The 71,609-nt window shown below is 47.0% G+C and overlaps 1 protein-coding gene and 1 non-coding gene across 2 annotated transcripts; one reads left to right on the top strand and one right to left on the bottom strand.

Moving 5' to 3' along the window:
* Positions 1–27,071: 27,071 nt before the first annotated feature.
* On the top strand, positions 27,072–41,191 carry SALL1 (spalt like transcription factor 1). The gene is made up of 3 exons (XM_068992693.1): positions 27,072–27,147; positions 36,107–39,540; positions 40,685–41,191. The coding sequence occupies exons 1-3, from the start codon at positions 27,072–27,074 to the stop codon at positions 41,123–41,125; spliced, it is 3,951 nt and encodes a 1,316-aa protein (XP_068848794.1). The 3' UTR covers positions 41,126–41,191.
* Positions 41,192–46,670: 5,479 nt separating this feature from the next.
* On the bottom strand, positions 46,671–46,743 carry TRNAG-CCC (transfer RNA glycine (anticodon CCC)). Its single transcript has one exon. It is a non-coding gene; the product is annotated as a tRNA-Gly (tRNA).
* Between the last annotated feature and the right edge of the window lie 24,866 nt (positions 46,744–71,609).

Genomic DNA, 71,609 nt, shown 5'->3' with positions numbered 1-71,609 from the left:
GATAGGGAAGAGTGAACCACAGTTAATTCTGCCTTGATTTTTCTGAATCAGCATGTGTGTGTTTTTATCACTAAATCATGAGTGAATTTCCACAAACAGTGACGTAAAACAAGACTCATTTATTATCATACATTTCTGTGGAGCACCTAGGTTCTCTATGCCAAAATCAAAGTGTCAGCCAAGTTGGACTCTTGTCTGGGAGCTCTGGCTGGAAGAATCTGCTTTTAGTGTCACTCAGGTTGTTGGCCGGAGAAGGCAACGGCACCCCACTCCAGTACTCTTGCCTGGAAAATCCCATGGATGGAGGAGCCTGGTGGGCTGCAGTCCATGATGTCGCTAAGAGTTGGACACGACTGAGCGACTTCACTTTGACTTTTCACTTTCATGCACTGGAGAAGGAAATGGCAACCCACTCCAGTGTTCTTGCCTGGAGAATCCCAGGGACGGGGGAGCCTGGTGGGCTGCCGTCTATGGGGTTGCACAGAGTTGGACACGACTGAAGCGACTTAGCAGCAGCAGCAGCAGCAGCAGGTTGTTGGCACAGTCCCATTCCTTGTAGCTACAGGTATGATGTCCCCATGTCTCAGCTGGCTCACTCATGTCAGCTGGGGATCACTCTCAGCTTCTCTAGGTCATTCACATTCCTCCCCATGTGGTCCCCTTCAACTTCAAAGCCAGGGAGTGATGGAACTTCAAGCCCTCTCACTCTTTCAATCTTTCAGGGCTCAACTGATTAGATCAGGCCCACCCAGGCCATCTCCCTGCCATGAGGTCAGAGTAAGTAGGATTTTAATTACACCTGTGAAATCCCTTCATAGCACTATCTGCATTAGGGTTTGATTGAATAACCAGAAGAAGAAATTCTTGGCAAAGGAGGAGCATTTTTACAATTCTGCCCCGTCACACAGTGATTCTGAAACTAGGTTTCATAAGAGTAAGATGATGCCAGCCATTCTGTGAAGAAAGGAATGCACAGCCAAATAATTTTAGGAAACACTAATTGAGCAGAGCAGAACCCATTTTGTTGTCTAGGTTTTCACTTCAGGACATATCTGAGCAATTGATAGACCATGTGACTCTTCACGATAAATATTTCCCAGATATGTCGGGTTATAGTACCCTTTCCTGCCAGAGTACTTGTTATTCCTCATAAACCAGATTGGGATATGATTATCTGATTTTTAAAATGAATTTTAGCTATTTGGATAGCCACAGACCCAGGAATTCCCTATATCCTTATTCATCAATTTTTAGAGACTTGTGACCTCATGATTCTCAGTTGACTCATTACCTCTTAGGTGTCCTTCAAGTCATAGTCTGGAATGACCGCTTACCAGAAGGGGTTAATTATTTGTGATCATCCAAAGGGCCTCCACCCCCCTGCCTCAAAGGGCGAGGTCCACAGTGTTATGCCTCACTGGTCCTAAGACAGCACAGTGTTCATAGTCTGATGGCAATCACTACCTCAGATGCATCGCCTTGCCCCAGAATTCAGCTTGCCTTTGGTTAAGTCTGAAAGGCTAGAGTGAGATTCGCTCCTACAAAACTCAGAGGGAAAGGATGGTGTGTGTAGCTGAAACTGTACCCTAAGCAGAAAGGAGTGCCTTTTCTGGGAAGGCAGAGGCCCCCAGCATGCAGCCTCATCCCCTGCTGCCCCCTCGCCCCTCCCTGCTACACGTCTGGTCCCAGCAATGGTTCCAGGGCTGCAGCTTAGGCTGGACCTAAGCTGCTGCCGCCCCATGACTCAACAATGTGCTTTCAGGTTAGGAACTCAGGTGCCAGTTTGACATTATCTCCCCTGACACTGACCCCAAAATAATGTTGGTTTTCAATCTGTTCATCTGCGTCTCTACGCTTCATTTGAACTTGTGGTTTCTTTTCCCTCTAAGGATCCCCCCAGCCATCTTATGGGTGAAATAGCAAGTGTGTTCTGGGCACTCTAATAAATTGCAACTTCAGATGGAAGGTTGCTCTTGCTGGAGGCGAGTGATTAAACATTTTAATAGTGCAGCAAACTTATCAATGGACTCAAGGAGTGGGAAAAAAGGAAGTCTTTTTTTTCTCTCTCTCTCAGCTTGTGTTTCAGAGTATTTAACTACTGAGGGTTATGTCTGTCAAAGATTTTTGAAGACCAAATTTGACTTTGAACAACCTCAAAGGTACCTGTAATGCACACTGCATCGGGCCCTATAAACAGCCCAGGATTTTGCCTGCATACGTCTTACTATCCTATTCAATATCACCGTGGCACCTAAAAGGTTTTTAATATAGATATTAAATATATCTATATCATCACTTCACTGCCAGCAGGAGCTGTATTTTTTCCTCTGGGGTCTTCTGAGCTATTTGCTGCTGACATACACTATTAAAAATAAACCTACCCTGAGGAACTAGTCATTTTACATGGTATTAGAACTAATGTTATCATTTAAGTAGCTCCAGAGATTTGCCAACTACAGAGGCCCCAGATAACGATGGAAACATGATCATGTGAGATAATCTTCTGTGAGGAAATGACTTTCATCATCTGTAATATGTCATTTAGATGCTTATTTAAGACATATTATTGAACGAATATTGATGCCTTCAACAGAATAAAAAGCATCAATGCCACAGTGAGATAAAGAATCAGAATCACTTCCTGGGGCTTGGGAATGGACCAGATCTGAAATATCCCTGAAATCTGTGTAATGATGAAGGAAGAAGGGTAGAGGGGAAGGAAGACGTTCCACTTTAATTTCCTTACCTTCCTTGTGGGAATCTGCAGGCACTAGAAGGTACAAGTTTCAGCAATCTGCATAACCTTATAAAGGAGGCAGTATTTTTATCCCCATTTTACAGATGAGGCAAACTGAGGTTCAGCAAATTTTCTTAAGCTGAAGTTCAAATTGCTAGGACATGGCAAAACCAAGGTTTGAATGTGGTTCTAACTCCAAAGCCTGTCTGTACTATATAATAATTGTCCTCACCATTTGTAGAGGGACCAGGATTCTGGTAGGGACTCTCTACTCTGCCCAGGGGGCAGAGAAATAAATTTATGATGTGATTCAGCATCTATTCACCCACTGAGTCAGGCAATCAATAAATATTTCTTGAACATCACCAATGCTACTAGATACTATGTTAGGCCCAGAGCATACAGAAATGAAAAAGGTCCAAATTCCAACACAAACGTCAGATGTCCATATGCAGAGCCTTATGGTTTGGCAGATACTGGATGCCCAAGTTGAATGCCTGCACTGCTTGGTAAAAGTCAGTGCCCATGTGGTCTGCCTGCACAACTTTGAGTAATTTTTCCTCAGTTTGGATGTGAGCAAGGTCCTCTTCAACCCATCTTCAACCCGTGACATCATGCTTGGAGCCCTCAAGAGATGCAGACACCGCTACTCCATATGTAAACTAGCTTCTGTGCTCTACTCTTATACACCATGACTTTTATCCACTGTCTATTTGACCCCCCTGGCAGCCCAGGAAAGCAGGCAATGATAGCCCATTTTACAGATGCGGAAACAGATTCAGAAAGGTGAAGTAGTTTCTCCAAGACAGAGGGATATAGTGCTCTCAGGACCTGATCCTGATCCTTGACTCTCTTCCCCCCACTATGAACCCATTACAAAGAATAACATCAGGTATGAGCTTGCAGTCTGCCAGGCCCTTTCGGGTTGGTACTGTTATTATTCCCATTTTAAGGGGAGGAACCTGGGGAACAGAGAGGTAAATCGCTCACCCAGGCTCACACCACCAGAAAGAAGCAGACACACAACTCAAACCTGAGACTTCTGACTCCTGACACCAAATTTCCTAATGTCATTCCTTTTGAAAAAGGGAATTTAGTCTCGGTAACAATTTGCCAGGTCTGGTCATGATGCTGCTATTGTGGGAACAGAACAAAGCCCAGACAGTAATCTTGCCTCTCAGATGCTAAGCTTCCTGCAGCCTCACCAGATCTGGGGTTACTGAGTCTTTGCAGAAAAGGGTGGGGAATCTGTGGGCTTCTCTGGTGGCTCAGCTGGTAAAGAATCTGCCTGCAATGCGGGAGACCTGGGTTCGATACCTGTTGGGAATATCCCTCTCCCCTGGAGAGAATGGCAACCCACTCTAGTATTCTTGCCTGGAGAATCTCCATGGGCAGAGGAGCCTGGCAAGCTATAGTCCATGAGGTGGCAAAAAGTCAGACATGACAGAAGCAACTAAGCCCAGCACAGCATATGAGGATCTAGGCGATGAGCCAACTCATTGAAAAGGACCCTGATGCTGGGAAAGACTGAAGGCGAAAGAAGGGAGCAGCAGAGGATGAGATGGTTAGATAGCATCACTGATTCAACAGATATGAATTTGAACCAACTCCAGGAGACAGTGGAAGACAGGGAAGCCTGGCATGCTACAGTCCATGGAGTCGCAAAGAGCGGGACACAACTTAATAACTGAACAGCAGCATAGGGATCTATTTTCGTATGGAAAAGAATAATAATTTGTATGAGAGGGTCCAGTGAAGGGGGGACAAGCAGATGGAAAGAGGGCACCAGGGCTGGTTCTGGGCTGGGCTTCTGGGTGAGGGGCACAGCTGGTCTGATAGGACTTGGCAAACTCCAGCCCTGTCTCATTGCTAGTCATTTTTACCTGCTGTATTAGCATATACATATGATATCTGTTATCCTAATTATATCTGCTTTCCCAGGTACAGACAGACATACCCCGGAGTTGGGGGGCCCATTAGCAGATCACACAGGCTTCTGCAGCTGTGTTTTGATTAGCAGAAAAGGTTCTTTGGCATCGGAGAACTGAAATCACCTTTTAGGGTGTGACAAGCGCAGCCAAGCGTCTCGCAAGTGAAAATCAGAGGTTTCTCTAAGGAAGGAGTGAGAACGACCACAAAGAATTAAAAGGAGAATAACCTTTAATGGTTTCAACTGTGGAAGCTCAGTCACGCTTAAGGCCTGCCATCCATCAGGCAGCGTGGCACTGAACTCTCAACAGACCTGCGGTTCACCCCCATCCCCACTTGGCTTCTGGGAGGTGGGGGTGGGGAAGGCAGAGGGAGCCCCCCAGGGGAGCCCAACCCACCACTGGTCCACGCTGGGCTCCAGCCAGGGGAGGAGGCGGGGCCTGAAGGTATAGAGGCTGAGGATGGTTGGAGGAAGGTTCAGCCACCTGCCTGGAATGATTGGCAAAGGATATGCAAATCATTATGCAAATCACCCTTTAGCCCCTGGGGCTCAGGATTCCTTTTAGAAGCCAAGTAGCTATTTTCTCCTTTGCTCGCTCCCTGCATGGACTTCTAGTCCACACTCTTGCAGCTTCCTTGGAGGGCTGTGCTTCATGTTACAAATGTGGCTTATGGGTCAATACCTTAGGTGTTAAGGGTGCAAATCCTCTTAGGTGACATGTTCATGAGTTCTATCTTAGTTGACCTTTGATAACTCTATAAAGGAGCTTAAGGGGGTTTTCTTAATATCACCCCCATGGTACTGAGCCTAAAGGCCTGAATAGGCTTGCCTGAGGTCAAACAGCCAGCCAGGCTGTGTGTGAACTCCACCTTGAATGCAAGGGCCCTAACCTGCCCATGCTCAGTAGCTCAGTCACTCAGTCATTTGGGACCCTATGGATTGCAGCCCACGGGCTCCTCTGTCCATGGGATTTTCCAGGCAAGAATACTGGATTGGGTTGCCATTTCCTCCTCCAGAGCATCTGCCCAACCCAGGGATTGAACCTAGGTCTTCTGCATTGCAGGCGGATTCTTTACCACCTGCCAGCAGGGAAGCCCAAAAATCCTGGAGTGGGTAACCTATCCCTTCTCCAGGAGATCTTCCCAACCAGGGTCTCTACATCCCGGGTAGATTCTTTACCAGCTGAGCTACCAGGGAGAAGCCACCACAGTGAGAAGCCTGTGAACTAGAGAGCAGACCCCGCTGGCCAAAAATAAACAAAATTATTCTTAAAAAGAAGTGTGGCTGAAGGAAAACCATCCCAAAAACCAGAGCAAGGTTTTAGAAGAGCACATGGTAAAGATGAGTTTGCAAAGGGAGGGCAGAAGGAGCCCCAGGGGGCTCAAAGATTTTCTAAAGATACTTTTGAGTTACCTGTAAATGTGTGGCTTACAAACAACACTTTTTTTTTGAAAAAAAAGAAACAGGTTAGAGTAGTATAATATTTTTATGCAGTCATTCTCAAACTTTAGCATGTATCAGAGTCACTTAGAAGCCTTGGTAAAGCAACTAGACCTTCTGAAACCACCTGTCTGGGGGTGGGGCCTGAGAATTTGCATCCCTAACAGGTTCTCTAACATTGCTGCTGCTGCTGATTCAGAACCACACTTCAGGAACCATTCTTTTAAGTCTGTATCACATTCATTAAGGACAAGCTTTGTTTTTTGAAACTCTTTATTTCAGGAATGTACGTGTTTATGTGCACTAGAAAGTGTTAGTCACTCCGTCATGTCCAACTCTTTGTGACCCCGTGGACTGTAGCTCACCAGGCTCTTCTGTCCGTGGAATTCTCCAGGCAAGAATACTGGAGTGTGTTACCATTTCCTTCTCCAGAAACACGTAGTAGTAAGACATAAAACCAATGCTTTGGAAAGATAAAATTAAGGAGCCACAAAAATGGTTAGAAAAAAGAAGGCCAGGTGGGAGAATGCAGCAATAATACCGAAGCATGAATGGGAATGGAGAAAACATTTCAGGAGATTTTAAGACAGACTATTCTGAACTTACTGACTAGATATGCAGGGAAAGGGAGAGGGCAGAACCAGAGATAAAGCTGCGGTTTCTAGCTCAAGTGGCTGAGCAGATGAAGTGCCTTTTAAAGGAATAAGGAAGTCAGAGAGGGAGACAAGTACAGTTGACTCTTAAACAATGGGGGTGGGGATGGGAGTTAGGGGCTCCACTCTCCAGAGTTGAGAAGGGGGGGATAACTTTACAGTCAGCATCCACGATTCCACAACCACAGATCATGGAGTACTGTAGTATTTGTCTTAAAAATAGGCATATAAGAGGACCCCAGGAGTTCAAAACTGTGTTGTTCAAGGGTTATTATAGAGAATATACAGGATTATCAGTTCTACTTTGGACAAAGAGTGTTGCTGGAATTTGGAGAAAATTGGTAGTAGATACCCTGACTATATAGCACAGAATCTTAGAGTCAAACAGAAATGTAGGATTTAACCCAAGAGGATAGTTCAAGTCGTGACAGAAGACGAGATGCCCCAAAAACAAGAGAAAGGAGAGGAGTACACCTTTATGGTTGAAAAGAAAAAGGACCAGAGAGGAAGAGAAGCTCCACGTGTGTACCAGAATTGGGACACAAAATATATGTTTTAAGAGTGGATCACGTTCACAAAAGCTTGAAAGCTCCTGAATTAAAGACTGAGGACCTTTCTCTAGAAAAGAAACTGACATTTCCGTGTCCATCTTCCCAAACCAGATATCAAACCCATGTCTCCTGCTTTGCAGGGGGATTTTAGTGACTTATTATAGAGTTAGGATTCCAATCAGTATGGTGAATATATTGACCAGCCTGGGTGTGTTAGACTTACACACTTATGGATACTTAAATGCATTATCGTGTCCACAGTGGACCACGGTCAACTCCCCAGTGTCTGAACCTCCACTCTCATCTTGGAAAGGCCATGCAGTTTGAGGGTTTGACACCAGCTCTAGAGACAGATTTGGAGTTAATCATACCCAGCCTGTGTTTGTCACGGTCACGTGCCCCAGTTCTTGTCATTGAGACTGAGGGGGAGATTTGCTAGAGGCTTCCAGGGATGTTCTTTCATGCACTTTAAGGAGAGAGAATCGGAAAGTCACTTTCCCCAGTGAGACATGAACAAGGAAGCCAGGAGTCCAGATGCTGGTGGTTACCATCCTGTAGCCAGATGACGAGGCTGGCACAGGTCCCTGCTGCCATGGCAGAGGTCCTGGATTCACCAACGCTGGGGCTGGAGGCTAATAAATTTCCTTATTGTTAGATCAGTCTGAGAAGAGTATCACATTATCCTCAGCTGAGCTCATCCTAACAGATGCAGTATCAACCAAAAGGAAGAGCCTAATTTAGTGGCTAAGTGCTTAGTGTCTGGTGGTGGTGGTTTAGTCACTAAGACATGACTGACTCTTGCAACCCCATGGACTGTAGCCCCCCAGGCTCCTCTGTCCATGGGATTTTCCAGGCAAGAATACTGGAGTGGCTTGCCATTTCCTTCTCCAGGTGATCTTCCTGATTCAGAGATCGAACCACGTCTCCCACATTGCAGATGGTCTCCTGCATTGCATTCATATTTCTTACCGAATGAGCCACCAGGGAAGCCAGTGTCTGAACTTTGAATGCATATCCCAGCTCTGCCACTTCATGTCTGGTGGTGAAGTTGGGTCATCTACCCAACCCTTATGATCATCAGCTTATTAATCTGTACAGTGAGGCTATTAATGTACTGTGGGGGTTGTTTGCCAGTGTGGGCTATCTTGAATCCAGCCTCCCAAACATCCAACTCCTTTGGGGGTTCCCAAATGAGGTATAATGTTGGTGAAAGATGGAGTCTGCCTGGCATTACTGATGCTTAACAGACAAGAGCTTTTTTTTTTTTTTCTCTGCCCTGGCCCAGCCACATGGCAGCTCCAGATGCAAAACTCAGCAAATCCAGATTGAAGGACTAGGACCTGGAGAAGACTGGAAGTCGTGGTGATTGAAGCAGCACAGGGGTCACCAGGACCAGCTCTCCCCTGCTGCCTGGCTCTCAGGGGCTCACTGGGTCCCTGCCCCTTTCCACAGCCTTAAGTTTCAGCCTTCTGACAATTAACATAAGGCCAGTTTCTGAAGAGCAAGAGTCATCGCTTACATTGTAGCCCTCAGTTTCCTTCCAATAAATTCCCTCCTACTGGAACAGCGAGTCAGCTTGGGTTGCTTGCAGCCAAGAAGGCTTGCCAGACAAAAGTGCCTCCTTGTCAGGCTGCTGTGAAGCTTCACTGCAATTGCACTCGGAGCCTGGCTCAGGACACGGCAGCTCTTGAGACAATTACAGGCTCAGATGGCCCCCATGGAGGGATGAGCCGAGGTAAACACGAGATTTGGAGTCACCAGGAAGGATGCACAGAATCCTGGTTGCTGAACTGGCCACTCTGCCCTCTGCACTCAGATTCTGGCTACTTGGGGTGTCCTATTTGCCATCTCCACCAAGAATTGGCAACACCGGGTGAACACAATGGAAGGAAGGCATAGACCCATCCAACAGCCACACCAAACCAACAAGAATGTTGAGTGATGATTTGGGCAACAAATGTTCTTTCTTAACCGTGGCTCATCAGCCCTAATGTGAAAACCACTTCACAGTCTGGGGATGCACAGACAATGGGCCCCAGGAGGAAAACAGATGAAGGTGAAGGGCTCAAGGGCAGAGGTCCAAGACCAGCTCTGGAGGTCAAACAGTTATCCCAGGGATGTGTCCTGTAACTGCTCCTCCTGGCCTCTTTACCACCAAGCATGCTTTAAGTGGTCAAACCTGCTTTTTACCTGACGAGTATGAATCAGGCATGTGGCCATACATTATCACTTAGAAAATGCCACACACCAAGGTACCGTCACCATCAACAGTATCATCATCAACAGCATCTATTTCTTCTTCCTAACATTTATGAAGCTACTATTAACCCCCAGGGACATGCTGCACATTTTCTGCACGTTAGTTCTTTAATGCTTAGAATTGCTTTCTGAGGCCAGGTACTATTACTGTCATGAATAAACTGGTGCTTGGAGAACCTGGGTGACTTGTCCAAGGTCACACAGCTAACAAGTGATGGAGCCACAATTCACCACCAGGATTGGCATGCCTGATGATGGTTCCAGGATGCTCTCTTTCCACGCCTTACACTCACGTGTTCTGACTCTTTCAGCCTGCCTTATTCTCAGCAGACCTTTCTCGGCAGCCTGAGCAGCCACCGAACAGAACTTTTGCTAAAGTACCTTTGTGGTTTTTACTTGGAAGATGAGTTTTAGCCCTGGATGGGGCTGGTGGCGGATCTACATTGTAAACTCTTATGTACGTGCCATAAACACGGCCCTTCAGGGGCTTCTCAGGTGGCTCAGTGGTAAAGAATCCACCTGCCAATGCAGGAGACTCAGGAGAAGTGGATTTGATCCCTGGGTCAGGAAGATTCCTTGCAGAAGGAACTGTAACCCACTCCAATGATCATGCCTGGAAAATCCCATGGACAGGGAAGACTGGCAGGCTACAGCCCACGGGCTCGCAGAGTTGGACACGACTGTTCATGCATACACAGGGCTGATGACAATATACTGATGATGGCCACTGAATGTCACAGGCAAAGGCAGAGGGTTGGGTACACACTCTTTCCTGTGAGTTTGGGCTTCAGACTTTGGATTTGTAAAATCTCCACTGGCATACCAGTGCTGGGGTGTTCAAGGAAAGCATTATTTATGAATGGGATTCTCAGGTGTTAACACCGCAGATTAATTACTTTCAATCCTATTTAACAGAGGTCCAGTGTGTCAATGATGGAAAAATGAATCACAGCCACATCACTTCGATGAGGGAAAAAAAAAATCAGAAGAGGCATGCATCTTTCTGAAAGGCCATTGTGCAGGCAGGCTCAGGCCATCCCTGGGTGTGGGGGCGGTGCACAGAATGGGGATCCGGAGGGGGGCAGGCTTGAGAACTACACTGCTGGGGCTACTTTAGCTCCCGACTTTGGACTCCTTCTCCTTTGATACAAGGACGCAGGAGCGGAGCTAATCAATGAGATGTGTGGACAGAAGTGCCTGTAGCACGGCCACCTCTCAGGCCCGACGCGGATGGCACCGTCACGAGCACTGAAAGGCTGCCAGAGACAGGAGGGAGGCTCATCCCCTGGCAGGCCTGTCTGATAAACGTCCCCCATAAGCTCACAGCAAAGAAACCATTTCCAGGAGGCATCACACCACCAGCCTGTCACCTGGCCTCCTACATCCCAGCGGATATTTCCTTGTGTTGTTTAACAGCTTCACCCTGGCTTGCCGGTACTGAGCAGGCCGTCTTCAACGGCCCCTCCACCTATTTTATTCCCGTGGGTCATGTTGAGAGAGCAGATCTTCCGAGGAATACTGGTGGAGGGTTGGTGGCGGCTCCTGGCTCCCTGGGAGGTGTGGCAGAGACCCACGTGCTGGGGAGAGGCGTTCCAGATTAAATGACCCCAGGGAGGCCATACCTCAACAGTCCTGCCTCATTTTTCGGAGAGGAAAAGGCATGATGCTGCCAAACTCGTTGCCTAACAGGCTTTTTCCCTTATTCTTCTGTCTTAGGAAAAAAAAAAAAAAAAAAACAGTCTGGATGCTGCAGCCAAGGCAGGGCCAAGCGTTCTGCCTCCTCACTCCCAGCAGAAATCCCTTGCTGGGCTTGGTCAGAGTGGGATGGGAAGTAGCCAAGAGCTGTAAGGCCTCGTTCTGAAATAGACAACACAGACACACCCCCACCGGGGCCCTCTCCTTCCTTACTCCCTACACGTGTTAAAATGGGCAAAACAGTTGCTCCGCTCACAGCATTCTTACTGTAAAAGGCAGGTGGGAATGGCAGGGGAGCTCTCGCTGGCCTCAATTTGAACCTATAGCATTAAGATGCCATTGGTCTGAGGAGCTTCCCTGGTGACTCAGTGATAAAGAATCCGCCTGCCAACACAGGAGACGCAGGCTCGATCCCTGGTCTAGGAAGATCCCACATGCCTCGAAACAATTAAGTCGGGGTACTGCAACTACTGAGCCCCTGAGCCACCACTTTTGAAGCCCACACACTCTAGAACCTACACTCTGCAACTTCTCACCGCAATGAGAAGCCTATGGACTTCAACGAAGAGTAGCCCCCTGCCCTCCACAACTAGAGAAAATCCTGAATAGCATTGAAGACCCGGCAGAGCCAAAAATAACATATTAATTAATTTTTTAAAAAGATGCTCTAAGGTCTTAAAAGTTAGGAAAATAGCCTAAGGAGATTATTCTACTCCAAAGTTAGCTTAGAGACCTAGAGGATATTCACAGGTGCTGGGGACAGTAGTCTCTGGAGGAAAAACTGGCTCACCCAGAGTCTCTCAGCCTGAGCACTACGACATTCATTTTATGCCCTGTAACTATTAGTCGTGGGGGCGGGGAGGGAGCTCGTGCTATGTATCGTAGGATGTTTCGAGGCATCTGTGGTCTCTACGCACTAGGCGCAGGTAGCAAACCCCTCCCCGAGTCATGACAACCAAAAACGTCTCCAGACACTGCCAAATGTCCACAGGGGTGCAAACTGCCCCCAGGGCAAACCACTGCTGCAAGCAAAGGTGTAGAGGTGAGAATGAGCCTGGTATGTCCACAATCTAGAGAGAGACACTGAAAGAAAGTGAGTCACATGGTCAAGCCTGGCTCTTTGGGATCCCATGGACTATAGCCCTCCAGGCTCCTCTGTCCATGGAATTCTCCAGGCAAGGATGTTCAAGCAGGCTGCCATTTCCTTCTCCAGGGGCATTTTCCCAACCCAGGGATCGAACCCGGGTCTCCTGCATTGCAGGCTGATTCTTTACCATCTGAACCACCAGGGAAGTCTGAGAGAGGCATTCCAGAGCCACAAAATTAACACCCACACTGTCGAGCTGCCAAGAGAAGTAAAAGAGACGGACAGGATCTCATAAAACAATCTTCATCAGCAGCGGCAGCAGCAACCTCTTCTGAAGCACCTCTCACATGCCAAGCTTGTGCCGACCGCTCAGCACACACCACCATGCCTAACAAGTATTAGTGGTTATTAATGCTGGTGCCATGCACGGATGACTCAGAGTAATGGGCAGCCAGAGGGATCATTTTCACCAAATATGGACACCACAGCCAGGCCGCACTCACTGCCACATGAGAAGAGCGAGCTTGTGCTTTCTGTCCCTTCATGGGCGTGGTGTCGGACTGGAGATATTCCTGGAACCAGGATGAGCCGGAGAATTGAGCCATGTACCTATTGGAAGGTGACTGGCCTAGGGGCCCCATTACACACCCCAGCCCCACCTGGCATGCCCTGTGTACTTACCGGCCACTCAGTTCCACCCTCACTACACTATGAGTGGTCCATGACCTGCAACATCCACATCCTGATGCCTGGAGCTGGTTAGACATCCAGAATCTCAGGCCCCAGCCCTGACCTTCCCATTCAGAATCTGCATTCTAACACAATCCCCATATCATGTCTGAAGGCTCTGAAGCTGAGACATTGCTTTATCTTAACAGTACAAGACATGAGTTTGAGCAAGCACCGGGAATTCGTGATGGACAGGGAAGCCTGGCAAGCTGCAGTCCATGGGGTCACAAAGAGGTGGCCAACTGAGCGACTGAACTGAACAGTACAAGGCTGCTAGCATCTGGCAGCATTTTAGAGTGTGCACAGACCCATAGCTTTCTCTCACTCGATTCACTCATTCCACAAATAGGTACTGAATGCCCGCTCTGTGTCCTGCCCTCATGGAGCTGACAGTCTGGTGGCACCTCACCACCACACCCCAGACAGGTGACTGCACCGGTGAAATCCCTCGGGTTACCTCGGAGGGAATGAATCTCTACGAGGTCAAGAGACTCAGGGGAAATCCTGCTGCTGATAACAAGAGCAAGGGTTTTTACTCACACATCTTTTCCCCAAATCTTGGCTCTTTCTCCTGCACCTATACTACTTTTCAACTACAGTCACTGGAGTGAAAAAAGACAGAAATTTCTGCCTATTTTAACTACTAGATCACATCGAAGGCAGGATTGGGGGCTGAGAGATCACTGAGACCAACCACCAGCTTCAGCAATGAACTCACCTAGAACCAGAAATGGTTTAATTTGCTAAGATGGGTTAGCTTTGCTCAAAGCAATTCAGTTTCATCAGTTCCAAATCACCCATTACGAAAAATACAAAGCAATCACAGATCCTGAGATTTTAATGAACGCATGCCCTTAAACTCTATCTTCCTATCCTTTGAAATCAAGAAAGAAGTTCAGATTATGTCCATAGCGTGAAAACCAAAATGCCACCCCAAGTCCCTTCCTCACCTGGGCCTTCTAAAATCTGAAAACTATTTTTGCTGTCATTTATTTCCATTTAGTTTTGTTTTCTCATAGAAATGTCTTGAGACCTGGTCTCAGGCCTCCAGCAGCTCTGTGGTGCCAAGGAAATTACTCAAGAGTCTCAGTTTCCTCATCTGTAAAATGGGGGCATTTGTGGAGCTAATGTGTGCACTGACTCCACCCCACCCCAAGTCCTGGCCTGTGCACAACCAACAGCAACTATCTTCTCTCTCCGTTTTTCCTGAGAACATTCCAGGGGGCTGCTGAGGGCTGATGGTGCCTGATGAGATTTCTAAGGGATCCTCCAATGCTTCTGTTTGAACTGTGAAGAGTACAAAGGAGCCCCATTCAAAGGTAGAGGATGGAGCCCTGCAGAAGGGCTGTTGCTGCTCTACATGCCTGCAGGTGAGCTGACTGTTGCCTCTGACAGTGTTCTCTGGGTCTTTTGTGATGTGCAAAGGAAGAAGACAGCCGTGAAGGTTGCAGATGGGGAATGAGGCTGTGAGTTGGCAGGGACACCTGACATTGCCCTGGCTCACCCAGCTCAGAGAAACACCCCAGTGCTAGAGCTTTAGATCACCCCTGGGACAGAAGCTGAAGATGCCAGTGGTCATTTCCCCAGCTTCCCTTGCAGCTATGAAGCCGTCACCAAATTCCCAGCTAAAAGCTGACTCCCGAGCCAGGGCCCGTAAAGAATCCAGTTCGCTGGGGATGTCCCAGGAATGGGGCTGGTGGCAGCTTCTGCGGGCTCAGCAGTGGAACTGTTTCCAATGGCATTACAGCAAGACCCCTACATTCGAACCTTCAAGTTGCAAACTTTTCAAAGATGTGAATGTGTTTGCATGTCCAATCATATAAGTTAGTTCACATGTCTTGGCATTATCTATAACATAATTTAGTACCTAGGCTAACTTTGTTGGACTTAGAAACAAATTGAACTTACAAGTACTCTCGTGGAACAGAACCCATTTGTATGTAGGGGACTTATGTAATGATGTCTCTTGGGAGCTCTTCTGGAGATCAAATCTAAGACAGTCCTGAGTCTGACTCTCTTGCCCTCCCAAAGAATCTGTGAGCCCCTCCCCCAAGTCCCTTCAGAGGTTATTTGTCTGTTGAAATAAAACAGTGTCTTTTGCTGAAGCTAAGCACACTGATGGAAGCATCTCTCAGTTTAATTTCTGACCTTAAACGTAGCTTGCAGAGAGAAGGAAGTACACACTGATGGAGAAAACTCTGTCACCAGCCCACCTCCCCTATGTCTGCCTGAGTGCTTCTCAAAATGAGGTCTTGGAACACATGCATGTGAGTTCATTAGCATCTACTAAGGTATTGATAAAAACGCAGACTCCTGGCCCTTACTGCCCAGATACTGAATTCGAACCTATGGAGCTGTGGTTCAGAAGCATGCATTTTTAGCAAGTCCTGTACCCACAATTGTTTTGCTCCCTCAGTGTGAGAACCACCAGCCTGAGATGATTCCTAACCTTTTCCACAGACACCCCTGGAACATCTGTGTGGCTCAGGTGTGATCAAAAGTAGAAGCTCCTTGTGACCAGAGGCAACTGGCCTTTGGGGGCTCAGGCTGCCCCAACCCCCATCCAGCTTCCTTGAGCACTTACACACCACTACCCTCCTTGTGACCACACTGGCTGAGAGGTTCTGAGCTACTCCAGAGTGACTCAAACTGTGGTCTGCAGATCAGCGCTCGGTCCAGTGTATCGTTAATCTACCACACCCTAGCCAGAGAAACTGAAAGCAAGCAGCTAGAAGTTACTGTGGCAGTTTGCCAGAATAACTTGATGTTGCTGAGACTGTACAGGTGCGCCTTGCTTTATTGCACTGTTTTGGAAATTGAAGGTTCATGGCAACTCTGTGTTGAGCAGGTCTATTGGCGCCATTGTCCCAACAGCATGTGCTCACTTCATCCCTCTGTGTCACACGTTGGTAATTCTTGCAATATTTCAAACTTTTTCACTCCCATTCTATTTGTTATGATGATCTGTGATCAGTGATCTTTGATGTTACTCCTATGACTTGCTAAAGGCTCAGATGATGGTTAACATATTGTGGCAATAAAGTATTTTTAATTAAGGTATGTACATTGTTTTAGACATACTGCAATTGCAAACTTAATAGACTACAGTATAGTGTAAACATAGCTTTTATATGCACTGGGAAACCAAAACATTCGTGTGACTTGCTTTATTGTGATAGCGGTTTTATTGCCATGGTCTGGAATCAGACCCACAATTATCTCTGAGGTATGCCTGTAATACAGTTTGGGGCTTATATCTCGTGTGACTCTGTTTTCTTTTCCATCTTTTTCTAATACTATATTTTTATTGCATTCTACAAAAGTATTGGTCCATGACATCCTAGAGAGAAAAAGGAAAACTGGGCCTTCAACAAAGACTATCCCTCATGGTCAGCTATGGACTATGGAATTTCAAAATAACCATCCAATCAATAATCCATAAGTCAGTTGGGATAGTGCTATAGTGTCTCAGACCCTGAACTCCATCTGATGCACCTGTCAGTGGGGGCTGTGACCTCTCACCACACACAGGTCCTCGAATTCCCAGACTGGATTAGTATCTGGCATTCAAAGGAATTTTTGTTTGAGAGTCACCAGTACTCAGAACCACAAGGAGAGGTTTACACTTGTTCCAGGGCCGATGCAGCAGCCAATGCCAGTGCCACCCCACTCAAGCCAAGACCTGTACCCACATCAAGTGTGACCAAGCACCAGAGGACTTTTAAGGGCTCAAGTGTTCAAATATGACAGCAACAATTTCCATTTTCTCTTCAAATTCCTTAACGCACATCCATTTCCCATACTGGTGAAAATGAGAAACCTTATTTTTCAACTTTACTGAGCTATGATTTAAGAATACTGAACCACCCATATGTAAAGTATACAATTTGATCAGTTTTGCTGCTAAGTCACTTCAGTCGTGTCCGACTCTGTGCGACCCCATAGATGGCAGCCCAACAGGCTCCCTAGTCCCTGGGATTCTCCAGGCAAAAACACTGGAGTGGGTTGCCATTTCCTTCTACAATGCATGAAAGTGAAAAGTGAAAGTGAAGTCGCTTAGTCGTGTCCGACTCCCAGTGACCCCATGGACTGCAGCCCACCAGGCTCCTCCATCCATGGGATTTTCCAGGCAAGAGTACTGGAGTGGGGTGCCATCCCCTTTTCCGATCAGTTTTGAAATACGTCTGTAACTGTGAACCCTTCACTACAAGCAAGACAGTAAACTTTTCAATTACCCCCAAAAGATTCCCTGTGCCCCTCTATAACCTTCTTTCCTTCCCTCCCCCTCCAACCCAGGCAAATGTTAAACTACTAATTTGCTCTCTGTCACTATAGATTGGTTTTCATTGTCTATGTGTGTGCTAAGCCACTTCAGTCTTGTCTGACTCTTTGCAACCCCACGGACTGTAGCCCTCAAGGCTCCTCTGTCCATGGAATTCTCTAGCAAGAATACTGGAATGGGTTGCTATTTCCTCCTCCAGGGAATCTTCCTGACTCAGGGATTGAACCTGTGTCTCTTAGGTTCCTGCACTGGCAGGCAGGCTCTTTACCACTAGCGCCACCTGGGAAGTGCTTCATTTTCTATAATGTTATATAAAAGCAGTGATACTTTGTGGTGTCTTTGGTTCTGGATTCTTTCATGCAGCATAATACTTTTGAGATTCATCCACATCACTGCACGTATCGGTAGTTCCTTTTTTGTGGCTAATATTTCATTGCAAGCATATTCCATAATTTGTTTTAGACACTCAGCTGGAAAAGTCATTTTTTTTTTTTAAAGAACAATTTCCCTAATCGTCATAAAAGCATAATAACAAAAAAGAGGAGAGGAAAGGGAGGAACGAAACAGAGCAACTTTTTTCAAGCCCGATGCCTCCTAGTGCTTAAAACCCTGAGCTGGCCAGAAAGTTCGTTCAGGTTTTTATATCCTGTTACTGAAAAACTGGGATGAATTTTTTCGCCAACCCACTACCAATAAGGAGCATATAGTAGGTACTTAATAAATGTGGGTTGAACGCATGAGAGAATAAATGAATGGGAAGCTCTGCAGTCACTACGGATTGAATGGTATTTTTTTTAAGTCATAAAACTTCCATTTTGAAAAAATCTCAGAACTCCCTGATATAGTAAGGATATTTGGGAGGTCACCCACCAACACTGGGAGGTGACTCATAGACCAGCCCGGTGACAGAGCAGCCAAGCAGGACACGGAAACCTATTTAATGCAGTGGTGAGAAACCAGGGCACTGGCTGGCTCCAGCGCTCCCACAAATCATCTGAAAGGCTAAATCATGTTTCAACCCCTCCGATGGTGACCACTGGGAACTATGAAGGACACTCACGCATAATTTACATACTGCCAAGCTCCTAAGAGCCTCTAAACAAAGCCCCTGAGAGCCCCCGGGCACTATTTTTGAGGAGAAGGACATCAAGTGACAGATTAAATCGAGTCTGCTCCCTCAATGCTGGGGCAAAAAGCAAGCTCAGCCCCTGCTCACTGACATCTGTGATGGCCTTAAACCGCATTTGCTGGCCGACGCTGCCCAAGGAAGCCGTTATTACATCGAGGCCGGGGCACATGTGCTATTGTCTCTCCCGTTTTACACAGCTCCACCGCTAACAGGTATTTTTGCCCAGACTCTTTCATTCTTTTTCCAGATTCTAACCATAAAACGTGTTTTAATCTCAAAGCACAGGGGAAGGGAGGGGGCTCACAAGAGCACTTTGCATTCCACCAGTACATGTTAAATTACATTTGGTCACAACATGGTTCTAATACTAAGTTGGTCCATGCAGCAGCCACCGGAGGCTTTGGATCCAGAACAGACCAATACCTGGCGGGGAGCAGGACAGACTGACAGGAGATTTTTCCATCTCAACCACTACACTTGCCTACAGAATGCGCTACTATAATGACCATGGTTCATTTTCATAAATCAGACAAAAATGAAAAGCAGAAAAAGCCAGAAATGAGGGGTCTAAGTGAACACTGGAAGTAATTTATACCTTTCAAGGGGGCCCAAAGGAAAACAGCACCCGTTTTATTGTTTTGTTTTCTGACAACTCAGAGGAGTCCATACCATCAAAACGACAAATATGTGAGCCAGATAAAACAACCAGGTGCATACAGCCTGGAACCTAAGTAACAGGCCACCTAGATGTCCACCGGTGTTTATGAACCTTCTAGAAGCATGAAGATGATCTATCCCCGGCCCAAAGGACCCACAGGCACCACAACAGGAATGGGTGCACGCACAGCCTGTTCTAATTTTAATTTTCTCCATGAGTTGGGACTTCCTATTAGAATGTTAAAAATTCCCTGAGAATAATTTAAAAATTAGCACTCTTACTTTTGCTCTTATACTGTTCCCCTCAGGCCCAACACTTAACCAGGCACTGATAACAGGGTCCCAGGAAATAATGCTGGATTAATTGAAAGGATTGACGGTGTTTGTTTCGTGTTATTCTCCATGCCTTGCATGTTACTGTGTAGAGTGAATGAATACATAAATACATAATGAATGGATGGGTGGATGCATAGGGCTTCCCAAGTGGCGCTAGTAGTAAAGAATCCACCTGGCAATGCAGGAGATGCAAGAGATATGGGTTCAGTCCCCAGGTTGAGAACATCCCCCGGAGAAGAATATGGCAACCCACTCCGGCATTCTTGCCTAGGAAATCCCACGGACAGAGGCACCTGGCAAGCTACAATCTGGGGGTCACGAGCTGGTGGAGACCGGGAACACACATGCACATGGATGAATAGAGCATGATATTTTAGCCATATTGTATCATTTGGTTCCCACAACAAGCCTGTGAGGTAATAACAATAATAGTTAACACTGATGTTGTGCTAATTACATACCAGCCACTATTCTAAACTCTTCACACATATTAACTCTTTTAACCCTCAAGAGCTCTATGAAATAAGGACTATTATTATCCCTATTTAACAGATGAGAAACTGTTGGAGGCATATGGAGGGCACACTGCTAGGAGGAAGCAAAGCCGAGTCCTTGCTGGATGCTCTTAAGCTCTGCGCGTCCTCTCCATTAGCTACACTTGACAGAGCAGGAAATAGCGGCTAGTGAAATTAATTTGACCAAAGCTACCTACCACATGGGTGCATACCCACGACAGTGTTCCCAAGATACTGCCAAATGGCAGAGCCAGCTTGGGCACCCCACGAGTCCAACTCCAACTCCCAAGCAAGATGTGAATAAAGCTAGTTCCTGGCAAATATCTGAGATCAGAAGAGGAGAGATCGTCAAGGGAGGGTGGGGGGAACCTGAGCTAAGAGGCTGCTTCTCTTAGCACTATCCTTCCAAACTGGAGGTACTAGGCGGCCCAAGGGGGAAAGAGAAAGTAAAAACAAACCTGGAAAATCTTTCCAACCTGAATTCTCCTGAAATCTTTCTGTTAGCGTTAGAGGAGGAGAGATTAGCTGGCATCTTCCCGTCTTTCGGGCCCTGGGAAGAGGCCACAGCCAGTCCTGGGCCAAGTTCTAAGTAGAAGGTCCATGCGTTACAACCTGACCGAGATTCTGAGCAAGGCTTTCAGGGATGGGGTGTTGCTATGGAGTATGTCAAAGAGTCTGGGGGTGAGGGGAACCCAGGATGAAAGAATAGAGGCTGGGACACAATGAGCATTATAAATGGGAAGAGGCACACAAAAAAGTGGAACTGATTTCTGACATAAATGTGTAGGTGTTGATAACTGTGTAACTTAAGAAGTAATTGCCTCTGTTTTGAGAAGGCACAAGGAAACAGGGAGACAGGCTTGAAACTGGAAAACTTTAGTCTCTTAAATGTAAAACTCCATGTTAAACTGGGTATTAAGATGGAAACAATTGTAACTGTGGCTGGAAAAATGAAGGTGAACATTAGGAGAAAGAAATATCAGCGCAACAGTATAGAAAACTTCCTTGAGCTGGAAAAGATGAAAGGAGGAGAAGAAAGCAATGGGTTATCCCCTTCCCCCTTTTTTTCACTCATCACACAGATGGAACTATGAAGGATGCAGGTTTGAACTGCATGGGATGGATGAACTGAAGTTTGCAGTGACAACTCTGACTCACTGCGTTCCCCAAAAAGAAACATGTCTCTCAGAGAAAGCCCTTTCTCAGTCGACAGAAATATTCCCTAAGAAAGTCATAGCTTGCTGAGATGTGGGAGATTTGTAAATTGCCCGTAATGTGAGTGACAGTCCAGTCTTGCTCACAGGCTGCCAGGCAGACAAGGGCCAGGCCCCCGGGATGGTTCCATGTGGCCATTTGATTGATCAAACAGAAACCAAATGGTGCTTCCCTCTCCAAACACTGACCAACAAGAAGCGATTGCCCCATTAAGGTCTCACTGTATGCAGCTTTCTACAAAACCAAGATGCACCTCTCTTTGGGAACTGTTGATCTGTTCTATAAAAAGGGACCTTTTGCTGGAGAAAGAGGCAAAACATATAAAGTTTGTTGCAAGAGATTTGCCAAATTAGCTCATTGAGCCATCCCATAGAGAGGTCATTTAAGCGAATCTCTTTTATGAATGAAAATGAACTTCCTGGCAGACCCCCAGTCACACCCCCACATGCACACAGAGTCCAGGGCTTCAGAGGTCCCACACCTATTCCCAACAGATAACATATAAGAACTGTTTTCTATTCACTGGATCCAAAAGTCCTACTTCTTGAGCTCAAAGATGGGAATGAATCTGTGAGCCCTGCTGGGCTTTCTGGACACCTTCCTAATGGGTTCCAGGAATTAGCTACACTCTATTGCATGGTGATGATTTTTTTTTTTCCAAGCTCAGAAGACCGCAAAAGGATCTTAACCAAAAGGAAGCAAAGGTTTTCTTTTTATAAATTCGATTAGTCTTTTTCACTTTCTCTACCTCGATACATTTCCTTTGAGAGGCATTTTGTACCCAGAGACCCCTTAGCAAGGCACTGCGGCATGCAGGGCGCATGGAGTTTCAGTACAAGACGTTCAACGTAGACAGAAAGTAAAAATCACAGGCACTTGCGGTCGCCAGTGAAGAAGTCAGTTTCTAAACGCCGGCATGCGGATGGCCCTGCAAGAGAAGAAAGAGGAAGTTTGCCGATAGTGTGGGACCCTTGGGTGGGATGCGCGCAGTGGGTTACCAAGCTCGCCCTCCACTCGCCACTGCTGAATTTCCCGCCGGAGCCAGCGCCTGGGCGCCTGGTCCCCACGCTGCACCCGGCGCCAGGGCTGCAGATAGCCCTTGGCTGCGGACTGTTTGTTCCCCCAGAAAGTGCGCCTTTTCACCGCTGCCGAGACTTGACTACCGGAGAGCCAGTGCGCAAAGCGCTCTCGGCACAGACTCCGCAGGGGCCGGGGGTACCCACCTGAGCAGGCTCCCCGAAGCCTCGGGTCTGAAGTCTCTCCAGTGGCCGAGGAGAGATGAGGATTTGAGCGACAGCAGTTAAGGAAAGAGTTTCTGAAACAATCGGGGAAGCGAAGTACTGGGGCTTGGAAAATAACCGAGCCTACGGTGGGCTTTCCGAACTTGGTCTTCGCTTTCGATCACTTTTCCTGTCCTTCCTCCATCCCCCACCCCCCCACTCCAGCCTCAACCCTGGGAAAGACCTTAAGGGCTACGGTACTAGCCAAGTCAGTCCTTCATCTTTCTCTCCCTGCCACCCCAACTTACAGACAAGAAAATTATAAATACACCCCAAGAGTGGTTAATGCGGGTGCATTTAGCCACCCGCGTCCCGGCACACCCCAACGCCACCGCCGCCACCACCCACTCCGTCCGTCCCTCCCACCTCCGGGTAGGGGAGGGACCGGGAACCTGATCTCCGGGCTCCTGCCCCTAATATTTCCCCATCAATAATGTTGATACCATCGGGTGTGCCTCCACCCCCGCCCCCAGGACTCCGCGGTCGCCTTTTCGCTGCTTTCTGCTTGGCACGAGAAAACGAAACCTCCTCTCCCGCCCCCCCTAGCCTAGGCTGGGGTCCCAGCGGGCCTGAGGCCGGACGACCGAGGAAGCAGGGGCTTGGGGCAGGGAGAGTGGGGGAGACCTTCAGTTCGAGGGTAGAGTGTCAAACCCGCTCCGGTGGAAGAAGAAGGAGCTAGAAAGAGCGTCCTGGGCCCAGGCCAGGCCTCATTCTAGGCTCCATCAGAAAGCGGGGGTCAGACTGGGCCGAAATAAGGTAGCTTTGCGGGTGGAAGAATCGGGCCTTGGGGAAAGGAGGCTCAACATCCTCTCCCCTTCCCAAGATCAGGGAATGAAAAGGAGAATTCCCTTCGCTGGGAATTCAGCTGTGGCCCGCAAGCCTTGGGGCCCTTCGGCCCCCGTCAAACCCACCAAGGACTCTGTAGGTGTTGAGAAGACTGAGGGGGGAGAGAGATTTGTTGGTAGAAACACAGGCATACAGCGCCCCAAATGTGAGTTTGAACAACTCGCCAAGCACCTCGCTCGGGTGCGGTTCCTGTCGACCCACGAGGTCACGACCCCGGCGCAGCCGCTGCCAGACTTTGGGCCACCCCCAGTCTTTAACATGGAGCAGCCCCTAAAAGCCAGGGGCCTACGTGCCAGGTCCGTCAACCGGAGTCCCCCAGCAGCTGCCCCACCCAAGGCAGGGACCCGCTACCCCCAGTAGAGCGCTCAGGTCTCTCGACTGAGCAGGGCGTAGGGAGGGGCTGCACTGTGGCACCTCACTGTAGTCCCTGCCTTCTTCCGACCCGCTCAAAAGTACAAATCAACCCCCATCTGTCTAACCCCACTCTGTCTCCGTTTTTATTAATTTAATTATTTCTCTGCCTCGCGGCACACGAAGCCTCACCCGAGCGCCCTGACAGCGCGGCGCCCGCGTCTGCGAACCACGGAACTTGGGCCCAAGACAATGGCCCATAATTGATGTATTGCCGTCAACAATAAAGACCAATTCTCCTCTCCCAGCCTTTCCGACCATCCCCCTCTTCCCATCCCCCTCCTCCACCTCCCCTCTCCTCTCTCCCGGCCACAGAGGGAAAGAAAACAAACAAGAAATTAGCGGGGGACACTGCGCACCGAGCGAGAAGCCTGCCTCTACGTTTTCGAGGACACAGAAGAACGAAAAAAGTTATTAAAGTTTGGATACCCCCAATTAATTCGTCTCTGCTCGCCCATTTTTAATTAAACATCGCGAAGCTGCTTCTTTACGTGTGCATTTCGTTTGGTTGTTTGTTTTGGTGTTTTGTTGGGGGCGGGGAGGGAAAGCTCCCCCGCCCCTTAATCTTAATCACACATAGAGCAAGTAACGAACACGTGTGACGCCAATCCCGGGAGCTTGCCGCGGCGTTTACGGCGCGATCCGAGAAGAAGGGTTTGCGGGATCGCTAGCTCCGTTCGGTTCCTGGCAGCACGCGGTACCCAGGAGGCCCGGACTTTCAAGAAGCCAAGATTGTTAGAGAAGGATACGGGCGAATCCAAACCCGGGCAGAAACGGAGAAACCCGTGTGCAAGTGCATACGGCGGCGTTGGTGTACCTGGAAGAGTGTGGGTTGGGATGCCTGCGAGGATCACAGTTTGCAGAGCGGGGGGTGGGTTTTACACGTGCTCCCGCACACTTTCCCGGGGGTCTGGGGGAAGCGAGAGGCTGGCACCCCAGCAGCACGCAGATCCATCTTTGCCGAGGGATCTCTTTAAATATTCAGTGAGAAATAATGGCATTTGAAGCACCACCTATGGAAACATTATTATCTTCATTCTTCAACATCAGCCCCACTGATAGCTTCGTTTGTCTTTTTATCAAAATCTACTGTAACCAGCAGGACCTGGGGAGAAAGAGAGAGCGAGGTGCAGTGGGGTGTGTATGTGTGTGTGTGTGAGAGATCGAGCGAGGCCACACGAGAGGAAAAGTAAGCGGGAGAAAAGGTGAAGAAAGGGCGAACAAGCAGAAAGGAGAAGTTATACCAAGAGAAATAAAGTCGTCAGGAGGAAAACAGAAACAGTCACCCGCACACAAAAGATTTAGATTTTGAAGAGCGAGCGAGGAGAAAAGTGGCTAGAGAGACTCTTGCGGGAGCGCAGTGTGGTCCGGAGCACCCGAAACTCTACTCGGAAGACTGGTGCCCACTTCGCGCGAACTGACTATATTGCTCTCCAGGCTCCAGGGCGCTCCCGAACTGGGGCGTCCTTATGAGCCCTCTCCTTTCCCGATCGCGAGATAGGGCAGGGATTGTGTATCTGCACCTCCCCCCCTCCCCGTCCCCATTACTCAACCGAAGTTTAGAGTGTCCCTCGGGCGCAAGACTTCGGGAACCAGGAGCGAGGAGACCCTGAGGCGCAAGGGGGAAGAGCTAGGCTGAGCCGAGGACTGAGCCTCAGGTTCGCGGGGGCCCGAGCCCAGAGGACAAAGTGCGGGCTCCGGGATCCCCACTCCGGGCTCAGGGGCGCGGGTGGGAAAGCTGCCTCAAAGCCTGGGGAGATGGAGCTGGTGCGAAAAGTTTGGGTGCCGCGCTCAGCAAGTGCCTGAGAAGTGGAGGCGAGCTTCTGCGGGGCCAGACAGCTGCGGACAAGGACCCCCCCTCTCGCCAGGCTCAGCGCGGCCACCTCCTCGCCAAGAGCCTGGGGCACGGCCCGCTCCCCCAGGACGAAGAGGCCGCGGGGTCCCGGGGACTGGCCGTGCCCGGAGCCCGGCGGGGCAGGCCCGCGCCTCGCGAGGCCAGGGGAGGGTTGCAGCGTGCTGGGTAAGCGGCGGCCCCTCCCCTCCCCCCGGCTGGAGCTGAACTCGGATCCCAGGCGGGTCCCCGCTCGCCGCCCGCCCTGGGCTCGGCGGCGCCACCGCCGCCGCCGCCTCCCCGCGGAGTGACGCGCCCTGCAGCCAACCGGGGCAGCCGAGGGGGAGGTCCGGGAGGGGTCCTGGGCGGAGCCGGGCCGCCCCCTTATCCCACGGGCTCGGGGCCGCTTCTCCCGAAAACTTAAGCCCTAATTGTCCTGGGAATGTCCGAGGTAGAGAAAGGGAGCGAGGGAGCAAGCGAGAAGCTGGAGGATCTGGGCCCTCTGAGGAGGAACGGGGTGGCGGGAGAGCTGCCCCTCCCCCCCCCAAAGCCCCAAACCCATCACGTTCCCAAACCTTTCCTTGGTCCTCTTCTCCGCGCCCCCGCGAGCCCGGGATCCAGGGGATGGAGAACTCGGGGCGAAGGAGCGCCGAGCCAGGCGGCGAGCGGGAGGGAGGCCGGGCGGCAGGCGGGAGGCGGACCGGCGTGGGGCTGGCTCTTCCCCACTCGCTTTTTTTTTTTTTTTTTTAATGGGGGTGGGGGTGGGCTGCTTTCTGGTAGCTCTTAAAGAAACGAAGAAACACTCACGAAACGGGACTTCCTCCCCCCAAATCCCGCCACGGGACTCCCTCCCCCCGCCGGCCGGCGCGCTTAGCGCCGGAGTTGGAAAGTTCGCCGCGCGCCCGCAGCCCGGGTCCCCAGCCCCCGCCGCCCGGCCCCAGCCCCCACCCGGGGAGGCTTAATTCCGGGGAGGGCATGCTAATTTGGTTCGGCCCAGCCCGGGATGGGGGGGCCGGGGGAGGGAGGGGGGCGCAGGCCGGGGCGCCGGGTGCTCAGAGGCGAGGAGGCAGGCCCCCGGCGGCCCGGCCGCGGAGTCCCGGGCGGTCGCGAAGAGGGTTAACCCAGTGTCGGGCGGCGCGGCTCGCAGAGCCAGCCCCGCGGCCGGCTTATTGGGCCAGCTCGCGGAGAGACAGGGGTCTGCAGCAAATCACGAACTAATTGATTAAGGCGAGCGGGTTTGAATAGCGCTGGCCCGGTGCCAATCGCCTTTCAAAGAGCCCCTCTATGATTAATCGCAATGCATTATTGATAATCATAATTATAGCAGGACACATGCGCGCTGCGCCCGGGGCCGGGGAGCCGGGGAGGGGGCGGGCGGGCCGGCGGGCGGGGGGAGCCGCCGCCGCCGCCGCCGCTCGATTTCCGTAATTTTGAGAAGATTTTTTTTTAGTAATTTTTTATTCTGCCCCAGCTGATGTTTGAGCCAGCATGTCGCGGAGGAAGCAAGCGAAGCCTCAACATTTCCAATCCGACCCCGAAGTGGCCTCGCTCCCCCGGCGAGATGGTGAGTGCTCCGGCCCGCGCCGCGGACACACACGCGCACACACGTACTAGCACTCACACTCACGCACACTCGCACCCACGCACACGCGGCTGGCCCCCGCGCCCACCGCCCAGCCGTCGCGACCCGAATCACCATTTCGACTCCGCGATTTTTTTTTTTTTAATTTCAATTTGCCTTCGCTGGGCTTCCCCACCCCCAACCCCCCTGCCCCGAGGAAAGCAAACACTTCTCCAGGCAGGATCTTTCCGGAGTTGTTGGGTCCTCCTGCGGGGAGGAGAGAGGGCTCGCCGGCCTTGCTCCTGCGTCCCGGCTGTCCCTGGGAGCGGATCCCGGGACCCTCCGAGCTGCGGCTGGGGCGCGGGTGCGGACAGAGGCCGTCGGCGCCTGCCTGCGCGGTGCTCCACTCGCTCCCCGGCCAGCGCCCGAGGCCCGGCCTGGCCTCCGCCGCCCTGGTCCTGCTGCCTGCGGGAAGGAAGTTTACTTTGTGCTCCGGCCTGAACTTGAAACGTGGAGGGGAGCTCCCTGCGCCGCGCTCCCCCCATTCCCCAGCGCTCCCACTCCTCCTGGGCCCGCGCCGCGGAATGGGGTGCCTGTGGGAGTTCGGAGTTCCAAGAAGATGGGAACCTGTATTGGGGCGAGCGTGCCTGACACGCGGGGGTAGAGGCCGTGTTGGAGAGTGCTCTTTGCTGTCGGGTGCTCCCCAGACAGAGTGCAGGCAGACGGGGAAAGTGTTGGGGTCCGGCAATCCCACTTGATCCCCGCCTCTCTTCTCCCAACACATGCACACTCGGCGCCCCCAAGAAATCTTTAGAGTCGGTCGGCTCCCGCTAAGGATCGTGGTACCTCGCACTTCCAGGAGTAGTAAGGGTCGTTCTCCAGAGCTGGAGGTGGGGTGGGCTATCTAGCCACGAGGGAGTCCCCCTAAAACAGAGGCACTCTCTTCCTCCGATGGAGGCTGCAACTGCCGGGTCCCAAAGGGAGCGAACAAGTCCAGAACAAAGTTTGTGTGACGGAGCTAAGGCCGAGAGTGGCAGAGATCCGGGCAGGGAATTGAGGGTAGGGAGGGCAGACACCTTGAGTCCCTTTTTATCGCTAAAAAATATTACACTTTAGGGGCCTCCGAACTCCCAGGCCCAAGGCCGGAGGCGATGGAGCGGCGCCCCGGGCTCGGTTCGCCGGCACAGTGCTCGCCTCTCGGCTGCGGAGATTCGAGGGGCAACCCCCGAGCTGTATCCGCGACTCGGGATGTCTCTCGGGTTGCTCCAGTCCCCGGCGTCATTTTGGGGTGTAGAGGAGGGAGCTGGATCCCGATAGGGCTCGGAAGCCTGCCCTTTGGTCGGTACCTCCGTCCTCCAAACTCTGCGGCCGCCCGGCCCTCACGGTCCTCGGGTCCTTCCTTAGAGGCCTGCTTCTCTGCAGAGCTGGGGCGCAGGGACCCAGGCGGAGAAGCCGAGGGACTGCCACCCACTTCACCCCGGCTGTCGGGAAAGGGGACTTCTGCTGAGGGGGGTGATCCCTGTAAGAAAGCGGGGAGAACAGACAGATAAAGATGCCTGTGTACAATATTTGGCCCCTCCACCCTGGTACTTTCTCAAGCTTCAAGCCTTGTCCGGAGCCTCTGATTTCTCAGTCCCCTGAGAACCCGTGATCCCCGCTTTCCACCCCAGGCGAGACTGGGTACTCAAGGTACAGCGAGGTGAAATTATCCAAGGCCGCCGCCACAGTATTTTTCCGGGTTTTCCCAGCTGGTTTCTTCTGCATCTCGCCCCCACACCATCTTTGCTAAAGTTTCTGGTGAGATCTTCCTCACTGTAATACTGTTAAAGTCAACAGTTTTTAAAGGACCAAACCTAACGGGAGGAGAGGAAAGATTTGTTTTTAAGTCTTTTTTTTTTAATTGTGTACTGATTTTATATATTTTCAAAAAAGGGGGAAAAAATAAAGACTTGGGATTCGCAGAGAATTGATGCTTGCTAGATCTTTACCTTTTTTCCTGTCGCCTTCTGAATCCGGAATTTTTAATAGTTAAGGCTTCTCATAAAGCGATAGCATAAAAGGAGTTCACTACCTCTGACCATTATTATTTATTAGGACTGTTTTTTTGGTTTATTTGGGCTTTGAGGTAAGTTAGTTAAGTTGCATCAAGTTTCCTTTCTTTCTTTTTTCTCTTTCTTTTACTTTATTCCTTCCTTCCTTTCCTTTTTCTTTCTTTTTTATCCCCCAAAGCTGGTTCATTGTCCTAAGAAGCAGAAAACTGGTAGGGGCACCGTAGGAAACACTCCCCTCTCCCCACCCCCCTCCATTTCTCCAGTTGTAATGGTTTTAGGTTATGACTGTTTTTACATGGTTGAACAATAAGTTTGGGAGAAACTGCCTAGAGGGTAGATTTTGTAATAGGGTTACAGGATTTAGTATGTTGTAATAATATTAGTACACAACTAATCCTCCTCCATGTCTGATTTTACTGGAGGGCCTTACACACTCCAATTCTTTTTATTTGGGAGTAGTTGTGAGATAGAGAACTGAGCAATCATGTCTCCAAGTTACCTTTAAAAAGTCACCACCTTTCACACACTGTATCCAGCCACCCATTCTCCTGTCCGCACAGAACACACACTTCAGGGAGTCATTGGAGTTCTGTGTTTCAGTTTGCGGGTTGGTTTGTTTAATCTACATGAAAGTTGTTAAATTTTTAGAAGATTAACCTTCCTTAAACACTGTGGTTACTTTTTTTTTCCTTTCCTGAGATGGGCTTAAAACATGGCAAAGGAAATGTTGAACCTATTAAATTAAACCTAGTTGGTGGTGCCCTCAGCAGAAGCTGGCACCTCCGATTTCATGACTTTGGTCCAGAGTGAGACATAGAAAAGTTTGTAGGCACCCCCGTTACAGTTGCCCTGAAGGAGCAACTCCTAAGGCTGGGAGTAGTCAGGCTTACTGTGCGGCTTGTCACTCCTGTGTGTGTTTGAGCGTGTGCATGCGTACAAAGAAAATCCAAGGTAGGCTCAGCAATCTCCAGGATAACTTCATCAGAACAAGTTCAAGAAACAAGATCATTTGGTCAGTCGAATGATGTTCATATTTTAATTCTATTTCTGGTGCTGCTACATACTCTCCTAAAATAAACTGGGAGGTTTTTACTGTTTCTTATGAAACCAAGAGTATGGCACTTATTACTTGTCTCTTAAATGATATTCAACAAGTCTCGAGTTACTTGTAGAAAGATGACTGCCCCTGGGAAAATTATTTAGCAAGGTAAATAATTTTGAAGAAAGAGAACATTAGAATGGGATGATTTTGTATGTGGATTCTTTACTAGCGATTCGGATTTCAGGTGTGTGTGTATATGTGTGCGTTGGCTTTTTCTTCCTTGTGTAGTTTTAAGATTCCTGGAACGACATGTTTGGCCCACTCATACTCCATTCATTTATTAAGAAAGTACTTCTGTGCCTTGCTTTTTCAAGGAAAAGATCATATTGGAAGAAAGATAAAAACACTGCAGATAAAACACTGCCTCTCATATAAAGTATCACAAAAAATTCCTCTTATTTATATTAATAATGAAATTCTATTATTTACCAAAGTAATTTACTCATTGTGAGCAGCTTAATGGCAACACATAGATTCCTGGGCCGAAAAGGTTAGAGAGAACTATAATTAATTGCTTTTTTTGAAAAAAACGACACCTGCATGATAAGGCAGTTGCAAAGAACTCCTGTTTAATCAGGCCTATTTTAAGTTGGTGGCATCATGGAAGATTTTGGATGAGAAAATGCACGCTGCTTGGGGGGATTTGCTGGAGGCCTTACATAGTTCCTAAAATGTTACAAACAAACAAACACAAGCAAGCGAAAGGTGGAAGGACATGAGAGAGTGTGCATGAAAGTGAATTTGTGACACCGAATGTTTTGTGGTTTATTTTACATCCAGGTTCACCTATGGTTTATAAGCACAAGTGTCAATTTATAGGTTATTCTTTGGGGACTTTATTTCATTTCTTTCTGCTTTGGCAGGTAGCAAGTTGTCTTGACCCACAGTCCTTTGGAAAGCAAAAATCTGAATTTTTGAGGCAGAGCTCTCACGGAAAAGTGGGGGGGGTGGGGGGGGTGGGAATTAGGTAGACCAGCAGTTCAGTTTTTTTAAATTGAGAAAAGCCAAGCTCAGTGGAGTAGCCAGAACTAATTCCTTCTGCAGACTTAATTTGGTTTTTCTAAGGTACCTCCTGATACCACTCACCCAGTCTTCCCAAATATTCTTAGATTACCAAAAGGGCAGTCATGGAGCATTTGAAGGGAGGAGGTGGTAAATTATCCCAAGAACCAGCACCCCTCCCCCTCCAAAAGAAAAAAGTCGCTGTGCCAGGCTTTGGAAAACGTAGATCTGTGGAGCTGTTTTAACCTTTGCTAGCCTCCTCCCATGCAGAGGTGACAAGGTCCAGATCATAATATGTCCTTCAGTATCTTCCCAGTGACCCCCAAATTGAGTCTTGCTAGTCACTTAGCAGGAAGTTCGGAGTTTATTTTAGTTTCACCTTATCAGCTTGGCTTCTTTTCCTAACCTTATTCCCCTGTCACCCTCAGATGCCAGACCCCCAAAGGGGAAGATTGACAGGTAGTTCCCATAGCTCAGTTTTACCCTCAAACAACAGGGATTTAGTTTCTTGTGCCTTTGCCAATGTTTATGTAGTCAAAGTTTAGATCTCGCCTTAAGCAGTCTCTTTTACGCGTCACTGGAAGAGGAAAGCCACAAAGAAGTTTTTGAACAAACCCTTGCAACTGGAACCCCATCTAGTGTTCAGTTTGATTCATCCAAGGGGAAGATATTTTCCCCCTTTCATTTATTGTGTACATTAGGTGGGCTGGTATCACGATTTTCAAAGGACTGTCTTGTCCGTGTTGTTATTTTGTCAGAGATTTCCCCTTGTATTCTTCCACTCGAGAACACGCTAATCCCAGGCAGAACACTGAGGGGACTTGAAGGGAGCCAGTAAAATGTGTCATCTGGCTACAGATCTCACAGAAGAAACTTAAGACATTACAGAAAACATGCAGAGCATATGTGGCAGTGTTTAAATTGCGGTGGAATCTCAAGCTGAACGTTCAAATGCAGGTTTTTCCCAGGTCTGTGCAAGAAAAAGAAAAAGAAAAATCAATCAATCAGAAATGTTTGTGATAGCCTTTCGAAATTGGTCTACCAAAAGGAACAGCCAGTTAAAACTATAGGCTCCAAGATCATAATCTTGCGAGGTTTTCTTAAAAACGTTAATGTGATCTGAAGGTACTGGGAAGTCAAGCGAAGGGTCTTTCTGAGAAGCTCCAAAAAAAGAAAACTCAGCGTGGTACAGTAGGGCTGTTGTTTTGTTTTCCTGGCTGGCTAAACCTTTCAGCATAGAGCATAGTTTTATTTTTGTTTTCTCAGCAGACAGATATACTGGAACACTTCAATTTTCTGCCTCTTATTCTGCAGTGTTGAGTTCAGATGATGAAAAGCTGACATATTTGAATTGGGCATCAAGAACCTAAATAGTACAATGAGAACTAAAACATCTGGGATTTTCATATAAATTGGATACAGCTAGAAGATCACCTCTTCCTCTGGTCCAGAGGGGGTAAAAGAAACCCAGAAAATTCCAAAAATCTTTTCGTGTGTACATACTTAGAAAACCACCTCTTCTTAAATTTTCCTGTATGACCACGATGACAAAATTAATTTGTATGAAGAATCCATAAAGAGGCACTAGAATATTGTTTTCACTATAGTACAGGGAACAAGGCAACTGTATTTACTATAATGGAGTCACCAGTTGCAACCTTGTGTAACAGATTATTGAGAGAAATACAAGATAGCCAGATGGTCAAAAAAATGAATTCGAATATGTTAGTTTATGATGTGCGTATGTGTGTGTACATCTTATTACAACTTAAAATATTCCCTTTGGTAGTTAAAGATTCAAACTAGACCTCATGTTTTGTCCTTTTCTTTTTTTTTTCATATAAAGCTGTTTCATGGGAATTCTGTTCAGAAGGCAGATAGATTTAAAGTTAAGAACTATTATAATGTAGTGACACCTGCTTTTGAAATAAATCGAAATAGGTATCAGAGGTTTTTTTTTTTGGTGTTCATAAACATCAGGAAATTAAATTAGTTGACTCTACAGTGAGATCAAATGTCAGCTTATTAAAATGTTGTGAAAATCTAAGCTAAAATATGGGCAGCTTTTTTAACACAGTCTCTTTCTTAGAAGCAAGCAGGCACTTATTTTTAAGTGTCTATATTTTCCTTCCAGTTAGCACAACCCTAAATATAAAAATGTTCAGGTCGAAAAACTTGAAAATTCTCAAGTGAGTCTTGAAGCAGCACAAATGCAGAATTGGCGCACAGGAAAGTAATAATCAGCTAAATCCTGTAAAGTAACCTTTTTTAAATTTTCTCTATATTATGAGAATATCAGATGTTTGCAAGTTATAAAGAATTAAAAATGCCCTTTAATCGTGAGCACAGATGTGCTAAATATTTGAAGCAACTACATTGTAATGTGTACAATTGATGAAGTCAGTTTTCTGATTTCCCTTGCTAGTTATTTAGTTCTGAATCTGTCATTATTTGTCTAAGCCCAGCTGACCAAGCAAAACTGTGTTTTAAAGTGGCTTTATGTTTTGATAAATGTGAGCTGGTTGAAAAGTATTTTCCACTGAATGCAGAGCTTAATAGAACATGCTGACATAATAGTTTTAATGCATTTTGTTGAAAATGTGTGAACAAACAGAATAGCTTTTGTTCCTTCATAATTGGCTGTAAAAGTAGATGGAAACATAACCATTACATATGGAAATGTGCAAAGAGAAAGAAATAACATTTCGGTTGAATATATTAGGAATTGCATTTCCTAGTTTAAAATAAGCATCTGAAATGGATGCATCATTTAAAATTGGTTGTCAAAATAAGAAGCTTTAAACAGAATTTTTGTCACATTATTTTCGTCCCCAGTTAAGCAACATAACTTTAGCGAATTTCGTTTAATATTTTGTTTACATTATTTTTAAGTAAGGCGAGAGACAGAGCTTAAAACAGCACCTTGAATGTGCAGAGGAATCCTGTGCCAATTAGGATGATTAAACATTAAATTAAAACTGAATCATTATTGGTATTTTCTGCTCCAACCAAGATTTGTTTGGTATTGTTAATGCATTTTGCACTATACCCTTACAGAGATTAAAAGATGGGTATTAAGGAAGCTAGCTTGTTAAGTATAACTTAGCTACTCAAATAACCCTCCCAGTGAATAAAGTGTGCATACATTTGGCATACTTTACCAGAGTTTCTAATCATCTACGGCATCACTCAAGGCAAACAGAGTTAAGGAATTTTTAAAAGTTAGTATTTGGGTATTAATTAAATTTTCTGGAATGTAAAACTACTCAAGATTTTTTGGTTTTTGTTTTTTTATGTTTACTGCAAAGAGGCAAATGGCTGACTCTTTTGACTCAACTCTAAGTTTACTGAAAAAAGCAGAATTTTGATTTTGCATTTATTCATATTTGCTGTTAGTTTTTTTTTTTTTTCTTTCCCTGCAAGTTTTCTGGGAGATTCAATTTGGAAGTCATGGAAACTAACTATTATCTGATTCAGTTCTGCAGAAAAGCATGCAGGGAGGTAATCCTTGAATTAAACAGTTTTTTTTTTTTCACAGCCTATGGAGATGACCACACACCATTTGTACAACAGAAGTTGGTGTTCCCCATGCTGGGCAAACAATGGGACGCCATCCTGTCTTTGAATAGGATGTTAGCTTGGAGTTGGAGATTTTTATGTTTAATTTACAAATGGATCTTAGTGAGAAGAAATCTGAGCAACCAGTGGAAACAAACATGAAATAAAGGGATTTTATAATGAAAGGTTCGGGACAATCTGTTAAACAATTGATAACAGTTAAGAGCAAACTGTTCTTAAAGGCATTTCAGACAAGGAGAATTGCAAAGCATTTCCAAACTAGAAAACAAGAATTATTTCTTCACTTCCCCTTAACTGCACATCTTTCTTTAAGTTGATATTTAATCAGAAATGTAAATCTTTTGCCAGTTTTTATAGATAGAAAGAGCACTTTTGATGAACTATTTACAGGCATAATGTTGCCATTTGGAGCATAGTGGCATATATTCCTTGATTAGTGGGATGGTAGCCAGTTGCATTCTTTAATTTTAAAAATAAACATGCCACACTCTGATATATAGGTGCCAGGCAGACCTTGTAACGGATTTTGATCATTGTGTTTCTTGTGTGTGTGTGTGTGTGTCTTTGCTTTCTCTTGTATTCAGCTGAGTCTTGAGTGTCCAGAGGATTTGTTACTGATGTGGCTAAAGTGTGTTTGTCACAGATCAGACGTAGCTCAGGTTCCAGGTAGGGGCTGGAGGTGATTTTCAAGTTGTCAGTCTTCACCTTGGTGATAGGCATTTTTTTTTCCCCTTGTCAACCACTGATTGGAACCTGAATGACTACAAATTAGTTTAGTGACAGAACAAACTGTCACAGATATCTTTGAATCAGTTGAAAATGAATAAGGTTGACAGAAACTCAGGAGCCTAATAAGTCCTCAGGATGGTGGCTGGACCCTCTCTGGATGGATGAGTAGACAATAAGGTGTATAAAATATTGGAAATCAATATTTTGGTATGGAATTTCATTATGCACCAATGTCTGCAGTTTATAGTATTTTATATTTTGATGGATTACCTGAAGGCTGCGGCTCTCGGAGATACCAGATTGATAGGGAGTCCTCCAACAGCCGAAACATTTAATCAAGAACATTCTTAAGGAATATTGATTGGTTTTCTGGGGCCATAGTTTTTGAGTTTTGCAGGGAGAAAGTTTGATCCACCCCCATTCTCTCTTTTTTTGAAGTCCTGGATGACTCTGGGTGTCCTGGCTTCGTTGCTAATCCTGCTCCTTTTCATCTTTGCAGGAGACACAGAGAAGGGTCAACCCAACCGCACCACTAAGAGCAAGGATGCCCATGTCTGTGGCCGGTGCTGCGCCGAGTTCTTCGAATTGTCAGATCTTCTGCTCCACAAGAAGAATTGTACTAAAAACCAATTAGTTCTAATCGTAAATGAAAGTCCAGCCTCCCCACCTGAAACCTTCTCAAGCCCCAGCCCCACTCCCGATCATCCCCAGGAACAAATGAATGACACAGCTAACAAAACAGAGCAAGGAGAGTGCAGCGACCTGGCTGAAGCCCAGGCACCGGACAGGGAAGAGTCCATGGAGGTGGAGGCCCCGGCAGCTCCCAAAGGCGCCAGTGGGCCTCTGAGCAGTGGTGGCGACAGCAGCGTCCCCCCTAGCTGCAGCAGCAGCAGCTCCGGCGCAGGTACCTCAGCGATCACAACCTCTCTACCTCAACTCGGGGACCTGACAACACTGGGCAACTTCTCCGTGATCAACAGCAACGTCATCATCGAGAACCTCCAGAGCACCAAGGTGGCGGTGGCCCAGTTCTCCCAAGAAGCGAGATGCAATGGGGCCTCCGGGGGCAAGCTGGCCGTCCCGGCCCTGATGGAGCAGCTCTTAGCTCTGCAGCAGCAACAGATCCACCAGCTGCAACTGATCGAACAGATTCGTCACCAAATATTGCTGTTGGCTTCTCAGAATGCAGACCTGCCAACCTCTTCCAGTCCTTCTCCAGGTACTTTACGAACATCTGCCAACCCCTTGTCCACCCTCAGCTCCCATTTATCTCAGCAGCTGGCGGCGGCAGCTGGGTTAGCACAGAGCCTCGCGAGCCAGTCTGCCAGCATCAGCGGTGTGAAACAGCTCCCCCCCATCCAGCTACCTCAGAGCAGTTCCGGCAACACCATCGCCCCCCCACACAGCGGCTCTTCCCCCAGCGTTCACATATTGGCGGCAGCAGTTCCCACCCCATCCTCGGAAAAAGTGGCTTCGAGCGCGGGCGCCTCCCACACCAGCAACCCCGCGGCCTCTGCCTCATCCTCACCAGCTTTTGCAATAAACAGTCTGTTGAGTCCTGCATCTAATCCACTTCTACCTCAGCCGGCCCCCGCTAACTCGGTTTTCCCCAGCCCTTTGCCCAACATTGGAACGACAGCAGAGGATTTAAACCCCTTGTCCGCCTTGGCCCAGCAAAGAAAAAGCAAGCCACCAAATGTCACTGCCTTCGAGGCCAAGAGCGCTTCAGATGAGGCGTTCTTCAAACACAAGTGCAGGTTCTGTGCAAAGGTCTTCGGAAGCGACAGTGCCTTGCAGATCCACCTTCGTTCCCACACCGGAGAGAGGCCGTTCAAGTGCAACATCTGCGGGAACAGGTTCTCCACCAAGGGGAACCTCAAAGTCCACTTTCAGCGCCACAAAGAGAAGTACCCTCATATCCAGATGAACCCCTACCCCGTGCCTGAGCATTTGGACAACATACCCACCAGTACCGGCATCCCCTACGGCATGTCTATCCCTCCAGAAAAGCCGGTCACCAGCTGGCTAGACACCAAACCCGTCCTGCCCACCCTGACCACTTCTGTCGGCCTGCCGTTGCCCCCCACCCTCCCGAACCTCACCCCCTTCATCAAGACCGAAGAGCCAGCCCCCATCCCCATCAGCCATTCTGCTGCCAGCCCCCCGGGCTCCGTCACGAGCGACTCTGGGGCCCCCGAGCCGGCGGCGAGAAACCCGGGTGGGCTCCCGGAGGAAGCGGAAGGCCCCACTGCGCCCCCTCCCGGCGGCAAAAGCGAAGAGAGTGGTGTGGTCCCCAGCTCGGCCTCAGCCCCGAATGCCTGCGTGCTGAGCTCCCTGGCATCTGACGGCGGTCCTGGCAGTGCTTCGACTTTCACCAACCCTCTGTTGCCGCTCATGTCCGAGCAGTTCAAGGCGAAGTTTCCCTTTGGGGGACTCTTGGACTCAGCCCAGGCCTCAGAAACATCCAAGCTTCAGCAACTGGTAGAAAACATTGACAAGAAGGCCACTGACCCCAATGAGTGCGTCATCTGCCACCGGGTCCTCAGCTGTCAGAGCGCCTTGAAGATGCACTACCGCACCCACACCGGGGAGAGGCCCTTCAAATGTAAGATCTGCGGCCGGGCTTTCACCACGAAAGGGAACCTGAAGACCCACTACAGCGTCCATCGAGCTATGCCCCCGCTCAGAGTCCAGCATTCCTGCCCCATCTGCCAGAAGAAGTTCACCAACGCCGTGGTCCTACAGCAGCACATCCGAATGCACATGGGGGGCCAGATCCCCAACACCCCGGTCCCTGACAGCTACCCCGAGTCCATGGAGTCCGACACGGGCTCCTTTGATGAGAAAAATTTTGATGACCTAGACACTTTCTCCGATGAAAACATGGAAGACTGTCCCGAGGGCAGCATCCCGGACACGCCCAAGTCCGCAGATGCGTCCCAAGACAGCCTGTCTTCCTCGCCTTTGCCTCTAGAGATGTCAAGCATCGCCGCTTTGGAAAATCAGATGAAGATGATCAATGCTGGCCTGGCAGAGCAGCTGCAGGCCAGCCTGAAGTCGGTGGAGAACGGGTCAGTCGAGGGGGATGTCCTGACCAACGATTCATCCTCGGTGGGTGGCGACATGGAGAGCCAAAGTGCAGGCAGCCCGGCCATCTCAGAGTCTACCTCCTCCATGCAGGCTCTGTCCCCATCCAACAGCACCCAGGAATTCCACAAGTCGCCCAGTGCCGAGGAGAAGCTGCAGAGAGCAGGGGCAAGCGAGTTTGCCAATGGTTTGTCTCCCGCCCCAGTGAATGGTGGGGCTCTGGATTTGACATCTAGTCACACAGAGAAAATCATCAAAGAAGATTCTTTGGGAATCCTCTTCCCTTTCAGAGACCGGGGTAAATTTAAAAACACTGCTTGTGACATTTGTGGCAAAACCTTTGCTTGTCAGAGTGCCTTGGACATTCACTATAGAAGTCATACCAAAGAGAGACCATTTATTTGCACAGTCTGCAATCGTGGCTTTTCCACCAAGGGTAATTTGAAGCAACACATGTTGACACATCAGATGCGGGATCTACCATCACAGCTCTTTGAGCCCAGTTCCAACCTTGGCCCCAATCAGAACTCGGCGGTGATTCCCGCCAACTCGTTGGCATCTCTCATCAAGACAGAGGTCAACGGCTTCGTGCATGTGACTCCTCAGGACAGTAAGGACACACCCACCAGTCACATCCCTTCTGGGCCTCTGTCATCCTCTGCCACGTCCCCAGTTCTGCTCCCAGCTCTGCCCAGGAGAACCCCCAAACAGCACTACTGCAACACGTGTGGTAAGACCTTCTCGTCGTCGAGTGCCCTGCAGATTCACGAGAGAACTCACACTGGAGAGAAACCCTTTGCTTGCACTATTTGTGGAAGAGCTTTCACAACAAAAGGCAATCTTAAGGTACTTCACTCCATCTGCACCTCACCCACACCCACCCCAGCAGCCTTCTTTCTTTCGAGCCAATTGAGGGTTCATAAAGCACGCTCCCAGAGTCTTTGGTCCAGACAGTCAGGAGGCAAGTTCTCGCAAGAGAACCAGCTGCTGTGTGGCTTGTCTGGAGAAGTGTGGGTGCCTATCCAGGTCAGGATCACAGCAGGGACCAGGGCAGGCTGCAGCCTGCTGAACGTCAGAGAGCCTTGAATAATTTGGTACCTAAGCAAAGCAGTGGCCTGGCCCTGTTGTCTCGCTAAGTGCGCCTAATGAATTGCTCTACCTACCAGGTCAGACAGCCCCGCGTTGCCATGGGGTATTGATTAAAGACCTCCATGTGGCCTGTGTGCTGCCCATACCACTTAATAATTACAGTTCTCCTCTGTGTGGGCATCTATTTTTTTCATAACTCTGCAGTCCAGCGTGGTTTGTCTTTCTAAAAACAGTAACGTCACCACTCTGCTAATGGGTATTATGATAATTGATCATACAACATTTCCTACTGATACGTGTTGGAAAGAAAGCAAACATGCTTAAGTTCTAGAGCAACAGTTGAGCGCTCTTACTGTGTACATTTTTCTGTTGACAGAGTATTTCTCTAGAGATTGCTGCCAGTAATGCGAGATGAATAATTACTTTCTGGCTTTTTCGTTGCACGCACAGGCCCTCCTTTGGGCAATCAGTGAGGGGCACTCTCTTTCCAACTGAAAAGGACATTTATAGGGTAAAGAGTGTCAGATACAATTCTTGCCATGGCAATGAGAGTGGACATAACAATTCTCACCCTAGAAGGAGCTATCTGCAACTGACTGGCTTGCTCAAAGCCATTATAAGCTAAATACAGGTAATAAAAAAGGAGTAAGTAAGGCATCCTTTCCCAGGCAGAGGAGAGGCGGAACAGGGCTGCAGAGAGTGGACACCTTATTACTAGCAGACTGGAGTGGACGGTTCTTGTTACCCTTCCCACTGCCCGGCATGTAATAAGAATAGACACTGCGGCCACTGGCCCTGTCGAGTGTTGGGATGTGAGTTGAGACAGATTCAACTATTAAGCTTCTCCCTTCTCTCTCCCCCTTTTTTCCTTCTCCCTCCTCCCCTCTCTCCCGCATCCCAGGTACACATGGGCACTCACATGTGGAATAGCACCCCCGCCCGCCGGGGTCGCCGGCTCTCTGTGGATGGCCCTATGACATTTCTAGGAGGCAATCCCGTCAAGTTCCCAGAAATGTTCCAGAAGGATTTGGCGGCCAGGTCAGGAAGCGGGGATCCTTCCAGTTTCTGGAATCAGTACGCAGCTGCGCTTTCCAACGGGCTGGCGATGAAGGCCAACGAGATCTCCGTCATTCAGAATGGGGGCATCCCTCCAATTCCTGGAAGCCTGAGCAGTGGGAGCAGCTCACCTATTAGTGGGCTGACAGGAAACCTGGAGAAGCTCCAGAACTCAGAGCCCAGCGCGCCCCTGGCCGGCCTGGAGAAGATGGCAAGCAGCGAGAATGGAACCAACTTCCGTTTCACCCGCTTCATGGAAGACAGCAAAGAGATCGTCACAAGTTAAAGGCCCTCTGGCTGGAGAGAGCGCATCCCCCATTCAGAATGAGACCCACGGTTGCCTCCTCCTCCTTGCCCTGCCCCCCCGACTTCTGGTTCCCCCACAGCTCCCCCCTGCCCCCCACCCACAGATCTCTGAACTACAACGTTCTGAAGACATTCTTTTGTACCTTGTTCAACTTCTAGAGTTCTAAGAAAGCTTATTTATTAGTGATATAACCTGGCTTTGCAAACAGAATGCAAGCGTTAACTTTGGTCTTCTGTATTTTTGGACTAAATACTAATTGACTAGAGTCCTGTAAACTTGCTGTAACATTTATGGCAATTGCAAGTTGCCCTGCTAGGCGGTCTTAATCTGGCATTAACTTATTTTCTATATCCAGTTTAATATGAATCTGGTGTTGATGCAATGCCTCAGTGATGCATTAGGTCTCTAATAAAATCTGTATATAAATGTATACTTTGATCCTGCTGGAAAATTTTATCAGCAAACACATTGTCTAATCTTTTGAAACAAATTTAAGGAAAGGACTGAAAGTACAGACTGAACTGTGTGGTTCTTTGAAAGGTTTGGGTGTTTTTTTTTGTTTTTTTGTTTTTTTTCTAAAATTCAACCTGCTTTTTTTTTTTTTGTAGATTTAACCCTTTCCGTTTTGAACTGCTATTTGTATTGTGCTTTTTACTTGAGTCGTCCTCAATGTTAATAAGTTTCTGTACAGTGATAAGCACGCAGAATTCTTTAGAGAAAAATACAAGTGTTGTTTTGGTAGTTGAAACTAAGACGTAACATTTTGCCTTGTAGGTATATTCACAATAGAAAATGTGTGCTGGAATTTCACAATGCTGCTAAGAATAGCATCTTGAACAACCTTCAGTGGAGAAAATGTAGATGCTCTTGTATATACAAAAAGAAATATCACTTTCATTAAAATGTACATATGTTCCTTACAAGAGCAAATGCTTCTTCTTGATCAAGAGAGCAGGTATAGTGTTTGTTTATTTTGTATTAGGTATGGAAGAAAAAAAAATGGACTGTTACATGCACTTTCTTGGAAAGTTGAAAGGAAGGGGGGGTCCAATTTCTTTAACATTTAATACTTACTAACAACAGAGATACTGTAATTTTACTCAAGTAATCAAATACATTTTTTTTTGCAACAGATAAAATACTGTGTCTGTGTTTTTAGAGTGCATTTCTATTTAGCCAGGCCCCAAAATGTATTTTAGCATTTCCCCAGGCACCAGTAAATTGTGTATGTATCTCTCTCTCTCTCTAAATAAGGAATTGTAAAAGGCATAACAGAAACAGGTTTGCATGAGCATGTGTTTTCTTTTTCTCTTTCTTCTTTTTTTTTTTTTAATTTGGAGGATCTAGATATTCTCCCAATATCAATTACTTGTTTGGCTACTCTTCTTACAACCTCTCTGCCCCCAAGAAAAAAGAAAAAAATGGTGTGAAATAAAAAGTTGGTATAGGAGGTTCCGACGGGCCAGGTAAGTTTCCTTAAGCAGGATATTCGTTCCCTTGGAGACTTTGGCTTTATTTCTCCTGTTCCGGTGGTTTCACTTCCCTTGATTCAGTCGTTTTCCAGGCGGCTGTGAGCAGCATTGCTGGAGAATTCCTGGGGCAGCTGGGGTTATATAATCTGAAACTGGGCCTCAACCCAGCGAGGTCAACTTGGTCTTTATTTAATTAGTGTTTTAGGCATTTAAATACACACGCATATTTGAAAGAAAAAGTCCATGACAAAGGATATGTAGAGTCGACTTGAATATTGCATCACCAGAATTCAGTCTGATTTCTTCCTCTCTCCTTTTGTTCTAGGGTTTCCCCTAGAACATGTTTTCCTCCAGAGCACTATTTAGGGGTCAGCAAATGGACTGGGTGGAAGTTGGTGTCTAGAGGGGTCGGCGAATTTTTTCTTCCAGGGAGGCGGTAAACCGCCGGCAGACAGTGGCCCTGCGCCCAGGTAAGGGAGAAGCCTCCGGGCCACCTTCCAGTAGAAGTTTCCATCGGGGCGCAGGCCACTCCATGGCCACTTGGAGCTAGCCTCCCCAGGCTAAGTGGTCTGGGACCCAGGAGGGGCGTGCCAAAAGGTGGGCGCTGACCCGAGGCTTTGACCATACGGGGACCGGCGCCCCCAAACCTTGAGAGGCCAGGCACTGGGCTGTGCGCTGCGGCGCGCGGCGGAGAATCACCCAGACGTTTCAGCGCGCTAGCGAGCATCCTCGATTGCGCCTCTAGGGTCCCAGTCACGTCTCCCCGAGAGAGACCCCTCTGCTCAAAAGTGGGGACCAAACGAATAGGTGGGATTCTGGCTGCTCCTGTCATACGCGGGCCGGAGGAGGACGTTTTCGCTGCGAGAGAAAGCATTCAACCTCTTCCCAGGGCTGGGCGTGACGACGACTGAGTGCCCAGGCCTGCGTGGTGCTTGGATCCGGGTGCTTCTCTGGGGATCAAGCCTGAAACCCGCGGGGGCATCCGAGGGCCGCCGGCCTCCGAGAGGGACCTGCTCGTACACGCCCCTCGGCGCTCCCCCTCCCTCCCGCGCCCTTGAGCCCCACGCCCACCTCTCCAAAGGGGTCCTGTTGGCGGAACCCCGACGCGGGTTTCCGAGCACACGCTCAGCTGCGGGACCGCTCCCCCCGACCCCCTCAGTCCCCCGGCCGCGGCGCGGTCCCCACCGCGGGGCTCCCAGCGCGGCCGGCGCGGGGGTCACGGCCCTGCGCCTCCCCAGCTGCGCGTCCATTTCCGCCAGGCTGGCGGGGCGAGCAGGGGCGGGCGTTTCTCTTTTCTCTCTCACCACCGACCTCCTCCCTTCTAGCTTTTTCTGATGAGTTAAGGGGAGCAAAAGCAGCGTTTCGTTTGGACAGACTTTCCGAGGCGAGCGTAGCCCTTAGGAGAAAGTCGGAGCCTCGGGGTCTCAGTCGGTGTGTCTCCTCCCTTCCCTCTTCGCTTTGGTCCCTGCCTATCCATCCATCGACCGACTCTCTCTCTAATCTATTGATCACTACCTGCCTATTTCCCCTTACATTCGTTTGCAAAACAAGAAATCACCCTCAGCCTGCTTCCTCTCTGAGTGAGAAATACACTCAGCCTTTCGGCTCAGCCCGGCGGAAGAGAAATGGATTCATATTTATAAAGCTACAAAGTTTATTTTAAGGCCGAAGTGAACGCGCCGCCCCACCCCCTTCCGCCAAGCCTCGCCTCACTTTTTCGCCTTTCTTTGCCCCCTTCTCTAATTGGAGGTGCGTCGAGATAGTTTTGGAATCGCCGAGCACGGAATTTCCAGGGTTTGTTGCTGCCCGGAATGATAACAGCCAAATTCACAGTTTTGAACTAAAAATATTCTTATTGGTGACATTTGCCTCAGTTCCTTTATTTTAAAAAAATGTGACTTCTAGAAAAACAAAACAGAAGAGCGCAGCGAATAACCGACTTTCTTGTACCCATCACTCAAAACTTACAAACGTTAGCAACTTGAGCTTTTCCCCCCCCACATTTCGGAGTAAGGATGCTTTTTCTTTCTGGGTCTCGACTGTGTCTCTGTCATTCTTTCGCCTTCTTGTGGCTCCTTATCTCCCCGTCTTTCCTTCGCTTTATTCCTCTGTGTTTTTTTTTTTTTTCTCCCCCTTCATCTGCGTTGCTCCCCACTTGCACCCCTACCCTCACTCCTATTCCCCATCTCCGCATACACACACAGGGGCTTCCCTCTTTCTGGAAAATAGGCTTGGAAGAGCAGTTTGGTGATTGACAGGAAACCAGGGTGGAAAAAGGGAGACCAGTGACAAGACCTAAGCTACCCAAGGCCCCTCAGGCCAGTGGCTGTGGAGGGGGAGGGGTGCATGGAGTAAGGAAGGGGGCAGGTTTCTCCAGATCATTTAGGGAAACCGATTGGCTCAAGAGTCACTTCGAGCTTTAAGTCTTTGCCTCTCAATTCTCCTGGGCGGGGTTTATTCAACTGATGTGTAAGGGGGTGGGGGACAGTTTTTTGTTTTCTTTTGTTTTTTAAATTAGAAAAAAGTGTCATACAGAAAATCCTGACTGATTTGCAGTTGACATAAAATTTCTAGCAGTAGATTATTTGCTTATTGGTTTTGGCATGTTGCGAATGTCAAGAAGGAGAGAACTTAAGAAAAAAAAAAAAAAAGCTCCCACTCTGTTAAAACTTAGCAGTCCTGTTAGAAAAATAAAGCATTGGAGTCTTTTACTAGGAGCTACACACCCCTACCCCAAATGAAACAAATGTCAGAGTGGGTAACAAAGTGGGAAAAAATGTAAAGTGAATTTCAAAGGGCTCCACAGTCAAGCGCAATCTGAGATTCACAGAAAGTGGAGACGGATAAGACAGGAATTAGGTCATCTCGTCCAGACCCCAGGAAATATGTTTAGATCAAAGCCTGCTCTGTTAGAATAAACAAAACAGGGCCCAATGGGCCCTACCAATATTTTCATCTCCGTGCTAAGAGCTGCTAATCTAATTGGCTCTATTTGATGAAAGGGGGAAAAAATTACAACTGTAAAAATGGCTAAGTAAAAAATGTCCTCTCAACTATACTAGGAAGATAAAGATTTAGATTGAAGCTAAAAAGTAACAAGATCCAGGCCCAGATCAACACAAACTTCCTGGAATTTTAGCACTAAGTAAATTATCTAATCCCAGCCCATTGTTCCCTCTTTGCCACCCCCAACCCCCCATGCAATTGAACATACCAGATGATTTACATAAAAAAAATTGTTAAATTTTAACTGCAGTCTAAGAACATTGCAGGAGGCAGACTTTTGGGTTCACTTACTCTACATTCCTTAAGGACCTCCCCCCCGCCAGCCCCACTGTCCCTGCCCCCCCAGGCAGTTGGGGCCCCATGCTGGCCTGGCCTTTATTGTTAGGGATGGTTCTTTAAGCCCTGTCTTCAAGTTTGGCCTCTTTCTACTAAGGACAGATAGATGGAGGCTGGGAACATGTGTCTTGTAAGCTTGCCTTTGGGTTGATTGGGTAGCCACAGATGTTTTAGCAGCTAAACCCAAGTACTGTGTAAGGTTTTCTTCCACCGTCCAGTTGATGACCTTAGACCAGTTGCCACTGAACATTTGGATAGATAGAAACATCCCAAAAAAGGGACAGGAAATCCCAGAGAAGGAAAATTCACCCAGGCTAAATCCAGGATTGTAGTTCCTTGCTGAGCTTGGTTTCCTCTTAACTTTTTAAACATATGATTTGGCTTCTCTTGTGTTTCTACATCCATCTGAGCTCAGGTTTAACAAAGACTCAGAGACTGCTTGTCAGCTTGGCTCTGATCCGCCCTAAAGCCAGGAGGACTGGGGTGGGGAATGTAATGGGGCCTTTATAAACACCTTGAACAGACTCTGGCTACTCAGCTGGGCAAGGGCAGTTCTAGGGTCAACTTTTTACTGATATTCTATGCAGGACTTTGAAGACACGTGACATGGTGTTGGTGGCTGCGCAAATCTGTCCTTCCTTTTTATTTTTTAAATGTATTTATCATGTATTTGGCTGCACTGGGTCTTAGTTGCAGCTTGTGGTACGTAGTTCCCTTGCCAGGGATCAAACCTGGGCCGCCTGCATTGGGAGTGCAGAGTCTTAGCCACTGGACCACTAGGGAAGCCCCTTGGTCCTTCCTTATTAGACCCAAGATGGGACCCAGACCAGCTGAATCCTGACACAGCACAGTCTGGGTGGACATGATGCAGCGAGACCAAGGGTTACATCATCTTGTTGTAATCAAAGCCACATTCAATAAGAGGCCCGGACAGTCACATGGATGTAAACATGGCTAAAGATGCTAATGGGGCAAGCAGGCTCTTCTCCTGATGGAAAGGATCTGAAAGGGAATACCAACCAGCCTGCAGAGCTAGCTTTGGTGTTTAGACTTTAGGGTGTTTCCACCTGTCTCATCCCACACCAGTCGAGTGAGACAGGGCCACTGTCATTTATAACAAAACTGAGACCCAGAGATCAGAGAATGAACAGCTGGACCCCAGAATACCTGGAGCTATGACTGCTTAATAGTCCACTCTGGGCCATAATCATAATTTGTCTGCTCCATGGACTGGTTTCCCCATCTATACCCTGAAATGTTCCATATCCATCAAAATTTCCCAGCAGCTTCCACATTCACAGTTTCACATTATCATAGTCACCTATACTGTGACCTATTTGATCATTTCACTTAAGTTAGTCCCTTTTTAAAACATAAGTATATTTCTTTTAGAAGGAATAGAAAACACTGGATAGTCTTTCTAGTCCTGGGCAGGAAAAATACTAACAATTCACACCCATTGGTGATGTGCCCACATCAAAACAACACAGACAAATCCCACTGCTTCATTAGCGGCATCCTTTCTTAGTTTTTTCCTAACCAACCGTCTCTTGTTTTAGACAAGTGTGAAGTCTGTGGCTCTTAAAAGAGTTTTGTTTCTCTACCCCTCTACCTATCGACACACTTCTTGGAACTGGCCTGGAGATTTTCAAACTGTGGGTTGGGACCCTAATATTAGCACATTATGAAATCAGTCTAGCAGGTTATCCTGAGCATTATTGTTTAAGGGTAATAGAATAAAAAAATGGCAGTGTAGATCACACTCTGTATTAATGTAGTATCTTATGAGGGCTTCCCAGGTGGCTCTAGTGGTAAAGAATCTGCCCACCAGTACAGGAGACGCAAGAGATGTGGGTTCGATCCCTGGGTCAGGAAGATGCCCTGGAGGAGGAAATGGCATCCCACTCCAGTATTCTTGCCTAGAAAATTCCATGGGCAGAGGAGTCTGATGGACTACTTTTGTCCATGGGAACGCAAAGAGTCAGACACAATTGATGACTGAGCACACACACAGTGACTTATGAAGCTCTGTTTCAGCCATGTGTGTGTGTGCACCAGGCCACAATGATCAATGTGCCTCTTAGCACAAGTTGTCATCAAAAAGTCTGAAGCCGCTGACAAAGGCTTGGTCCTCTCCTTTTTCTCAGCAGGAATCGGGTCTGGGGCTTAGATTTTGCAGTGGGATGAGTACTGATGAAGGCACAGGTAGACAAGTTGCCCACTTGTCTTTGTACTCATACATCCCTGTGCTGTTCTAGCTGTTGCCTCTGCAGGTAAAGAGAGCTGAGCAGCTGGCCCCCTGGTGCCAAAGAACCTGTGCTGTCTTCTCCTGGGCTTCTTTGCTGTTGGGGGATTCTCCTTAAACACACACGCAAGTGCAAAGGAGAAACCAAAAACAGAGTAGAAAGCCTTAATTTCTGCAACAAGCTGCCCTGTCCCTTTAAGAACCCTCCTGCCCTGGTTATTGGGCCGAAGCTCTGGGGTAGCCAAGATAACATCCCTCCCCAAACCTGCCATTCTTAATCATTGTGCTAACTAGGGGGCTTACCATGGCCTAATAGTAAGTACGTCATCCTGAGTAATCATTTCTAGAAGTGTTCTTTTAGGAATGCTGCTCAAATAGATTTTCTGCAGATGTTAACAAAGATCAGATTCTATCTAACATGTGCACACTTGCACACGCACATGCACACGCACACACTTACCTAAATCTTCAGAGCTAGGAGTGGCCAGGAAGGAACTTCTTTGGCTGTATAGAAGGTAGGGTGAGAGTTGGAGCCTGCATTATTTACATAAACAAATTATACCCTCTTATTCTGGGTGGAGGAGTGATTGCCCAAGGTCACCTTGTTGTTTGAAGGTAAGGATATACTTTCTTGACCTGATTTCTCAGTCTAATATTTCTTATGTCAATTATAATGAAAAGAGTTACTATGGTAGTTCTCATTCTGAGCAACAGTTCTTCAGCCCTCTCTTATCCGCAGCCTTTGCCATGGGACTTGCACTGATGACCCCCAGGGCAGGGTGTATTTCCCTGTCTCTTCGGGTCTGACCATGTGACTTGATGCAATGGTGTGCTAGCGCCGTGACTGGGCCCCGAGATGCCTGTATATTTCTCCTTGTACCCTTGTGCCTTCGCCATCACCGTGGAAAGAACATGCTCACCAGTCTTGGTGAGAGAATAAAAGCCACACGGTGCAGAGTTATCCTCTGCTAAGCCCAACCAAGATCAGCCAAGCCCCAGCCAGCACCTGAGTGAGACCAACTGACCAGAACCTGCAGAACTAGGGGAACAGATGGGCACTGTTTTAAGCCATTCAACTTGTGAATGCTCTCTTACTTTGCAACACTGGGCCACAATCAACCATTTAAATAAGCTGTAATTAGTGATTAGAAAGTGTCACATGATGATTCAGAGGGTTTACTTGAATTAACTCACTTAATCCCTGCAACAACCAAGTTATCACTGTGCCCATTTCATGGATGAGGAAACTAAGGTACAGAGAGGTTAAGAGAAACATCTAAGGGCACAATGCCTGGCTAGAATTTAAACCCAGACAGCCCAGCTCCGGAGCATGCGTATTCAGCTCTTCACCATTCTCCTCTCCTTTTGTCCTGTCACAAATCTTCCCAAGAAGACTGAGTACTGCCAATCCCTCTCTAACACAAACCCAGACCCAGAATTCTACAATAAGTACATCGAACCTCTGCACCCTCCCCTTCCCTACTCTCCTTACAGGTAGGTCTCTGGAGGAGTAGAATCAGCTGGGATTCACAGGAAGGGATCTGCTCTCTCAGCACCTCCCTCTAACAGGAGGACTCTCCTGACCAGGGTCCTTCCAGCTCACCACGCAGTGTTGACAGAAGTGGCAGCAATGCACATGGATTGTGAATCCACACACTAACCCCATTCCCTTCCTTCAGCAAGCACCAGATGCTTTATGGATGTGATAAGCATTATCTACCCTATGAAGACCTTGTTAATATTTAGAGATAAAATTATTTTGATGTCTTTTTCATAGAGGACATGATGCGTCCACATAGCAGTGTGTGTGGCTTTATTCCCGATCTCTCCCCCTCTCTCGTGGAAAAACAAGTCCTCTCTTTCTCCTGTGCTTTTCACAGGCTGCAGGTCACACGCTGTTCACGGAGCAGGGAGATGTTTCATCTGAATTATCACAGTGGAGCAGTCGCTTGCAGGCTTGAGCAGCTGGTATATTTTTATCTCCCTGTGAGGAGGACCAATGAGATTCACATGTTCTTTTGCGTACAAAGCTTGATTTGAACATTCCTGGAAAATCCAGGGAACATTTAAGGAAGTAGTTAGCATTTTAGGAAATTCAAGAAACTGAGAAGAGGGTCAGGTTTTCATGGTCTGGATGTGCTCTGAGGGAAGGAAGATGATGGTGGCTGATCTGCCTTCTTTTCCTGGTTCTCACCCTCTAATTGGCCAGTGTATTCATTCTTAAGGCTGCTGTAACAAACACAATGCCAGAAACTTAGTTTCCCACAATTTTGGAGGCTGGACGTCAGGGTGTTGGCAGGGCCATGTACCCTACGGCCTTAGGGGAGAAGCTGCTCCACGCCCTTTTCTTAGTGTCTGATGTTGCCAGCAGCCCTTGGCCTGTAGACACATCTCTCCATCGTCTGCCTGCATTGTCACATGGCGTTTGCCTTGTCTGACCTCATATCATCTTCCCGCTGTGCATGTCTGTCCGTGTGTCTCTTTTTTCCATTTTATGAGGTCACTAATCTTATTGATTTGGGCTCCACCCTCATGACCTCATCTCAACTCAATTATATCTGCAGACACTCTATTTCCACATAAGGGCACGTGTGTAGATACGGAGGGTTGAAGGGAAGCTGTCACAGTAGCTCAGTGAAGTAAAAGTCGCTAAGTCTTGTCCAACTCTGCAACCCCATGGACTGTAGCCCACCAGGCTCCTCTATCCATAGAATTCTCCAGGCAAGAATACTGGAGTGGGTTGCCATTCCCTTCTCTAGAGGATCTTTTCGATCCAAGAATTGAACCCAGGTCTCCCGCATTGCAGGCAAATTCTTTACCATCTGAGCCACCAGGGAAGCCCCACGGTAGCTCAGGTGAGACACAAAGAGGACTTGAGAGGAGAAGAAAGGGTGGAATTTGCTTGGGGTATTTTTTAGCAACTTTCACAGCCCAGAAGAGCCACGGCTCTTAAAGCCTAAAGGATGCTCAGAGACCTCGGGTCACAAAATGGAGACTCAGAGGCTGAATTCAGTCTGCATATGTGTTTTATTTGGCTCCCAAGGCATATTTAACAAATTTGAAAGCATTGCCAACATTCAAAAGTCAGGAGATCTCATATAAAAGTTCAAATTTCCAGATTTTTTTTTTCTGAGTGTCAGATGATGCAGTGCTCTCACTTGCCCACATTTCAACAATTGGCTGACGCTAAGGTATCACTGTCCCCTTTAGAGGGAGCATACCCGTTCTCCACTTTTCTTCCATTCCCCCTGCCACAGACCACCTTACCCACCTGCCAGCCTGCTGGCCTCTGTATGCATTTGATTTTTTCTCCCTAAATGAAGTCCAATCAGCTCATTTTGCAAGGGAGGAAGGAAAGGCCACAAGGCAGGAGCACCATGTGTGAGTGGTGGATGCAACCATAGGTTGATTCAGCAGAGGAAGGTGGGGGTAGAAGGAAGACAGGTAGATACCGTCAAGGTCAGAGAGAAGAAGGTAATCCACAGCATAAGGACATGTCAGGAGAAGGGTCCACCAGGAAGCAGATCTCCAAGTTCAGACAAGACCCTGGATTTCCTGCAGAAATCTTTGCTGGAGATGCTAGATACAGGACGGCTTACACTGGGCTTTCCTGGTGGTAAAGATCAGATGGTACAGATCTGCCTGTAATACAGAAGACCTGGGTTCAGTCCATGGGTTGGGAAGATTCCCTAGAGGAGAGCATGGCAACCCCCTCCAGTATTCTTGCCTGGAGAATCCCCATGGACAGAGGAACCTGGCAGGCTATAGTCCACGGGGCTGCAAAGAGTTGGACACGACTGAGTAACTAAGAACACTAGGCACCCTAAACACACATATGAGGTCAGGGGAAGGAGATTTCCCTCACCATCCTTTGCATGCTAGAGGCTTTATGCTTACAAAGCATTTTCACATTCACTGTTTCACTTCACCCTCCAGGACAGAGCAGATGGCAACACCAGTCTCTTTAAACAGAAGAGGAAATCGAGGTCCAGAGAATTAAAGGAGATCTTCCCAGGGGCAGAGAACTATTTAAATCCAGCATTTCCTTCTGCTAGCCCAGTGCTCTTTCTAATGAAACACTCCCTAGTTTAGGAGTTGTAATTGCCCTCTGGCCAGAAGGTTCTCACAGTTTTGAGCTGGGAAGGTTTAGTTCAGATCCAGCCCTAACAAAGACATACATAACATAAGAAAGCTAACTTACAGGGCTTCCCTGGTGGTCCAGCAGTTAAGAATCTGCTTTGCAATGCTGGGGACACTGATTCAGTCCTTGGTGTTCAGGAAGATCGCACAGGTTGGGAAGCAACTCAATCTGTGCACCGCAACTACTGAGCCTGCGCTCTAGAGTTCAGGAGCTATAACTACTGAGCCCGCATGCCTACAGCCTGTGCCCTGTGACAAGAGAAGCCACCGCAACAAGAAGCCCACATGTGCCAAATAGAGAGGAGCTCTCACTCACCGCAACCACACACAGCAACGAAGACCCAACACAGCCAGAAATATAAATAAATAAATAATAAAATCTCTACACACTAACACACATAACATAGCATAACATACATGTGATGCATAACATAGCAAAGCTAACATAGTTTAGCTTCCTCGGATCTAGATGGAGTTGTCTTGAGAGGGCGGCCTTGGATGAACCACCTACCAGAGCCTTCCTTTCTACCCTCCCACCTTCTTTCTCTCTGCCCTCACCACTTTCCTTCCTTCACCAAATGGTTATTAAAAGCTGATTCAACTATGAAGCACACGCTTAAGTGCCAGGCAGTTTGGGGAGTCCCAGGGTTGCCCTCTGGTGCTGGCAGAATGAGGGAATCCGCAGTGCAGTGAAGTGAGCTAGAAATCTGTACACAGGATGGTGGAGCGTAGCTCTAAAAGGGACAGGCCCTCTAGAAGTCACCGGAGACCCTGGGAACAGCACTGGCTTGCTGGATGGAGTCCGTTCATTCACCCATCCATAGAGAGCACCTGCTCTGTGCCGGGCCCTAGTCTTGGTCCCGGGACACATCAGTGACCAGGGCAGAATGGCTGTCAGCCCTCAGGTTGCTTGCACTCTTGTGAAATGGCTGGACAAATGGCTCATGTGGCTTCTGGCTGCTGCTTTTCTAACGGCTGTTGCGCTACGCAACCAGTGTATTACTAGCTCTATTAATGGTGCTGACAATGACATTGATGCTGTTGGATATTTACATTGTCCACCATTAGAGAACAGAGCAAGGTCACAGCCAGTGAGTTGAGAAGTAACCCAAACCACACAGGCCATGTACTAAGAGAGTGACCTCATTTCCGGCAGCTTCTGCTTCTAAAGTCTGGAGGATGGACAAGCCCTCCTGCAACAGAAACTCTAGATCCAGGAACAGCCCTCTTCAAAGAGTTTAACCAAGACAGGCACAGACTGTACTCAGACACTCGAGTAAAACAGCCCCCATCGCTGTTCCAGGCGGTGGTACTGTCCCCAGGAGAGGTCTCCTGGTCTCCTTCCCGTCCTAATTAGTACTTTCAACCAGGTTAGGGGCAAAGATCAGATCTTTTCCAGAAGAAATATCTTTCTGATTGAGGCAGGCAGGAAAAGTACAGCAGCAGCCACTGCTTCCAAATAAAGAAAAAGTTTAACAAGATAGCTCTCCTTACCTATGAATCCTTGCTTATACTTTGCAGTGAATCTATGCAACACCCTTGGGTGGGTGGGCTTGGCCATCATCATATGGAAGGAGGGGGCTAGCCGGTGAACATGGAGAAGACACACTTTGCCTCTGTTCTCAAGCCTTGTTGCATTCTGCTTCAATATCCTTTCATAAAATAAAATAGAGAGCTGATAGAAATTGAGACTTTCCTAATTCTAGCTTCCCTAAACAGAATGAGGCACTTTGGGAGAAAACAGAGTGTTTTTTCTTGAATTAGTGATGGCTGCTAGAAATAATAGCTTTTGGCTTCAAAGGACAAAGAGATAAAGTTAGGAGTCGTGGTCTGCTGAATGAAAAAAAAAAAAAACCGTTGATTAGCGAGAGCCAGAGTAAACACAAGACTTCTGTACATGTGGTTGTTTCCAACCACCGAAGAAAAAGCAGCAAGACCCATCCTAGAATTAAACTGTTCCATTAAAAAATAAAAATGCCATGCTAATGAGAAAAGAAAGAGAGAGATTTTACAGAGAAAAGGGAGAACATACATATGCTGACACAAAGTGCAATGAGGTCAGGAAAGTGTTACAAAGCGTGCGGGGTCAGAGGAAGAGAGACCGTGAATAAGAATGATGATTTTTAAGGGTTAATGATAGAAGTCTTTCCTGATATGATAGTGTTTGTATTTATTGAAGTTTTATGTGTTTTTAAATATTATATAAAATACTAATAAAAGATAGTAAAAGTTGATACTTACTTGCTTTAATCAATAACTTTCCCTCCCTTAAATCTGAACGGTAACATAATTTTCAGTGTCTATTACACAGTCAAGGGCACCTTTATAAAGCCCACAAGTTCAGATTTCAAGGTTTCAGTTCAGATGCTACAGTTCAGTCAGTCTAGGAGGCTTAATACTGGCACAGCTGGGGACAGATTTTTACTTGGCTTCCTTGTTTTTCTGGGACTCCCTAATACCAGAGAAAAATGATAGTATAATCGGGTATTTTGTTGCTCTATAATCTTCTTTACACTGAATGTCATAGTCTTCAGGTTTTTTTTTCTCAATAGAAGATTTATTATAATAGATAATGTACTGATTTAAGTTGGTGGCTCCTCAAACCTTCCTGTCAATCATTTGGAATGTGGTTGAACTGCAGATTCTGATGTGGAGAAAGGACCTGAGAATCTTCATTAGTAATAAGCTCTCAGATAATGCTGGAGCTGCTAATTCATGGACCACCCTCTGAGTAGCAAAACTTTGAATTTAGTTGACTAAATGCTTCTGTCAAAGAGTTCCCACACTTTCTGAGAAAATTGTACACACTAGAAGGCTTCCCAAGTGGCTCAGTGGTAAAGAATCCACCTGCCAATACAGGAGACCCAGGAGATGTAGGTTCGATCCCTGGGTCGGGAGGATCCCCTGGAGGAGGAAATGGCAACCCCTCCAGTGTTCTTGCCAGGACAATCCCATGGAGAGAGGACCCTGGTGGGCTCCAGTCTGTGTGGTCCCAAAGAGTCGGACATGACTGAGTGACGGTGCAGACACACACTAGACTGATGGTTCTCAAATCTTCCAGGGCCTCAACATCACCTTGAAAGCTTGCTTTAAATTGCAGATTCCAGGGCTCTGACACCAAAGACTCTGATTCATAGCTACTACCTCCCAGTGTACCTAGATGCAAGCCTGGCGGAGCCAAGGCTGTCTAATCAGGGGCCTGCTAACTTCCCAGCTCAGGCTCCAGCTACTCGCCGCATTGTTTGCAAATCTCCAACCTCAGTGGCCTTTCTTCTCTCCCTTGAATGTTCCATGCTCGTTCCAAATCTTTGGACATAAAAGTGTGTGCCTGATCTTCCCCATTTTTCCTGACTATCTCTTCTTATTCATTAACTCTCAGCTCTAATGTCACCTCCTCCGAGAAGTCTTCCAGGAACACCGCTTTCCTCCAATCTAAAACAGTGCTTTCTCCTTATTCTCTTTGACATATCACCACATTTTATTATCATCACAACTCTTTTTACTATCTGGAATTATCTTGTTTGTGTTTATTGATTTAGTATCTGTCTTCCATGAAAGGAAGGACTCTCCCTATCTTGTTCCCACTGAATCCTCATGACCCAGCACAGTACCAGGGTATGGAATGAATGAACAAATGAATGAATATATCCAGGTTGAGCAGCAAGGTGTAAAACAAAATAAACAGTGTTGTGAATTCTGGCCTTAGAAACTTAAGGCTCCAGAGTGAAGCAGATGGGAAGGTTTAATGAGCGAAAGGATCAGAGGAGTAGGAAAGGCATTGCTATGCTTCCTTCAGGGTGTGGAGGAAAATTAAATTAGGAATAGAGGACAGCAGTGTGTTCACAGCTTTTTGTTCATGTACCATGAGCCTGCTGTATAACATAAGATTCTTTGTCCTTTTTCTGTGTCTGCTTTAAAATTGTAAAAATACATGTTCATAGTAGACTATTTGGGAAAACAGAAAAATTTAAATAAAAAATATATACTACATTATCCAACCACTCATAGATAACCATAGTTTTCGTTATTTTAAGGTGTTTCTAGAGATATTTTCCCTTTAGAATATTTTCAATATTTAAAAATGCATGTGTCTTAAAAATTAGTTAAAATTAAAATTTTAAAATGTATGTGTCTTATAGAATACATACATGATGATATACTCTCATGTTCTGCTCTCTTACTAACATTGTAAGATAAGCATAGTTTCATGCCTACAAAGCGACTATTAAAGCATATTTTAATGGTTGTTTAATACTCCACTAAATGGATAGAAATACATCATTTACTGTCTTTCTTTGTTTTTTTACTCCCTTGTCCAGAAAAGCACTCTAACTTTGTGCTCTCTTTGAAGTAGAATGGAAATGTTTAATAAATGAATGTTCCCTTTAATAAGAGTAGCAGCAGTTCTCAACTGGTGGCAATTTTGCCCCCAGGAGACATTTTTTGTCTGTCACAACGGGGAGTTTGCTGTTGGCACCTAGTAGGTTGAAGTCAGGGTTGCTGCTAAACATCCTATAGCAGGACAACCGCGACAACAAAGAATTATCCAGCCAGAAGGTCAATAGTGCTGAGGTTGAGAAATTTCTGGCCAGGACAGCATCAGGGTTAATATTCAACAGTCACTTAAAATTCAAATTAGCATTCCGCCATTAAACTATAGGACTTTGCCCTGGAATCGTGCTTTACAGTAATTAGAACTCCAGGTACTAAAATCTGGAATAACTGATATTTTACCTGCAAAATTTGATTTTCTTAGGAAACTGTAAATGACAATTACAGAAGGTGAAACTAGCGATTGTATATTTTTAAATTAAGTTCTAAGGATGAACTTCATGATCCTGGGGTTCATCCCTGCTGGGGTCCAAACAGTCATGCAGACACAAAGTTTGGGGAGTGTACAGCCCCAGGTTGCTAGTCAGGCTCCGTAGAAAACAATGTATTTCTAAGGCAGAGAAGTGATCTGGCTGATAGAGAAATTGTTTCTAAATTGCCAAGGGGGGGTTGGATGAGCAGTTAGTTAAATTTGGATATTTGGAATCTTCTTCTCTGCACTATTCCTGGAGTGGAGGTTTTCCTCCTTTAGAGTTTTTGCAATATGTGAACTCATGGGGTGGCTGGGGAGGGGCAGGGGGTGGGGATTCCCTGTGTAGTAAGCAGAAGTCACCCAAACCACCGCCCTTCCTCCTGTTGAGAAATGTGCTCTTGATCTTTGGGACTTTACCCGACTTTTGCAGAGACAATGGTTAGAGAGACAATTTGTTATGATACCCCCTCCAGAATGATCCAGATACCATTAGCTCAGTGCAGAACAAAGGAATGTTTACTGCACCTTTTTCTTCTACCTGCATTCTTTCTGGGGTTTATGGTGAATGGAAGAGAAGTTTACCTTGGAAATATTTGGAATTGTGTTTTGGATATTTAAAAGATTGAATAAAAAGGCTTCCCAAATAGGTGTTGGGTAAGAGACGTAAAACAATGGAACCAGGAATCACTTTCTGGGCTGTAACAATGGAAATGCGATCTTTAGTTAACAGGGACTCAGAATTTAGAGCGGGTGAGCATGGACGGAGGTCAGTGATTCACGCCTTGAGATCGATCTGTGCCTCTGACCTAGATCCCGTCTGTGTATTGACTGCACTTGTGGGCAGCCTTACCTTCTGCAGTATTTTTATGGTTCCTCTTCGGAGCCTTGGACCTGCAGTGAGAGAATCAGGGGCGCTTCGCTTGCTGTCAGATCATCTTCCAGGAGGAAGACACCCCCCTTCTCCTCATCTGCTCTCCCCAGGATTGGCTGAAGACAAGAAGCATCTCTGGGCTCTCCATTAGGTACATTGCTAATGGCACAGACTATCATTTGGAAGGCCTGGGAGAAGGGATAGGCAGGGAGGAGGAGGACAGGGAAGACGGAGGCTGGGAACCAGAAGACAATTTAAAATAAGCAATCAGGGACTGGAAGAGAATATGCCGGCTATAGTATAAGTACAGGAATAAAAGAGATGGATGGGAAGTCAATTCCTAGGTCTCCGTCTTCTAGGTGATGTGCAGTCGTTTTTATTTTCTGCTCTTGGTCGGCAACCTTTGGTTTCCAAATACTCATCTTCTTAGTAATTTTCCATTAAAATATTGATTCAGCTGCTGCAAATGATACAGCCAACGCTCTCAAGAACTGCAGGGCTGTAGAAAGGCAGGCCCTCTCCTCACTGGCAAGAGACACCCATCTGCAGATGCAAATGTACCCAAACATGTGGGTGCCAGCGCGCACACATACAGGCACACACACACACACACACACACACACACACATAGAGGCATACACACCAGAGACTGCTGTAAACTTAGGCGGTGTGGCAAATGTAACTTGTTCATATTTAGCTGAATCCAAGATTCAAATCCTTGGAACAGGAATGGATGCAAATGATAAGAAAAGCAGGTTGAAAGGAATCAAATTCAAAATATGGACAAACATACTTCCTACCGCAGAATGCCTCCACATTGTGACTCCAACTCGAGTAGAAGCCAGGAGGTTGGATCTTGATTTATGATTTCAATCTCCTTTGTCTTTGATTGAAGAGATACTTAGGCAGCATCTCTCTGTCTGCCAGATACCACAGTGTTGCCCTGAAAGTAGGATAGTGGCATTGCCCTGAAGAATTAGAATAGAAATGGGACATAAGATGGTATTACACGTAGGTACAGCCCAAGTTATCACACCCTGGTTCAAATAGACTTTTTAATTTCAAAGAAGAGTACTGGAATTGACACCTAAATTTCATTCAAGTAGCTCCAGTCAATGCAGCTAGGCCTCCCAGTGGATGGGACAGTCCAGGTTGTAGGTGACACTTTTTTCCTCACCTATGGATAGTGGAATCTGTGAATTGGATTTTTTGTGAAGACAAAGGGAGCTTCCTTATCAGTGGGGTTGGCTGCTGCTGCTGCTGCTAAGTCACTTTAGTCGTGTCCGACTCTGTGCGACCCCATAGACAGCAGCCCACCAGACTCCCCCGTCCCTGGGATTCTCCAGGCAAGAACACTGGAGTAGGTTGCCATTTCCTTCTCCAATGCGTGAAAGTGAAAAGTGAAAGGGAAGTCGCTCCGTAGTGGGGTTGACAGTACTGCAATTCCAGCATTTTTAGCCCTAGAACAAATTTGCCTGACACAGAGAAGGCACTGGCACCCCACTCCAATACTCTTGCCTGGAAAATCCCATGGACGGAGGAGCCTGGTAGGCTGCAGTCTATGGGGTCGCTAAGAGTCGGACACGACTGAGTGACTTCACTTTCACTTTTCACTTTCATGCATTGGAGAAGGAAATGGCAACCTACTCCAGTGTTCTTGCCTGGAGAATCCCAGGGACAAAGAAGCCTAGTGGGCTGCTGTCTATGGAGTCGCATAGAGTTGGACACGACTGAAGTGACTTAGCAGCAGCAAAGGCAACTAAGACCTACAAAGGGTCAGTGAAGCAACCAAGGATGCCCAGCTCAGTATTTGAAAAGCCTGGAAGTAAAACCCAGGGTTGCACATTTTTCTGTTTTCCAGGTCTTCCTGTCACAGACATCATGCTGCATTCATGTCTAGGAAGCAAGTAAAACACGTATCTTCCCTGCATTAGATTTATGTACCTAAAGATGTGCCCTAATTTATGGGCAGAGATGGAAGGAGATTCTTTTGAGATGAACCATGCAAATCCTGTATAGCAACATGCCTGTTACCTAACAGTCCAAAGGACACGAATGCCCATTCTGATCTCCATCATCCTCATGTTGCCATCATCATTGTGTGTCTTGCTTTTAAAGGAAATTCAACCTAGGCAAGCCTCTACTCCAAAAACTGGTAAAACTCCCTTCTCAAAAACGATTCTTCACCTTCCAAGGATATCTTCAATGGTATTCATTTAAAGTTTGATCTGCCCTCCAAAAAATTTATGCAAATGGATATTATTATGTGAAAGAAGATCTATCTAACTCTCAAGTATGTATTCACATCACATAAGCAATGTGAACTAGATTTTCATTGGTACTGTCCACATGACAGTGATAATAAAAGATGGCCATAAAGTCTGAAAATATATTATTAGTTGTTTTTAAGACTGAAGATGTTCTTGACCACATTATTTATATTTGCCTATGTTTCCAGACTAGACGGACATCCTGTAACATAATAAACATCATAAACATAATAAACAAGAATAAATTGCTTGCCATTTTGGAGGAATTCTTAATGTTTTGTGTACTCGGTTTTTAAAAAAACATATTTTATGATGGAATCTCTGTGTTTATAAACAAAACCCCAAAAATTTACAGGGAAAGAAATTATTTTGACCTTCTTTCTCAATATTGGTTCCATAAGCCATGACCAAATTATGGCAAATCCTGACTCGAAGGATGACTGAATCATTTTGTTTGGGTTAGTTTAATATGTTCAGAACTGGGCAAGGTTTTTTGTTTTCCCTAAATTTCATCCTCTGAAGTTTTAAAACTTAATCATTAGGGCTAATTTTTGTTAGGCATCTCTGAGCTCTCCAATGTGGAAAATTTTGTTCTGTGACAGTTTTCTTTTGGTCTTATTCCTCAGATACAAACTGAAAGTGAAAATAATTAAATTTAAAAAAAAAATACATTTTTTTGACATCTAAAAACTACTCAACAGATTTGATTCTTAAAATCAGAGGGTAATCTGTAGGTATTAAGCCAAATGGAAATAGAAGACGGTTTCTTAGTTTTCTGTGCCCAAATTAAACTGGTTTCCAGGTTCTGTAATGACAAAATCATAGCCCGGGTGACCATCTGCCTGGTCAATGAGTGGCCAGCACTGGCCTGAGTCAGCTAATTGTGCGTAATTGGGATTATGTAGCAGAGATGACACTCCCCTCTTCAAACAAAGAAAATCACATTTGTGCTGTTTCATGTGACCGCTGATCTTTCCTGGCCAACAAAAGCAGAAACTTGGGTCGTCATAAAGTCTGTGTCTGAGAATGGCCAAGATGGTAGGAGGGATCAATTCTGGGATAAGCATGAGACAATAGGCGGTCGGGGAGGGGAAAAAGGAGAAAGAGACAAAGGAATCAGAGGGAAACCTCTAGGGCTATAAAAATTACTCACTCAGCTTTTAGATTCTGAAATATAGGCACGTTCAGTGTCTAATTCTGTACTTATACTGTAGAGTCTGGGGCGTTACCCAGTAGCTTCAGAGGGCCAGTGTGTGGTGGGGTACCTGCTGAAGGGAGAGGTTTGTATATACAGTAGGGATGAGGGGTATTAGGGGTGTGCGTGGAAAGGGGGTTATGGAGAGCGGAGGTTATGCCACCGACTTCAAGACTGAGGATTTATTTCTTCAAGCCCTTTCTGTGAGTCAGGTGCCTCAAAGGCCAAGCAGGAGCACCGGTAGACAACTCTTAGCAAACAAGTGACTGGTCGGTGTGTCGGAAGTATTCAGCAGGGCTTGTCCTCAACAGGCCGCGGAGCAAAGACCCAGAGCTGTAGCAGCAGCAATATACCAGGGACAATGGTTGTCAGTGGTTATCAGTCAGAGAGCCCTGGTACAACATCAAGAGAAGGAGGGGCATGGGGTCTCACACTGCTCATCCCCTTTCTCCTACAGAGCCTGTCCAAGGCTCTGTAGTTGAAACAGGGCCAGCAGCCCTGTCAGTCATGGCCAGAAAGACACCCTTGGTGCAGCGTTAGCTCAGGATTTCTCAATCTTGGCACCACTGTCATTTGGGATTGGAGAGTTCTCTGTGATAAGGGCTGCCCTGAATATTGTAGGCTATTTGGCACCATCCCTGGCCCCTACCTTCTAAATGCCAGTACCTTCTTCTCCCTCTCAACCCCCTCCCCCTACCCAGAATATGACAACCGAAACTGTCTCCAGACATAGTGGAATACCCCCTGTGGGAGGCAAAATCATTCCAGGATGAGAACCACTGTTTGGGACCCTCGTATACTAGTCATTGATACCTCCCCAGACTTAGAGTATCTGGGGATTCCTGTCTGCTTTGTGTGTGCATCTGTTCAGGTGTGAGGGTTTGCCTGTGTGTGTACACACAGTCCCACACAGCTGTCTGTGTTTATCGAGAATCCTTGGGCACTGACCAGGTCTTCTTGTGTTGATGGTCAGGCCAAACTTCAAATGCAGAGTGCAAGTACCCCAGGTATAGCTGAGTTAGAAGGGAGACACAGAGGCTGACCAACTCAAGACCTTCAGGAAACTTCTGGAGCTGTTACATGAGCCTGTGGTTCCCCGGAAGACCCCACAGAGCAGCCCACTCCCAGGTCCCCCTACTAAGTACACCAATCACCTGCTAGGTGACAGGTCCTGTGCTCTGGGACCTGACCCCTCACAGGGCTTACATTCCAGAAGCAGGAGGCAGCAGGGAACTGCATAGATCAGATGATTTCAGGGGGCCTGGACTTTCTCTGGGTCAGACTCTCCCAAAAATTAGGAGGATCTAATTCAGCCCCCCACTCCCTCCACCATTCTCAAACCGGGAGGGGCCTCAGCAGTGTGTTCCCATGTTTTTATGAAATTTGCAAGAGTAAGATAGATTTTCTTCACGACCACCCCGCCAAACTGCGTAAACTTCAGGCCTCACAAAACCTGGATCTATCCTGACTTGCGGCTGCCTGTACATTACAGAATCAGATTCTCTTTCAAAACCTATCAGGAGGGAGAAGAAAAACGTTATCGGTTTTAATTCACTAACAGCATAGGGGAAGGAAAACAACACCCATTCCAGCCACGAAGTCATGAGCAAACAAACTGGAGTTCATCCACTGGGTGGGCGCAGGTTTCAGAGACCGAGGTCCTCAGAGAGGAAGCTGTAGAAGCCGTGATCTCCAGAAGGCTGGGGAGGGAAGCCGCAGTTTCTGGCCAGGAGGGGCTGAGCAGCTGGCCGAAGCCGGCCTGATAGAAGCGGGCCGCGTTGCTCCGGGCGGGAGGCTCGGCTCCGAACGGAGCCGTGGGCCTGCCGCCTGCCCCCGGCGCTCTCCGGGCCATTGTGCGCCCCGTATTGATCCGACGGGGAAGCAATAGGGCTTCGGCAGCTGAAGCTCTGGGGTGGGCGGCATTGATCTGGCCCCTCTCCCCAGGTTATTTATAGGATGCGCCGGCCTGGCGAGTAACCGGGGAGAGTTTGTTGAACGAGGGGTTCAGAGCGCTCTTCGCTAGCTGGTTAACTTTAAGTATTGGAAATGGAATTGATGCGCACATAATAATATTATGATTCATACAAACCACTTCTCGGGCAACTCAATATATTTCATTACCTCCTTTCTAGCAAATGTATTGATTTCTGTTTTGTGGTTTTATAACACAATTTCAAGGCTGTTGTGGGCTTAATGAGCCGTGTTCTTATGATGTTTAAAAAGATTTGAAGCTATTGTTGAAATAAATATTATGGATCGCCCCCTCCCGAGGCCCCCTCCCTCGCGCTCCCGGCTCCCATCTCCCTCCTCGCCGCCCCCTCAGCGCCCCCCGCCCCAGCCTCTCCCTGGCCCGGGAGGAGCCGCAGGCAGAAAGCAGGGGGCTGCAGCTCCGCGGCCCTTTGTGGCCCAGATCAAAGGACCCGAGCGCCACAAAGGCGGCCCACTCGGGCCGCGCGGCCACACACAGCCGCACCTGCAGCGCGGCCAAATGTCATTGTCGCTTCTGCGGGGCGAGCGCGGGGGACGCACCTCGGAGGCGGCAGATGACTCTAATAACGCTTGATGGGAATTGATGGGGAGGGAGCCGCGCGGTGCCCAGGGCTTTTTATTAGCTGCCCCGACTTCCCGAGACGGAGCCCGAGCGCCTGCACCTGTGGACCCCTTCCTCTCAGCCTTTATGGAAGTTGACAGATTTTATTAACTTTAAGGAAGAACTTTCCAGCGTGCGGAGGGCCGCAGTTTATTTTGTATTCATGCGAAACGGAAACCGAAAAAGCCATGTTTACATATTTACCGGCCCCAGTGACCTCCCTCTGGGGCTCCGTAAGTCACGCTCCAGATTAATTTTGTCATAAAATTGACTAGTGTGCTCAGGGATCTTGGGAGTTTGGGGGCTGTCGTTGGAGGTGAAATTTTTTTTTCAATGGGAGAAAGCTATATTCAATTATCTAATATCTCAGAGGAACCCCCAAAGACTTTCCAAATCGTGCAGAAATTGGAATTCTTTTACCAGGCGTATGCTCCTGGGGAGATTACATTTGCCAGCCACCCAAAGAGTCTTCCCTCTCCCCGAGGTTTCCCAAATCTTCTGGATAAACTAGAAACAAAGGCAAGGACCGGAAGCATCCACAAACTTTGTGGGCATAACTTTTTTTTCCGAGGTTTTGGGGTGGGGGTGGGGGTTTCATTTCCCTGTTGTGCTCAAATCTGGGAGGCAACATCCCAATACATTGGAAAGAAGAAAAAAAAAATTGGTTTTAGTAAAATGATATGCTTGGGGGGGGAAATAGGGTTACATAATTTGAACGTGGATTTCTATAACTTCTAGACTCAGAATTATCCCAAACGGGGACAAAGAACCATGATTTTGTTTATGTTCCTAATTGTCCCTTGCTCTTGAGATATTTTGGAGTTTTGTGTCTCATGACAAATGGACATTCACAACTATGAAAATTCATGTTCTATGAATGGCCAAGTGTGAAGGTTCAGCCAATGAGTCACCTGGGTGTATTGCTTATTAACTTACAAGCATACAGCTTTCTGGAGCTTCCTTTTGTGTGCCAAATAGACTTCAAATGAAGCGAGGATCATTTTGCAGGAAACTCTTAAGACGAGCCATAATAGAAAGTAGTTAGTAAATATTCCACTTTTCATTGGGGCAAACAGATGGAATGCCTGCTTTTCGATTTAATCAGGGGCTGACAGACAGGTAGGACGCAGGCATATTTGAGTTGGAGTCTCTTTTCTTTTCAGAAAAGAATGAAACCGCTTAATATTCAGTATACGCATCCCTCTCCTCCAGCCCTCCCCAACTTTTCCATCCACCGTGCCTCCTGACCTGGAGCTGCCTAACTTTTTCTCTTTTCTGATGACATTACCAAGTACAAAGGTCATCTAACTGCAAGCAAATCTGTGTGTAAGCACATCTTTTACTCTGTTCTTTCTTTGCAGAAAAAAAAAAAAAACTATGGATGTGGGTGTACATATATACGGTTAAAAAAGTAAAGTATCCTTAAATCCCCAGAACACACCCAAATCTCCATTTACATAGACAAGACGTAAACAAATGATTGAACAATTTGGGAGTCATGAGTCTCTGACCTCATGCTTTCTCAACTAACCTTTTGAAAAGATTTTGATATCAATTGTTTCTCTTTTTTCCCCAGAAGCATAATACATGGTAACCTTAGCACACACAATCTGTTTCCACAGAGGCATACAGACAAGCAGAGCCAATGGTTAATTGTAATATCGTGGCAGAGCTTGTATTACCTTGCTGGAAACAAAATCTTCCCCCCCTCTGCAAATGCAAGTCCCTTGACACCCCCATTAGAGATCGCTTGTTATGCAGAGTTTTGTGAGGCAATCAAAATTAATTCATAGTGATCTTTTCACCCAAAACCTCCAGCTTCTAATAATGGTCCTTCTCAACAGGTGTTCATTGTGGTAGTCTGACTTCAAATTGCCAGACTCAAGGTTTTATTCTTTAGTCATTTCTTTTTTTTTTAATCTTGAACTTGTAATTTACTAATCTGTAGCAGCTGCCAAGAAGGACCCAGCTGCTTACCAAGAAGGGGAAATGGACTTCCGAGGAGGTAAAAGCAGGAGAACACCTCTGGACAGCCAGGAGGAAGAAATGGAAACTCACAGCCTGGAGAGAGTGTAGAGCCCCAGGGGCCAGCCCTGTTGTCTCAGAAATCTGTTGTTGTTTCATCTCTAGGTCGTGTCTGACTCTTTTGTGACCCGCATAGACTGTAGCCTGCCAGGCTCCCCTGTCCATGGGATTTCCCAGACAAGAATACTGGTGTGGATGCCTATTTCCTTCTCCAGGGGATCTTCCCAATCCAGGAATTGAACTCTCATCTCCTGTATGGGCAGGTGGATTCTACCTGGGAAGCTGGCTACTTTCATCTGAGGCTGGCCTAAATTTGCTAATATGGGATTGGTCATATCAGATCCCTTTGCAGAACCTTCAGAAAATTCCTGGGTTTTGCACAAGTGAGTGAGAGGGGATTTTAACGACAGCAAACAAGCACCACTAGAAAAATACCGGGCAGAAGGAAAGGATTTTAAAAACTTGTATGTTTTCCATGAGGCCAGTTTAACTAGCCCCTGCTAATGGTCTGTCTTTGTCAACTTTCAAATCTGCCTCCTTTTAAGGTAACTCTAGAGCAAGATGGGTGGAATTAGGTTTTACTGCAGAGATTCTTGGACTTCACAGTTCATCAGACTTGAGCTGGGTAAGAGTGTGTGAAGAAGCACGAAAACAAATCGGTGATTGCAGATTACTAGAACTGTAGCTGCCTGAATTCCGGCCCCAGAGGCTCTTATATTCTGGGTTGGCATGGGGCCTGAAGATATGCATTTTAACAAGGATGACAAGGTTCTGATGCTAGGGGCCTGGCATCACTTTCATCACAGCTAGTTGTTCCACTTGCCTCAGTAATCCTATCTCTACAGTGGGCTCCCCTCTGCAGTACCTCAATCACGTGGTTTTCCCCATAAAATGCAGTGAGGGCCTCTGAGCAGATACACTTGGGAGGTAGAGCACTGTTCCAGGTGAGGGGAGCACTGTTGCCAAGGAGACGGCACCTACAAGGTAGAGTGTAGACAAGACCATGAAGAAGTAACCATCTTCTGTAAATCTCAGCCTCCTGGGTTTTTGGTTTTGTTTTTGTTTTTTTTTACAAATGATGATGACAGTTTGTTGATTATCTCTGGACTGATATCTGAGAGACACGGCCCAGGCAGAGCTGGGAGCTTTGCACAAAGGCTGGAAAAGCAGAGGCTCCCTAACGTGAAGGGGACAGTGGCCCCCCGAGGGTCAGGAGAACATTCGTAAGTGTCATTTGCAGCCCTCTGACTTGTCAGAGCCTGTAAGTCAGTTTTCTGCAAGTGGTCAGAAAGGAGAGAGGGTAATACTAAATTTCTTGTCTGCCTCAAGACTCATAGAAGGAAAATATGTGTTCCTTTGATACATGCTGAGAGGAAGACACCCAGACCCAGGCAGCTTCTGAGAGTCTAACTGGCTGTCTCATGAGAGTTCAAAGTGAAGATGCAGAGTCTCCGACCACTAGACTAGCAAGGATTTATTGGAGATCTCATTGTGCTGTTGGCCATTCCCCTTCAGTCAACCCTCCATGGAATAGTGGCTGTTTGGGAGGCAGGATGTGTTTTTGAACCACCATTCAGGAGACAATCACTCCTTAGCCTTTTAGCTTGGTTGTTTCCTTGTGAAGGTCCCCCTAGATCCGTTCAGAACTTAATTACAGTTGTAAATTCTGTGCAGGGAGCAAAGCCATGTTGATGTGTATGTTGCCCAGTGTCTTCTCTGCTACATTTGTCCACACATGGAGCAGCGTAGCCACTCTGAGCACTGATGGGCATTGATTTTGTAATACATGAGCGATTTCGTTTGTTCTGCTCTCCTGAGCCTCTTTCCTGTTGTGGGGAGAATGAAAAGGTTTCTTGAGCCCCAAACACTAGAGGACCCCTGCTTGTACCAATAGCCTACAGAAGAGAAATCATATTTGCAACTTCACTTCTGGATTGGACAAAGCAACCTCCATATATTTCAAGTGAAAGAAGATGCTTGTCAGCCTCTCTAAGAAAATGTGCTTTTTATCCTGAGCCTCTATGGGGACATTTTTATGATGGACACTGCTAAAGGGCACCCAAAGAATTTTCTAAGTGAGAACTGCCAGGTAGATGCGGCATCTTGCAGGGTTTGGTGGCTGACAGACCTGGAGAGGCTGGCTGCTGTCAGCCTGGAGAAGTATAACTGGGGATGATATTATACTCTAACTGCATTCTCAGGGTGATTTATTTCTATGTTTATATAAATACATAAATGCATACTGTATTGTATCCCAGCTCCGTGTATGGAAGGTCTCAGAAAAAATCACCTTCATTGGACAGATGAGGAAGCTAAGGCCCAGAGAGGGGAAGATTCTTGCTCAAGGTCACACAGTGAGTTCAAGGGCATATTATTCAGAGGGTGGGAACCATTTTTGACCTGCCATTCAGAGATTTTAATCTGTTGAACTAAGAAACTTTATTAGGGGGATGGTTGTATTTTTGTTTTGGTCTAATATGTTTATAATCATAAGGGATTTGATTTAGGTCATACCTGAATACTCTAGTGGTTTTCCCTACTTTCTTCAATTTAAGTCTGAATTTGGCAATAAGGAGTGCATGATCTGAGCCACAGTCAGCTCCCGGTCTTGTTTTTGTTGACTGTATAGAGCTTCTCCATCTTTGACTGCAAAGAATATAATCAATCTGATTTTGGTGTTGACCATCTGGTGATGTCCATGCGTAGAGTCTTCTCTCGTGTTGTTGGAAGAGGGTGTTTGCTATGACCAGTGCATTTTCTTGGCAAAACTCTATTAGCCTTCTCCCTGCTTCATTCCGCATGCCAAGGCCAAATTTGCCTGTTACTCCAGGTGTTTCTTGACTTCCTACTTTTGCATTCCAGTCCCCTATAATGAAAAGGACATCTTTTTGGGGTGTTAGTTCTAAAAGGTCTTGTAGGTCTTCATAAAACCGTTCAACTTCAGCTTCTTCAGCATTACTGGTTGGGGCATAGACTTGGATTACTGTGATATTGAATAGTTTGCCTTGGAAATGAACAGAGTTCATTCTGTCATTTTTGAGATTGCATCCAAGTACTGCATTTTGGACTCTTTTTGTTGACCGTGATGGCTACTCCATTTCTTCTGAGGGCTTCCTGCCTGCAGTAGTTCATGGGGTCACAAAGAGTCAGACACGACAGAGCAACTGAACTGAACTGAACTGAATATATTTATGTCACCATTCATTCATTTGAATCATTCATTCTTTTTATTCAGTCATTCAACAAGTATTATTGAGCATCTAGCATGAGCCAGGCACATAGGAACTGGAGATACAGTAGTTGGTTAAACAGATGTGGTTCATGTCCTTGTGGAGTTTCTGGTCTAATAAAGAAAACTGACATTAAACAATAATTACACATAACTAAGTAATTGCAGCCACGATAAATGATCTGAGCAGAGAGTTTGAGTGTTTTATAGTGATCTGACCAACTGTGGGAGTGAGACTGGGTGTTACTAGCTAGGTTAGGTTATGTTTTGCTGTGTAACAAATAGCCCCCAAGGCTCCAAGTTTAGCAGGACATATTTGTTTTTTCCTTATGCAAGTCTGCTTCTTGTGTTCACTCAGGAACCATCTGAGAGGCTCCATCTCAATCAAGCTTCCACAATCACAGGAGAAAGAAATGCATTTCATTCAGTGTCTCTTCTTGGAAGAACTACAGGTCACTTCTGCTCACCTCCCATCCACCAATTCAAGTCACATGGCCACACCTAACTTAAAGGAGGGTTGGAGAGGGGCATTCTCCATGTGCCCAGAGGAGGAACTCCAGAATGCCTGCCAGGGAGGGTATAGACATCTTCTCTAGTTTTAGCAAGGATCTGAAATGTGCGTAAGTATTGACCAGGGAAAGGGCAACATCATGGCAGGGTGGGGAAGAGCTGGGAAGTGGCAGCAGTTTGTGTGCAGGCCCTGAGGTAGGAAGCACCACAGCCTGTTTGAGTAGCAGAAGGAACACCAGAGTATCTGGAACCACCCAGTGAGCAAGGGGAAAGCGGCTTCCATGCCAACAGAATCCATCCGGCATTAGATGCCAATGAAAGGCTGGTAGTCATGCCCCAGGGGAGAAGAGTGGTCACGCAGGGCTCATTTTGGCTTCAGTATTAGGGACAAGTGGGTTCAGAGAGGAGCTTCAAGGAGTAGACTCTGCATCACAGCACACCTGCCAGGTGGGCAGAATGCCCGTGGTGTTAGAAGCAAACGGTGGCCAGAGTGTTGCAGCTGCTAAGTGTGTTTAGAGCCAGGATTCAAAGCCTCTTCTTTAGACTCAGACAGTGTCTGGTCCCCTCTGCCCACGGAGGTCTTCCACACCTCGCATCCCCTCTTGGCGCCTGCTGGCCATGCTCATGTTTTCAGGACTCACTTACATTTTACTGAATGCAGCGTCTGGGCAATGCATGTGCTTATGTTCATATTCCACTTGCCAGGCAGTTCCTCTGTGTCATGCTTCTGAGAAAACTTCCAAAAGATGATTGTGTGTCAACAAGGATGAGATACTGGGGACATTGAAGAGAAGTTTTAAAAATGGCTGCTGGAAAAAGCAGCGATGGCTTCTTCATGCCGAGCCCCCATCTCCCAATTAGCATACAAAAACATTTTTAAAGGAATAACCTTTGCTAATAAAATGCTATAATCTCAATAAGACATTTCAGCAGGGGAATTATTAGATATTAATTCATGCCTAGTTGCACTGACAGCTCTCGGCCATCAACGCTAGCCTAATAGCACACTAGGTGAGAATTAATATGCCATAATTCACGCTCTGTCATGCATTATTGCTTAAATAAGATACATGAAGAATAACCTATTCTGGTGAAATAACTGGGATTCTCAGAGTTCTCCTGGCCAAGTTATAAATAGTGATGTTAGGATCCAGAATTTTTTTGTATTACTAAATTTGAAATAAATTGCATATAGGTATCCTCATCTGTAATTACTGTGAACATTTTTCTTAAGTACTAACATTAAGTTCAGTCATATTCCATGTTTTAAAATTCAACTTAAGCAAAATCACATAATTTTCTTGAGACCAAAATAGAAATTTCTTCCCTCCATGTATAATTGTATCTGGTGCCACGGCAGGGCATAGCTTACACAGATGATGATTTAGGAGGGGCGGAATGGCCTGCCTGAGAAGGGTGCAGAAGAGGAACAGGGGGTGTAAGGGGGCTTAGAGGATATTTTATTTGTGTTTATGCAGAGTTTGTGTCTCTCCGGACAATTACAGTTTCAAATGCCTGTTTTCTTAGCAAGGCAGTAAAGCAGGAAGCAATCCCTGTCCTCCAGAAGCTTAGAGTCTCCGGAAAGGGACAGTATTGATGTAGGGGATAAACTCACCTTGTCCTCATGAGGTTATACCTTAAAAAAAAAGCCAAGTATGAAGAGGAAGACCACCTGCTCTGTAGGCAAAGTGGTAGACTCACAGGATTATGAGATAAATCATCAACGAATCATCCAGGTCTATCATTTATTTAGTGAGCACCTTATTCTAT

Source organism: Capricornis sumatraensis, chromosome 20, assembly GCF_032405125.1.
Source record: "Capricornis sumatraensis isolate serow.1 chromosome 20, serow.2, whole genome shotgun sequence".
Classification (NCBI taxonomy): domain Eukaryota; kingdom Metazoa; phylum Chordata; class Mammalia; order Artiodactyla; family Bovidae; genus Capricornis; species Capricornis sumatraensis.
Note: the sequence above shows the minus strand (reverse complement) of the source record. Positions and strands in the feature narration are given on the sequence as shown.

Excerpts from the sequence above, each read along its gene's own strand:
- SALL1 (XM_068992693.1), top strand. The coding sequence starts at position 27,072 with ATGTCGCGGAGGAAGCAAGCGAAGCCTCAACATTTCCAATCCGACCCC. Across the intron at positions 27,148-36,106 it reads CTCGCTCCCCCGGCGAGATG|GAGACACAGAGAAGGGTCAA; the intron begins GTGAGTGCTCCG and ends TCATCTTTGCAG. Across the intron at positions 39,541-40,684 it reads CAACAAAAGGCAATCTTAAG|GTACACATGGGCACTCACAT; the intron begins GTACTTCACTCC and ends CCCGCATCCCAG.